This window comes from Abramis brama, assembly GCF_963993115.1.
Source record: "Abramis brama genome assembly, chromosome: 7".
Lineage (NCBI taxonomy): Eukaryota > Metazoa > Chordata > Actinopteri > Cypriniformes > Leuciscidae > Abramis > Abramis brama.
The window spans coordinates 38,107,732-38,179,820 of record NC_139969.1 but is presented as its reverse complement, the minus strand read 5'-3'; the positions used below and the strand labels follow the sequence as shown (position 1 = coordinate 38,179,820).

At 39.7% G+C, this 72,089-nt stretch overlaps 1 protein-coding gene across 1 annotated transcript; it reads right to left on the bottom strand.

The window, feature by feature from the left end:
- Nucleotides 1-56,911: 56,911 nt before the first annotated feature.
- On the bottom strand, nt 56,912-70,869 carry LOC311087539 (dynein regulatory complex subunit 7-like; the record flags this gene model as incomplete). Its single annotated transcript, XM_084120865.1, is given in 17 exon segments — nt 56,912-56,986; nt 57,764-57,865; nt 57,867-57,965; nt 62,485-62,595; nt 62,669-62,779; nt 65,522-65,731; nt 65,908-66,125; nt 66,404-66,532; nt 66,942-67,070; nt 67,165-67,237; nt 67,619-67,741; nt 67,825-68,043; nt 68,121-68,279; nt 69,630-69,824; nt 69,940-70,065; nt 70,170-70,344; nt 70,829-70,869. Coding segments are annotated over 17 exon segments (2,295 nt in total).
- Nucleotides 70,870-72,089: the final 1,220 nt, after the last annotated feature.

Sequence of the window (72,089 nt, the reverse complement as noted above, 5' to 3'; positions counted from 1 at the left end):
CCAACACATAGCCTAAAAAACACATGATTAGAACAATAACCAAAAAGTACATAGTTAGACACTTTTACATATGATTTAAGGGGGAAAAGACAAAAAACAATAAATAAATATTAATAAAAATTTAACATTCACATATTTATATCAAACTCTTATAATGACACATAATTCCTAATAGTTATTCAAGTAATATTATTTGAATATCAAATATTCAGTATTAAATAAGTAAATAAATAAAATAACAAATAACTAGAAATAAAAGGGAGGGAGGGTTATATAAAAATGTAGTTAATGTAGGCTAATATATATTCCTTTATTTTATGGAATATTCTTTGATTTTAGAGTTGCACATATCTTTTCAAAATGTATACATTTGCTCTTAATTTCATGTTATCCTCTCCATAGTGTACTTTAGAAACTAAATATACTCATTTAAAACTGGGGATTCTTGCTTTCTCCAAAAAAATTATTGCATTAAAAGCTGTAATTCTCAGCATTCTAAATAAGTATACATCATCTTTATTAAGTAGCATAGGTCCTATACCCAAAACTATATTTTGTATCTTTATATATTTAGTTTCTTAAAAAATTAGGCTACTTATTCTGTTCACTGAAGTAGCCTACTTCTGTTCGCTAGAAGTTTACGGCAACTTATCCAACATCCTAAAGATAAATTATTATAATTAGAAGATATTTCTAGTGTTATAAAATATCGCATATTAATTTTCCAAGCAAAATGTATATTTTAGTCAGAATTATTGCGCTCCTATTTGGCGCGCATGCGCGCAGCAGCTAGCGCTCGTTCAATATGAAGATTAGCAGCAAAATGGATACATTTGCATGACTTTCTAACATTTACAGATGGAGAATATAACTGTAAAATGTAAGTTCTGCACTGAGTGGAAAAAAACATGTCACAAACGCATAAAACAGCACAAAATATACGCTGTTTGATGGTGGATCGACTTGATCCACGATCGACCTCTAGGGCTGCTTAAGAAACGCGTGCACACGCAATTATCTAGACTAGATAAACCTGGATCAAATTAGTGAGATTGCGTGAACTTCAATTACCTTTTATGGAACCACTTTAGCCCCAACTTATTTGTTAGGCTCATTCAAGTCCGGTTTTGGAGTTTAATCCCCTCTTTTCTAAGCGTCTTTTATGGAACAACCCTCTGGACTGTTTGCAATATCCTCATCTGCTCTGTTGTCTGCTAAAGCCTTTATTCACCGTGTGAACGTTTGTTCATCAATAAACCACATTTGTGTTTCACTGTATATCTATGAGTCAGTGTTTCCTTACAATATGGACATTGAAACTTTATTTAAATCAACACAAGTGAAATGCAAACTCAAAATGCATGAAAATCAGAAACATTATATACCCCAGACCTAGTGCAAGCATGGACTAGCCAAAAAGGCTCTCACTTCTCTCCATACCCATTTTAAACCAATGCAGGAGCAATTGTGTTTGGCCATTGGCATTTCTTTTTGATCTGGCCACACTGTGTGAAATGGAGGAAATTGACCTGCAAAGACAGAAAACTTTATGATGCTCTGAACATGTATGAATCTCAGGATATAAATACAGTGGTCTTCTTCCATGAGTTGAGAATAATTCCAAAGGGAACAACTACAGTACTTCAAACACTTTGTTTTCTCAAAAGGATTAAAGGAACCTTCCTCAACTGTGAAATGAGCTCAGGATCCTATTGACTATCCCAGTGATGGTGGCATTGTGCGAGCAAAGTGTTTCAAAGTTGAAACTAATGTTTTCACACCTTCATGTCACCTGGCAGACTATGTGGGCTTGTCGTCCTATCATTTGAAAAGGATATTGCATCCAAAATGTATTACAAGGATTTATTTTAGGAAGGCAAAGTCAGTGACTTTCACCTAATCCATTCATATGTATGGTATACAATAGGAACAGTAGACTCCCAGCTCGTTTCAGAATAATCATTGCTCCTCTGTGTCAAATTTAAAAAAAATACTAAATCAAATACACTATTTGAACAAAAGTATTGGAACGCCTCTTATTGGCTTAATTTAGGCGTTTCAGTCAAACCCCTTGCAACGTGTATAAAATTCAGTTTCACAAATATTTGTTCATTCTTAACAAACATTCTGAAGAGCTCAGTGAATTCAAGCATGGTACTGTGATTGGATGCCAGCCTTGGACGGAATGGTGTAAAGTGTGCCACCATTGGACTCTGGAGCAATGGAAAGTGTGTGCCAGTCTGATGAGTGGGTTGAGTTATGCAGACGCAAGGAGAACGTTACCTGCCTGACTGCAAAGTTGGTGGAGGAGGAATAATGGTATGGGACTGTTTTTCAAGGGTTGGTCTCATCGAACACCTTTGGGATGAATTGGAATAGAGATTGTGAGCCAGGCCTTCTCATCCAACATCACTGCCTGACCTCACAAATGCTCTACTGGATGAATGGGCAAAAAATCCCACAGAAACGCTCCAAAATCTTGTGGAAAGCCTTCACAGAAGAATTAAAGTTGTTATAGCTGCAAAGCTCCATTTGAATGTCTGTGTTTAGAATGCAATGTCATTACAGCCCCTGTTGGAGTAATGGTCAGGTGTGAATATTGTGTATATACTTTTAATAAAACAATATATGTCTTGAATAAATTTACCATATCAAACCTGGTGGCATGAAGGTCACACACTTCCACAGCATGCACCAGAAGAGCAACTTCCATTGAAATAAATGGGAATGCTAACACATATAGCTCTCTAGGTATTATAGACAACCTTAGTATAAATTATCATATTTGTCAAGATGGGTATGTGTATAGAATGGACAGTCACACTAGTACTAGACACTCCAGTTACAAGTGTGTAAAATTATACTCATGTAGTAAGCACACAAACAGAAATGAAGCTCAATTAGTAAGCTTTACCCCCACTGAGGAACAAAACAGCTTAGGGGATCAGCTTTCTCCCAGTGCAACCTTCACAGCTGGTTACTGATTGAGGAGGGGGCAGAAGATGATGTCAGGCAAATTTATCTGACAATTAAAGGCTGTGAAACCAGTTGTTAAAAGTCTGTTTTTCAGTCAGGAGTTTGGATACTCCTCTGGATACTCCTGATTCACAGATGCTAGTGGTGAGAACAGGCTGTAAGTGGATTGGAGTTGTCCAATGAGCAGGGTAGGAGGAGGTAAAGCATAGTAGAGTAAATTAGTTCAGTCATGACAACTCTCTGAGAAGTTTGTATCACACATTTTATTAATGAGAAGTATAAATGTAAATCTAAACAGGTTTGGTTTTGAAGTGTATTTTCTGTTTCACTTGTTTCAGCGCTTTCCGTTTTCCTGTTTAGTTCCTGTTTGCCTTTTGTTCTCTAAGCTTTTCCCAGATTAGGCTTTTAGTTTTAATGATACACACCTGATGAACATTACCCCAGTCTTTAGGACATGCTTTATAAGCCAGCTCATTGAGTAATTTGTTGTCTGGCCTAATGTTTATTAGTCTTCTGTTTGTATTAGTTTCATGCTCCTGTTATTCTGTTGTCTTAGAAAACAGTGTGCTTAGACACTTGTTCATAATGGTGGCGAGATGAAGCTTTGAAGCTTTCCAGCCAGATGTGTTGGAAAGTAGTTAATTTCTCTAGGCTTCGAATACACACAGGTAATGGTGGCGAGATGAAGCTTCATGGAGCTTTGAAGCTTCACAGCCAGATGTATTGTGAAGTGGTTCATTTCTCAAGGCTTTGAATGCACGCAGGGACATATGTACTGCTAATGCTCTGAAGAGCCATGGCACCGCAAGTGTATAATGTGTGCCTAGGCTACCAGACTAAATGGCTTAACTTTAGTTGCCTAGATTTTGTGCGCCTAGGCTACCACGCCAAATGGCTTAGCTTTTGTGACCTGTGTGCTTGTGTTACCATACCATGTGGTTTAACTCTAAAGTCGTGCAATATGCATGGAATTTAATTTTAAAAAGGTACAAGGGAAACAGCAATAATATCAATGCTGATAAGTTTAGTTTAGATTACATATGTTCATACAAAGCCGCTAGATAGCGGTAAAACCCCATACTAGATATTCTAATAGAAGGAAGCAGTCACCTGTGGTATATTAATCATAAGGGGCTTTTGCACACCGGAATAACCTTTTGATAGTTCCAAGAACTATTGGCGAAATACCTTGATTTTGGTGTGTTCGCACCGCAGGAACTAGGAATGATTTTAGTTCTAGGAACTCCTTTTTAAGGAACTAATTTAGCTCCTACTTCAGAGTCGGGTCTAAACCAGCATTATAGCAACTACCAGTGGCGTTAGCGTACGCTAATTGGCCGAACGCATGTGAAACACCAGCACCCGCCATTTTTAAAAGAGCTGTGTAAACACAATGTATTAGACTAACTCTACGAACATTGAAAACAATGATAGATGGGCCTCTCAACCTTTAAGCTAAGGAGAAAATCCAACGCAACTTTGAGGGGACCAAGCCAAACATGATTATGTATTTCTGCTCAGTTAGGAACACTGGACATCAACCACACGTCATTCGCTAATACCTTTTCATATACTGTCTACTTTCTATGTATAACAGTTCTATCTAATAACGTATTAGACAGGACTGTTAGAGAGATCGTAAACTAATGAACACTGAGCCCAGCGCCTGCGTGCTCAGGCTCTGGCGTTCTCAGCGCAGTCAAAATAAAAGTCACAACAACAAGCATGGCGTACGTCACTTCAGAGTTCCTACAGATGGTGCGAATGCAACCAGGAAAATGTTCCTAAGGGAATCATTAGTTCTCGGGAAACCACACTGGTGGCTAGAACTACCTGGTGTGAAAGCCCCTATAGTGCACTTAAGATCTCATAATAGTTTGGGCATCTATGTCTATAGCATTTTGTCTAATATAGCTTTCATAGGTTGGCGAAGTCCATTGTGCCATTTCTTTCAAAGTAGCAGATGACAATTTGGGAGCTGCAGTAGTAGCTGTGCCGATTCTGAAGGAGTGATGCTTGTAAGCTTCAGGGTTGAGACCGCAGAGTTAGCAAAGCCACTTCAGATCACTTCACTTTTTGCAAACCAGGAGCTCATTGTGGGATGGCCGTCAACGAGGAGAAATAAAGGATCATCAAGAGCAGCATGACGGCAAATTTCCAGAAATCGGGATACAGATGAAAAAGGGCATAAAACAGAATTAATGCAAGATATAATGCTAGGGAATCCTTTATTAAATTGGTCAGTGTTAGACTGCTTAAATAAAAACAAAAAAACATCATGCCACCATATACCTGACACGACAATACAGAGCAACGCTGCCTACAGCATTCTCATAAATAATAAGGACCAGCACTGGCTATATAATCAATCATATTAGTAATAAAGACAAAAAAGCAAAAACACATCCAACCTTTAGAAAAGCTGCAGTCGACGAGTGGAAGTGTTAAACTTTCTCAGAACGAGGTCTTTCCATTCGTTTCTTTGTAAGGTCCTGCTCAAATGCAAGTTGCACGAGCTGAGCCTTACGGGTGTGGTTCATTGCTCGTCTGTTGTTCGTGAAAATGTTCTTGACACAGAAAATGAGTTTTCACACATAGCAGTAGAGGCCCCGAATATGACAGCGAGCTTAAGTGCGGACAAAACACTAGGCATAGCTTCAAGTACTTTGCGATGTTCCGAGAGAAGTTAGAAAAAAAATAGTTAGTTAAAAAAATAGTTTTTTTAATATATATATATATATATATATATATGTAGTTAATTATAATATGTAAGGAATAAGAGGTGGTAGCGTGCCTGTTGCTGAGTCTCAGCGGCTGAAATTGCGTTCAAGGCAGAGTGATGTGCTGACCAGAGGTGAGGGGACACAGTGACCTAGGTGGCCGGGCAAGGTCCCCTGGGGCCCACTTGTGGCGCCGACCCTGCTAGTGACTGAACTGTAAGAGCAGCATTCACAAGTTTCTGCACAGCCTAGTGTATTATTCTGTCATGTAGCTACGTTGAGACCAAAAATCATTCAGTTGATCAGTGATATTCTCTCACGGATGACGTCGTTGCCTTTTCCACAACATCGATATCTGATTCTGACTGATCTAACTCCCATTGCTTGTGTCTCCTGCTATCCTGATTATTATTAGCAGTCCCATCTTCAGGATCTCTTTTGATCAGAAACACTACCAGCTTTATTTGTGGATATGGAAAATGTAGAATTTGCTTGACTGTCTTTTTGACATTTTGGCGATATGAACTTATTATTAGAATAATTAATTCATCAGGTTTATACATGCTCTCCAAACTTGATGCTACTCTCCCAACATTACGCTTTACTGTGTGCAAAACAATAAGCAGCAAGCACCAACCAATGATAGTGATTTTTGAACTTAAGAAAGCTGATCAAAAATATATTTGCTGAGGGCCGATAGCAAAACCTCCAATACATTTGCATTAAGTATCTGCATCTGCATCACCATCATCATGTAATGCACTTGTTTATGCCGGATTGTTTTAAAACAATGCTGGAACGTAAAAATCCAAAATCTGACATAAACAGGATCCGGCTCAAATTAAGCACTGGCTGACTAGATATAGTTGTATAAATGAGATAGTGTACAGGTGAACCTAATAAAGTGGCCACTGTGCATACATGGCAGACATGATAACTTAAAACGACTAGAAGAACACAAGAGGAAATATACATGACGAGATGTCATGTCGATGTAGTTAGCTGGCTTAACCTGCCTACAATTCATCAAAGTGCAGTGAAGTTAATGAATCATACATCTTGCAGAAGCAGCCATTGTAGGCCTTCTGCCAGCTGCTGAGACCCCCTGCAGAGGCAATTGGGTGTTGACATTTTTCCCTAGCCCCCTGGAGACTATCAGAGCTAATCTTAATTAAACGTAAGGGCATGCCAGTGTATTCACAGTAGTTTTGATAGTTAAATGTCAGTATCTCCTGCTGCGTATGCTGTCAGAACGAGTGGACCACACCCCACCAGCTATTTACCTGATATGCTGTAGCAAGATATGTGATGCTTGTGCACTTGAAAATAAAAGAATATGTTGTGTCAGTGTTTTTTTTGTTTTTTTTGGTCCATATAAAAACAAAACAAAAAAACAATAGGTTTTGGCATCTTTTGCCTTATATGGAATACATATACACATTAACATTAACTCATTAAAAGCATCAAAGCGTCCCACAAGTGCACGCTGAATTACCATTACACGCAACACAATATACACATGGTTCTGTAAGCTCACCGTAAATTACACAAATACATACATTACATATCTGTGACAGCTATAATTTAATGCACAAATAAATGCACAGCCATTCGTATTTGTTCTCTGCATCGAAAATATATAGGAACATGCTGTTGTATCTTTGACAACTTTTCAGACTTATTTTGCTGGGGTATATGCAGGGCTGGACTGGGAAAAAAAATCGTCCCGGGCATTTTGGCCCAGACCGGCCCACTATGATCATAAACACCACCCATCTTTGCACGCCCTTAATTATATGCATACCAACTCCTATTCATTAAAACCACTAATGCCATGTAATGAGTGAGTATAGGAACGAGTGAGAGTTAACAGATGAAATAAGTAAAAATGTGACATTTATTAATACAGTTGAACTACACTTCACAGTGGTGAATCCTAAAACAAGCTATAATCTGCATTAGCATAGCAATACAAGTTTTTCTTACATGATTTTTGTTAAAACTGTGGTGAGTGGACCTTGGTCCTTCTAGGGGGGTTTGGGGGCATGCCCCCCCGTGCGAAAATTTTGTGCATTTTAATGTTAAATTCATCAATCTGGTGCACTTTGAGAGTTCAAAATTAAAAGCTCCAACCCATATTCAGTGTGCAAATTAAACAAAGAAAAATTTAAACCTCTTTTAGTTACAGTGTCTATTTACATTACACCCACTACATAATAATAGTTATAATATTAATCCAATGACAGTAATTGCCATATTTTGTAAAACAAATGCACTAAAAAATAAAGGAAACTTTCATAATTAGTTTTGTACCAATTTCTATACTTGAAAGAGATAAGCACATGATCTTTTATTTTGACGCAAACTGCATCAAGCTTTTATTTTGGCGGAAAACATGGTTTACAAACGCCTCTCATTAGATTTCTAGTGAATTGCGGTAATCGTCAACTATGCAGATGTGGAAATAATCTGTAACTGGGTTATGGGTTCCTACACTCATGACATGGCCTAAGTGTTTTGAAAGTAGTTCTGCTTACCGCAGGCTCTACACTCTCTCATCTCTCTCCTGATCCTCCTCACTATCATCATCATCACAGGAGCTGATGAAGGGCAGAAAACATATATATTTTGACACAGTTTACAGTGTCTGCTTTAAGGGCCTGGTTCTATTTTTTCACGCTATTTCTCTGCACATTCCTTGCGTTTCTTCTCCATCTCGCTGACTATTTTGACAGATACACACTGATGCTGCACGCTCGCTCACTCGTTTAAAGTTGTGATTGGCCCAGCCCAGTGTCAATCAAGAAAAGAGCCAATGGGCCGCTGATCTACGCGTTTCATGGGCTGGTCTGTCAGAAAAAAAAACAAAAAACAATGCATTTTTTGGACCAATGCATTACACCGGCACAAACCCAGCGCCGCCAATTAAGCAAAACAAAACCAAATGAATGGGCCGCCGATGTACACATTTTATGGGCCGTAAAAAAAAAAAAAAAAAAAAAATTATGTATATGAGTATGAGATGTATCGGCCCGAAAAGCACGTCGGCCCACCGGGAAAATGCCCGGTATGCCCAATGGCCATTTTTTTGCACCCTCAGATTCCAGATGCATCTCAGCCAAATATTGTCCTTTCCTAACCAACAATACATCAATGGAAAGCTTATTTATTCAGCTTTCATAGGATGTATAAATCTCAATTTTAAAAATTTAGGTCCAGGGTCACATATAAGAATGACTGGTCCCACTTTATAGTAGGTGGCTTTAACTGCTATGTACTTGCAGCTGGCTCCTTCCTTTGCAGCACTGAGACAAACTGTCGTGGTTTTGAAATCCTTACTGCTGCTTGTGTTCATCTGTACTACAACTTAGCACAAATTCAGCCAGATGACAAGCGTTTATTTCCTTCACAGAACGTGCTCAGAATCGCTGCCTGCCAGGGAGTACGGCTCCCTAACGACAAACGCTTTCTGTTACAACTAGTGCCTGCTCATTCTGTTAGAGGCCAGCGTTCGGTTGACTGTACAAGTCTGCGCAAGTAGCCCAATCCTTCTTCGGTCAGGCTCGTTGGTCTAGGGGTATGATTCTTGCTTCGGGTGCGAGAGGCCCGGGTTCAAATCCCGGACGAGCCCTCTCACCTTTAGTATGAGTTCAAGGGTTCTCTGACTCTGTTTGCAATTGCTGCTTTTCTTTATCAACCACTTCATATGTGGCCATTTACTGCAACCCACATAGTAACTGACGTCACGTTCTGCAGCATCAGAGGCTGATGCTTCGGCCAAATTGAACTTTTTTTTCCGGCCTGTAGATGCTGTAGTGGGATTCAAACCATTTTATATCGCTCTTAACTGAATCACTGTGGCTCTTTTTCATAAACGCTAAGCCAGATAACAAGCGCTTATTTCCTTGCATAGAACGTACTCAGAATCGCTGCCTGCCAGGGAGTGTGGCTCCCTGACGACAAACGCTTTTTATTAAAACTAGTGCCTGCCCATTCTGTAAGAGGCCAGCGTTCAGTGACTCTACAAGTATGCGCAAGTAGCCAAATCTCTCGTCAGTCAGGCTCGTTGGTCTAGGGGTATGATTCTCGCTTTGGGTGCGAGAGGTCTCGGGTTCAAATCCCGGACGAGCCCAGTGGTTTCAGAACGAGCAGCCAGCTGGCTCCTTCCTTTGCAGCACTGAGACAAACTGTCATGGATTTGAAATCCTTACTGCTGCTTGTGTTCATCTGTACTACAACTTAGCACAGATTCAGCCAGATGACAAGCGTTTATTTCCTTCACAGAACGTGCTCAGAATCGCTGCCTGCCAGGGAATACGGCTCCCTAACGACAAACACTTTCTGTTAAAACTAGTGCCTGCTCATTCTGTTAGAGGCCAGCGTTCGGTTGACTGTACGAGTCTGCGCAAGTAGCCCAATCCGATTTCGGTCAGGCTTGTTGGTCTAGGGGTATGATTCTTGCTTCGGGTGCGAGAGGTCCTGGGTTCAAATCCCAGACGAGCCCTCTCACCTTTAGTATGAGTTCAAGGGTTCTCTGACTCTTTTTGCAATTGCTGCTTTTCTTTATCAACCACTTCATATGTGGCCATTTACTGCAACCCACATAGTAATTGACGTCACGTTCTGCAGCATCAGAGGCTGATGCTTCGGCCAAATTGAACTTTTTTTTCCGGCCTGTAGATGCTGTAGTTGGATTCAAACCATTTTATATCGCTCTTAACTGAATCACTGTGGCTCTTTTTCATAAACGCTAAGCACAGGTATACTTGTTGTTCTGTGGAGTTTCTTTGAGCAAATTATCATTGACTTTTTGCAGCATCGGCTTAGAGCTAGCTCAACAATCATGCCCTAGGTGGGAGGCCAATGCCTTGTAGTTCAAAGTCAAGCCCACGGCAGAGCCTTTATGGGGCTGTTTACATTTAGAGCCCGCCATTTCTGTTCCATGTGTTTTTCTCCAATTACACGTCCATTTTGGTTATATGGACAAAACAAACGTATCAGTGATGTTTTTGGATGACTAGGTTCATTTATAGTTCATGACTCTTTCCCACCAGTTTTGTGTGTGGAGTCTGCCTCTCTGCTTTCGTACGCAAAGCCTTCGTCGTAGGTCCAGTGCAAAAGCAAGAAGTGGCCTTTTCCCCTTAGGCCACTGGGCCTCTTGCGCACAGTGCTTTGTGTAATTTCAGCCTGAAAGGGCACATGCACGGGCAGGCCAGAATGATGCACACAAAAACCCACCACAGCTATCAGACTTTTGTCAGTTCTATGCTAATTCAGATCTTGCGTTCATTGTTGCTTTGAACAAACCATGCTTGAATTTGTCAAACATCCAACTTAAACGTAGCCAATCAAAGACGACCCAGGTGGGACTTGAACCCACAATCTCCAGCTCCAGAGGCTGATGCCTTATCCATTAGGCCACTGGGCCTTGTCTGGCAAGCTTTGCCTTTGATCTGTAATATGCCTTCAAGTGGTTTCTAACGTTCAAACAACTACACTTTCGTATCTCGACGCCAGGCCGAGTTCCGTCTTTGAGATGGGCTTCACTGAATTTCCGGTGCCCTCCCGAAAGACTTACCGTCGAAGAGGCTCATTGGTCTAGGGGTATGATTCTCAGATTCAGATATAATTCAAGATTCAGCCAGATAACAAGTGCTTATTTCCTTGCATAGAACGTACTCAGAATCGCTGCCTGCCAGGGAGTGTGGCTCCCTGACGACAAACGCTTTTTATTAAAACTAGTGCCTGCCCATTCTGTAAGAGGCCAGCGTTCAGTGACTCTACAAGTATGCGCAAGTAGCCAAATCTCTCGTCAGTCAGGCTCGTTGGTCTAGGGGTATGATTGTTGCTTCGGGTGCGAGAGGTCCCGGGTTCAATTCCCGGACGAGCCCTCTCACCTTTAGTATGAGTTCAAGGGTTCTCTGACTCTGTTTGCAATTGCTGCTTTTCTTTATCAACCACTTCATATGTGGCCATTTACTGCAACCCACATAGTAATTGACGTCACGTTCTGCAGCATCAGAGGCTGATGCTTCGGCCAAATTGAACTTTTTTTTCCGGCCTGTAGATGCTGTAGTGGGATTCAAACCATTTTATATCGCTCTTAACTGAATCACTGTGGCTCTTTTTCATAAACGCTAAGCCAGATAACAAGCGCTTATTTCCTTGCATAGAACGTACTCAGAATCGCTGCCTGCCAGGGAGTGTGGCTCCCTGACGACAAACGCTTTTTATTAAAACTAGTGCCTGCCCATTCTGTAAGAGGCCAGCGTTCAGTGACTCTACAAGTATGCGCAAGTAGCCAAATCTCTCGCCAGTCAGGCTCGTTGGTCTAGGGGTATGATTCTCGCTTTGGGTGCGAGAGGTCCCGGGTTCAAATCCCGGACGAGCCCAGCGGTTTCAGAACGAGCAGCCAGCTGGTTCCTTCCTTTGCAGCACTGAGACAAACTGTCGTGGTTTTGAAATCCTTACTGCTGCTTGTGTTCATCTGTACCAAAGAGTATAGAAGCCCAAGAGGCGAAACTCTGTTGTGTTATGGGTAACAGTCTGTAGATGGCGCTGCGGAGGCGCGTCCGCCATTATGGACTGAAAGCTGCTGAAATCGTTAGCGCCAGTCAATGGCAAAATCCATTTTAGTAGGTGTTTATAGTTCATGTGTGCACTTGCTAGATTGCACATCTTTTTTGTACCTTTCCGCCTGTAATAGGACATTCATAGATTTTTTTTTCTTGCCATTGAAACGTTCACTGTGTAAAATATTAACTGTCTTTAGAAATGTTCATTTATAATTTTTTTTTTTTTTTTTCCAAATCATATATATGGTGATGTTCACTAATTTCAAAATCAACATTTGAATAAATATCTTATTACTTATATCTAATTACTGTGTGTCTGCCTATAGACAAGCCTATATTATTTCATGAATTTCTGTTAGTCATATAACAAGGAAAATGCATATAGAACATAAATATTGATAGATTAAAGTTTTGCAGTAATTTTATAATTGTATCTTTGCAAACCGTAAGTGGTAGGCTAATGAAGCCGATTCGGTGGGGATACCCTTACTAAAAAGTACTAAGGAATCTTATAGTATTTCGGGACAAAATAAATGTTTTTTTTTTTTTAAATTGTTTTCATATTTATAGTATTTTGGGACAAAATATTATAGTAATCTTATAGGAATACTATAGTAATTTGGGACATACTAAATAAGTACGATAAGACTACTATAGCAGCTTAAAAATATTATAGAGGTATTACAGAACATCACAGAAGTATGTTATGTTCTGTAATACCTCTATAATATCCTAGAGCCGCTATAGTATTTCTATAGTAGTCTTATAGTACTTCTATAGTAATATTTTGTCCCAAAATACTATTTTCCTAACCAACACATATACGTATATTTTCTGTCATTTAACGTCATTTAACGTCGGTCATCCTCATTAATGTATTTTAAATTGTTTTCATATTTAGATATGACGGCCAGAAAAAATTAAGTTATGTTAAGTTTTTGTTATGTTAAGTTTTTCAGTGCCATTGACTCCCATTATTTTTCGGCGTTTTCCTTCAGTTTTCAGTCCATAATGGCGGCCGCGCCGTCACGTCATGGGGGCAACTGTTGCTATGGAGCGTTCTATTGAGTTTCGCCTCTTGGGCTTCTATACTCTTTGTCTGTACTACAACTTAGCACAGACTCAGCCAGATGACAAGCGTTTATTTCCTTCACAGAACGTGCTCAGAATCGCTGCCTGCCAGGGAGTACGGCTCCCTAACGACAAACGCTTTCTGTTAAAACTAGTGCTTGCTCATTCTGTTAGAGGCCAGCGTTCGGTTGACTGTACAAGTCTGCGCAAGTAGCCCAATCCGACTTCGGTCAGGCTCGTTGGTCTAGGGGTATGATTTTCGCTTCAAAACCATTTTATCAAAACCATTTTTTTCAATTCAAACCATTTTATATCGCTCTTAACTGAATCACTGTGGCTCTTTTTCATAAACGCTAAGCCAGATAAGAAGCGCTTATTTCCTTGCATAGAACGTACTCAGAATCGCTGCCTGCCAGGGAGTGTGGCTCCCTGACGACAAACACTTTTTATTAAAACTAGTGCCTGCCCATTCTGTAAGAGGCCAGCGTTCAGTGACTCTACAAGTGTGCGCAAGTAGCCAAATCTCTCGTCAGTCAGGCTCGTTGGTCTAGAGGTATGATTCTCGCTTTGGGTGCAAGAGGTCCAGGGTTCAAATCCCGGACGAGCCCTCTCACCTTTAGTATGAGTTCAAGGGTTCTCTGACTCTGTTTGCAATTGCTGCTTTTCTTTATCAACCACTTCATATGTGGCCATTTACTGCAACCCACATAGTAATTGACGTCACGTTCTGCAGCATCAGAGGCTGATGCTTCGGCCAAATTGAACTTTTTTTTCCGGCCTGTAGATGCTGTAGTGGGATTCAAACCATTTTATATCGCTCTTAACTGAATCACTGTGGCTCTTTTTCATAAATGCTAAGCACAGGTATACTTGTTCTGTGGAGTTTCTTTGAACAAATTATCATTGACTTTTTGCAGCATCGGCTTAGAGCTAGCTCAACAAGCATGCCCTAGGTGGGAGGCCAATGCCTTGTAGTTCAAAGTCAAGCCTACGGCATAGCCTTTATGGGGCTGTTTACATTTAGAGCCCGCCATTTCTGTTCCATGTGTTTTTCTCCAATTACACGTCCATTTTGGTTATATGGACAAAACAAACGTATCAGTGATGTTTTTGGATGACTAGGTTCATTTATAGTTCATGACTCTTTCCCACCGGTTTTGTGTGTGGAGTCTGCCTCTCTGCTTTCGTACGCAAAGCCTTCGTCGTAGGTCCAGTGCAAAAGCAAGAAGTGGCCTTTTCCCCTTAGGCCACTGGGCCTCTTGCGCACAGTGCTTTGTGTAATTTCAGCCTGAAAGGGCGCATGCACGGGCAGGCCAGAATGATGCACACAAAAACCCACCACAGCTATCAGACTTTTGTCGGTTCTATGCTAATTCAGATCTTGTGTTCATTGTTGCTTTGAACAAACCATGCTTGAATTTGTCAAAAATCCAACTTAAACGTAGCCCATCAAAGACGACCCAGGTGGGACTTGAACCCACAATCTCCAGCTCCGGAGGCTGATGCCTTATCCATTAGGCCACTGGGCCTTGTCTGGTAAGCTTTGCCTTTGATCTGTAATATGCCTTCAAGTGGTTTCTAACGTTCAAACAACTACACTTTCGTATCTCGACGCCAGGCCGAGTTCCGTCTTTGACATGGGCTTCACTGAATTTCCGGTGCCCTCCTGAAAGACTTACCGTCGAAGAGGCTCGTTGGTCTAGGGGTATGATTCTCGCTTTGGGTGCGAGAGGTCCCGGGTTCAAATCCCGGACGAGCCCAGCGGTTTCAGAACGAGCAGCCAGTTGGCTCCTTCCTTTGCAGCACTGAGCCAAACTCAAAACTGTCATGTTTTTGAAACTCTTACTGCTGCTTGTGTGTTCATCTGTACTAATACATAATTCAAGATTCAGCCAGATAACAAGCGCTTATTTCCTTGCATAGAACGTACTCAGAATCGCTGCCTGCCAGGGAGTGTGGCTCCCTGACGACAAACGCTTTTTATTAAAACTAGTGCCTGCCCATTCTGTAAGAGGCCAGCGTTCAGTGACTCTACAAGTGTGGCCAAGTAGCCAAAACTCTCGTCAGTCAGGCTTGTTGGTCTAGGGGTATGATTCTCGCTTTGGGTGCAAGAGGTCCCGGGTTCAAATCCCAGACAAGCCCAGCGATTTCAGAACGAGCAGCCAGCTGGCTCCTTCCTTTGCAGCACTGAGACAAACTGTCGTGGTTTTGAAATCCTTACTGCTGCTAACACGTTCTGTGAAGGAAATAAACGCTTGTCATCTGGCTGAATCTGTGCTAAGTTGTAGTACAGATGAACACCATCTGTACTACAACTTAGCACAGATTCAGCCAGATGACAAGCGTTTATTTCCTTCACAGAACGTGCTCAGAATCGCTGCCTGCCAGGGAGTACGGCTCCCTAACGACAAACGCTTTCTGTTAAAACTAGTGCCTGCTCATTCTGTTAGAGGCCAGCGTTCGGTTGACTGTACAAGTCTGCGCAAGTAGCCCAGTCCTTCTTTGGTCAGGTTCGTTGGTCTAGGGGTATGATTTTTGCTTCGGGTGTGAGAGGTCCCGGGTTCAAATCCCAGACGAGCCCTCTCACCTTTAGTATGAGTTCAAGGGTTCTCTGACTCTGTTTGCATTTGCTGCTTTTCTTTATCAACCACTTCATATGTGGCCATTTACTGCAACCCACATAGTAATTGACGTCACGTTCTGCAGCATCAGAGGCTGATGCTTCGGCCAAATTGAACTTTTTTTTCCGGCCTGTAGATGCTGTAGTGGGATTCAAGCCATTTTATATCGCTCTTAACTGAATCACTGTGGCTCTTTTTCATAAACGCTAAGCACAGGTATACTTGTTGTTCTGTGGAGTTTCTTTGAACAAATTATCATTGACTTTTTGCAGCATCGGCTTAGAGCTAGCTCAACAATCATGCCCTAGGTGGGAGGCCGATGCCTTGTAGTTCAAAGTCAAGCCTACGGCATAGCCTTTATGGGGCTGTTTACATTTAGAGCCCGCCATTTCTGTTCCATGTGTTTTTCTCCAATTACACGGCCATTTTGGTTATATGGACAAAACAAACGTATCAGTGATGTTTTTGGATGACTAGGTTCATTTATAGTTCATGACTCTTTCCCACCGGTTTTGTGTGTGGAGTCTGCCTCTCTGCTTTCGTACGCAAAGCCTTCGTCGTAGGTCCAGTGCAAAAGCAAGAAGTGGCCTTTTCCCCTTAGGCCACTGGGCCTCTTGCGCACAGTGCTTTGTGTAATTTCAGCCTGAAAGGGCACACGCAGCCCGGAATGATGCACACAAAAACGCACCACAGCTATCAGAAGTTTGTCGACTCTATGCTAATTCAGATCTTGCGGTCATTGTTGCTTTGAACAAACCATGCTTGAATTTGTCAAACATCCAACTTAAACGTAGCCCATCAAAGACAACCCAGGTGGGACTTGAACCCACAATCTCCAGCTCCGGAGGCTGATGCCTTATCCATTAGGCCACTGGGCCTTGTCTGGCAAGCTTTGCGTTTGATTTGTAATATGCCTTCAAGTGGTTTCTAACGCTCAAACAATGACACTTTCGTATCTCGACGCCAGGTCGTGTTCTGTCTTTGAGATTGGGCTTCACTGAGTTTCTGCCGCCCTCCCGAAAGACTTCCCGTCGAAGAGGCTCGTTGATCCAGGGGTATGATTCTCGCTTTGGGTGTGAGAGGTCCCGGGTTCAAATCCCGGACGAGCCCGGCGGTTTCAGAACAAGCAGCTGGAGCATCCAGTTGTCTCCTTCCTTTTGCAGCACTGAGCCAAACTCAAAACTGTCATGTTTTTGAAACTCTTACTGTGTTCATATATACTACAACATACCCAAGATTCAGCCAGATGACAAGCACTTATTTCCTTGCACAGAATCGCTGCCTGCCAGGGAGTGTGGCTCCCTAACGACAAGCACTTTTTATAAAAACTAGTGCCTGCCCATTCTGTAAGAGGCCAGCGTTCAGTGACTCTACAAGTGTACGCAAGTAGCCCAATCCTTTGTCAGTCAGCCTCGTTGGTCTAGGGGTATGATTCTCGCTTTGGGTGCGAGAGGTCCCGGGTTCAAATCCCGGACGAGCCCAGCGGTTTTAGAATGAGCAGCCAGTTGGCTCCTTCCTCTGCAGCACTGAGCCAAACTGTCGTGGTCATGAAATCCTTACTGCTGCTTGTGTTCATCTTAGTGGAGCGACTAAGTGATATAATCGTTCAGTTTATGATACAAGCGTGAAAATTGGCATGAGCAGTCTCCATGGGTCACTTGACAAGAAAATTGTCCGAGCCACTTGCAATTTCAAGATGGTGGCCATTTTTCAAGATGGCCACCACCTTAGTGGAGCAATTAGGCTTAAGAAATCATTAAGTTGGTGATACAAGCATGAAAATTGCCATGAGCTGTTTCAAAGGGTCATTTGACAAGAAACCGCCCCCAGAGTCACTTGAAATTTCAAGATGGCGGCAATTTTTCAGGATTACTGCCGCCCGCCATGTGGATCTTTAAATGATACATTTTCTCATAGATATGTATTGGGTTCCTCAAAAGACTCTGTCAAGAGAGGTAGTTTGACTGTGTTTTGTCTGACTCCTCACCCATGACCTGTCTAGTTTGGTAAAGCCTGTCAGGAGTTGCCTCCCACCGGCATAGCTCTCAGGTTTCATTAAGGTACACAAGCTCCCTTACCACGACAAGGTAAATGACACCAAATCGTCCTTAATGAAAAAAAAACAAACAATACTTTTCTATCGGAAAATTGATCTTTTGAGAAACCAGGGGTCGGCCATCTTGAAAATAGAAATTTCAAGTGGCTGAGAGTGTTTTCTTGTCAAGCAACCCTTAGAGACTGCTCATACCAATTTGCATGCTTATGTCACTAACTAAACAATTATATCGCTTAACTGCTCCATTTAGGTGGTGGTAATCTTGAAAAAAAAGGCCACCATCTTGAAATTTCAAGTGGCTCTGGGGGGCGGTTTCTTGTCAAATGACCCTTTGAGACAGCTCATGGCAATTTTCATGCTTGTATCACCAACTAAATGATTTCTTAAGCCTAATTGCTCCACTAAGGTGGTGGCCATCTTGAAAAATGGCCGCCATCTTGAAATTTCAAGTAGCTGTAGGTGGCTTATTGTCAAGTGATCCACAGAGACTGCTTATGCCAATTTTCATGCTTGTATCACCAAATAAACCACTATATCACTTAACTGCTCCACTAAGGTGTCGGCCATCTTGAAAAATGGCCGCCATCTTGAAATTTCAAGTGGCTCGGACAATTTTCTTGTCAAGTGACCCATGGAGACTGCTCATGCCAATTTTCACGCTTGTATCATAAACTGAACGATTCTGCCAAACATAATCCGTGCAGTTTTGTCGTAAAAATATACATATTTAAAACTTTATAAACGAAAATAACTGGCTTTCGGTGGCGGTCGGCGCGCGTTCATGGAGATGGTTGCTGGCATATGACGTAGGACGTAACGCAGGAAGCGTTGTGACGTAGACCGAGCGTGACAGCGCAGCCAGAGAGCAGAGCAAAACAAAACTCTACGTTCGCTCTACGTCACGACGTCATTCATCTCCATGAACGCGCGCCGACCGCCACCGGAAGCCAGTTATTTTCGTTTATAAAGTTTTAAATATGTATATTTTTACGACAAAACCGCACGGATTACCCTCAGAAGGCCTTCGTTTATCCCCCTGGAGCCGGATGGATTATTTTTGTGAAGGATGCATGCACAATTTGCGACTTGAATCAGCTGGACCCCATTGCTTCACATTATAACCACTGAAAGATCTAAGACATTTTCTAAAATAACTGAAAATGTGTTCGTCTGAAAAAAGATTGAAATATGCATCTCGAACGGCTTGAGGGTGAGTAAATCATGGCTTAAATATCATTTTTGGGCGAACTATCCCTTTAAGCTATGATTACTCCACGCGCGCGTGCACATAAAAGAGTGACGTCGACACTGAACAGCCAATCGCGGGTAGAGCGAGAGCGTTATATTTTTCTGCGGAGAAGCAAGAGATAATTATTCAGAATTACGATGAATTTAAATATGTATTTCAAGCTCGAAACAATACGGTCTCTGCTGCCAAAGCAAGAGAAGACTGTTGGAGAAAGATTGCTGACTGTTAATGTGTAAGTTAAACAAATACGTTCTATATTTATGTAAAATTATGTATATGTATGTGTAGCCTATATGTGTACTATACCCTATAGCCTATTTTTATAATATATAAAAAATGTACATGTATGTACTAAGAAAGATTAATATTCCTTGATTTTTAGATGCAACCCCAACTCCAAATGTTCTTGGCAGCAGATAAAGACAAACTATAAAAATATAATTCAAAGTGGTGAGTATTTACCACAACCTTTTATTACTTTTGTGAACATTTTATCACAAACACTTGTTTGCAGCGAACAGAAATAAAGAGTTAAATTCAGAAAACCAGAATACACTGTGGCTCTGAGTAGGCAATAAGGGACGGCCGATTATGGATGGGATTACAGGTGCTGTACAATCTGACCCTGGTGCTGGCTCCTCTAAGCAAGTAACACTGGGTACGTGTGCAATACATTACTACTTTTAAGTTTTAAATATGGCTGACTGTATGTTCTGCATTAGAGGGAAATACAGTGTTCCTGTTGAAGCCAGCACACATACACACAGTCTCAGTATGCAGCAGACAGAACACCAAACTAACCTGCTTTACAACAGTTATGCTTTACATTGGCCTACTTTTATTTATTAGGGTGAAGCAAATGATGAAGACACTCTGTCTGTGTGTTCTCAGACAGTTGCTGATGTGAATGCACTGGGCTTTTTATTATGGCAAACATTTGAATGTGTGGCATAAAAAAGGGACTGGCCCTTACACATCTCTTTTATTGTAGGATTTTTCACAACCTGGCCCAGAAACTGAGGCCTCTACCTCAATGGGCTTCAGAAGAAATGTGTAAGGATTTAAAACCCTTGACATATGTAACCCCTAGGGGGCGCTCACACCGAAATTTGTATAGATAAACTAGAAACCCCAAAAACCCACGCTCCCTTCTTCGATATTGAGGCAGGTGGTATCCAATGAAGGAAAGGACATGGGACTGATGTACTCAATTATAAATTTATTAAACAATCAATATAATAATTGGCAGTAAAAATAGACAAATATTCCCTCCAGGTAACAGTAAGCAACTTTACAATAAATAGATCACAGTGAGTTAAAGCATCATAGTGCATGGATACAAGATATAAAGTCTAACAATATCAAATCTACAGTGCATAAAGTCTACTAAATAAGTACTGCTCACAAAACACTCAAACACTGCAAGAAATACTCCAAACCAATACTACCATACAGACATACACAACACAGCATTTCACACTTCACTAGTGAACATTACATTACAAAATGGATACTGTTTCCAAGTGAAATATTGCACAATGCCCATAGGCCGAATGTTAGAATGGCTTAAGCCCAACTAGATCCAAGTCATCACTGGTAGTAGCCGCTCCTCAGGACGCACACATGCACACACAAAAAATAAAAAAATAAAACAATGATTAAGCTCAGGAAAAACAGTGGCTAGTGACCGACGTGGGCAATCCTCATTTTTCTTTGCATCAAAGTCGTATGCCCCATAGCAATTTAATTAAATGATGTGGATGACTGAAAGCTGTGCACACTCTCTATTGTTGCTTGTTGCTGCAACACCTGCGTAAGATCACTACGCTAGTTCTGTAAGCTCTTTACTGCTGGTACCATTTACTGGACACCATAAACACAGACCCCAGACCGAGGTTGAGCGCAACACCTGTGTAAGATCACTCCTTACTATGATGACAGCAAGTTTCTGTACGTGCTCTACTGCTGGTACCATTTACTGGACACCATAAATGCAGACACCAGCCCGAGGTTGCTGCAACACCTGCGTCCAATCACTTGCTATTGTGAAAGCAAGTCTCTATAAGATAGTCACTGCTGGTTCCATTTACTGAACACCATAAAAGCAGCTGTCAGACCTAGCTCCTCCCGTTTGCACAACTGATACACAATAAGACTCACCCTTCAACTCACACCGCATGTTTTTCCTGTTCATATCTCCCCACATTTAAAGGGACACGTCACTTACGCCACCTGATCCCAATAATCAGCAAACCTTAAAGGTACACTTCCCAAACTCACCACCTGACCCACTACATTCACCGCCCCTAAAATGTCACCGTCTCGGTGACAGATGGCAAGTACTACAACCAGGGCCTAAAAACAACATTGTGGGAGCAAACGATTGAATGAGCTTCCCCATGCTCGTCTTCAGGTGATTGTTCAGTTAATGTACACGGGAGGTTAAAAGGGTTTGAATGGTAACCGGCTGTTGTTCTATTGGTCCGCCTTGGCACAAACTCTCGCTCCGGTATTGGCATTTCAGCTGCTAGAGTATGTTCCACAGGCGGATCCTGCCGGGTCTGCTCCTGTTGCACAAAAGTTGAAGGTGACTGGTCACCAGCTGAAGTGGGGACATGACTAATCTGCCCCTCTCGGCCAGGAGTGTCTAAGGCTACCAGTAGTGCCAACTCACCACTGTCATCACTGCTACTGTTTGAATCCTCGGAACCCAGATCAGACTGGTCTAATGTGGGCTCTACGACTGCCAAAGTAGACGGGGGTTGACAGGGGTCCACCGGAAGGGGACGCAACTCCTGTCTATGAATGTTCTTCTCTGGACCCTGCTGGTCCCTTGGTCTAATTTTATAAAGGGTGCCAACCTCATCCAAACAGTTCACCACTTCATATACTACCTGGTCCCAGTGGTCATGAATTTTATGACGACCAAGCGGGTGACTCCGTCGGTACACCAAGGTACCTGATGGTAGAATGGGCAAAGGAACAGCTTGATGCTTTGCTCGCTGCCTGGCGGCTGCCTCAAGATTAGCTTGCGCCCGCCTATAAACTGACGACAAATGTTCCTGATGTTCTCGAACCCACTCTTCTGTGATCAGTTCTGCTGGGGGATCAACTGCACCCAAGTGGGAGTCGAGAGGGAGGATGGGCTTCCGCCCGAACATTAATTCATATGGTGAAAACCCCGTTGATTTATGGGCTGTAGTATTATATGCAAACAGCACCTGAGGCAGGTGTTGAGGCCACCTTTTCTTCTTTTCTACAGGCAGGGTACGAAGCAAGTTGTGAAGTGTACGATTAAATCGTTCACACTGTCCATTGCCCTCCGGGTGGTATGGACTTGTACGGGACTTATGAATACCATATAGTTGACACAGTCGCCGAAACAACTCTCCCTCGAATTGACGACCCTGATCTGTATGGATACGTTGTGGAACCCCATAAGTATAGAACCACTGTTCGGTGAGCACCCGCGCTACAGTCGTGGCCTTTTGGTCCACGGTGGGATAAGCTTGCGCAAATTTAGAAAACACGTCAGTTATAACCAAAAGATTTTCTTTTCCATCACTAGACTTTTCCAGTGTGGTAAAATCCATGGCTAGAATTTCTAAAGGCCTAGACGCAAGAAGACTACCCATGAATGTTCTCAGCTTTGGCTGCTCCGCTTTTGCCACTACACACCGTTGACATTCTCGGCACCAGCGCTTGATGTCTCTCCGCATAAGAGGCCAATAACAACGTTGACGAACAAGTATATTGGTCCTTTCCACCCCCTGGTGTCCATGATTATCGTGCAAAGCCGTCAAAACTTCCTCTTGTAGCAGCTGAGGCAGCAACAGTTGCATTATTTTTACATTACCACCGGGGACATGACTTTGCCGGTAAAGCACACCATCTTGTTCCTGTATGTTAATCCACTGACGCACCAGTTCTACCACCGCAGGGGACTCTTTAGCCCTTTCCAATGCTGTAGGGGGTTTACCTCTCCTCCAGTAAACTAAAAAGGCCCGTAGCACCGGATCTTCTGACTGAAGAAGCTGGAGATCGGCACTAGTTCTCACTGGGGAGGCATCCATAGCCTGAATGTCAACAGGCCCGGAAAGGTGAGTTGCCACCACGCCTTTAATCTCCGTAGGGACAGAGATTCCTGGTGCTACCGCTTCAATAGAGTCTAAAGCTGGGGATGTAGGCAAGCGAGACAATGCATCTGCATTTCTATTACACACACCTCGGCGGTATTCAATTTTAAAATCAAAAAGAGCCAGCTGTGCTGCCCAGCGTTGCTCTACCGCCCCCAATTTGGCCGTCTGCAGATAACAGAGGGGGTTGTTATCAGTCAGAACCGTGAACTTTACACCTAATAGATAATCTCGAAACTTGTCTGTTACGGCCCATTTAAGGGCCAGCAACTCAAGCTTCATGGCGGAATAATTGTCCATATTCCGTTCTGTTGGTCGCAACCCCCTACTTGCATAGGCCACTGGCCGCCGCTGTCCCTCCCCCTGCTCTTGTGACAAAACAGCACCCAACCCAAGCCCACCCGCATCTACCTCAAGGACAAAAGGTTTGCTGAAATCTGCATAGCCCAAGACCGGTGCAGTTATCAGTTTCTCTTTTAGGATTTCGAAAGAACTTTCACAGCCCCAATCCCAGTGGTCTCGCAAAGTAGCATTAAACCCTGCTCTCTTCCTTGGGGCTGGCTGTAATTTTGCTACCAACTTATGCAGTGGCGCCGCATACCTTGCAAACCCCTCAACAAAACGTCTATAATATGACGCAAACCCAAGGAAGGAGCGCAATTCTGTGATGGTAGCTGGGACTTTCCAGTCCCTCACTGCACTGATCTTATCAGGGTCAGTTGCAACTCCCGAAGCTGAAATAATGTGTCCTAAGAACTTCACCTTAGCCTGAAAGAAATGGCACTTCCCCAAATTAAGTTGGAGGCCATGAGAGGCCAACCTGCCTAACACGAGTTCCAGTCGTTCCAGATGTTGCTGGAACGTGGATGAAAACACCACCACATCGTCAAGATACAAAAGAAGGGTATGGAACCGCTGGTCTCCAAAGATTCTTTCCATTAGTCTCTGGAAAGTTCCTGGGGCGTTGCACAATCCAAATGGCATCCTCCGAAACTCAAAGAGACCAAATGGAGTGCAAAATGCTGTTTTTGCCCTATCCTTTTTTGCCACCGACACTTGATTATAACCGCTTGCTAAATCAAGAGTAGAAAAAAAACGAGCACCTGAAAGGGCATCCAAGGATTCCTCAATCCGAGGCAGCGGAAAGGCATCTTTTCTAGTCTTCGCATTCAGTTGTCTATAATCAACGCATAAACGGATAGACCCATCTTTTTTGTGAACCACCACAATGGGTGAAGAGTAAGGGCTACAACTGGGTGTTACTACTCCCTGTTCCAACAACTCTTGAATGTGGGCCTTCACCACATCATACTGCGACGGTGGCAGTCTACGGTAGCGTTGCCGCACTGGTATCTCATCGACTAATGGAATCTCGTGTTCAATAAGGTCTGTACAACCCAACTCCCCTTCCCCACAACTAAAAGCTGCACTGTGCTTTTGGAGTAAGGACTTAGCCTCTTGCTGCTCCAAGTCTGTCAAATTAGGCCACGTCGTATTGGCAAGACCAGGAAGGCGAGAGGCAGTAACCTCCACAGACTGGATGACAACAACAGAGCCCTGGTTGTCATCCTCTTCCTGAAAACAAATGGACTTATTAGCAGAACATACCTCTATCATATGTATTTGCCCTAAGGTGGTGCGTGGCCGTATCCACCGATCCTCCTTTCCCACATTGACGACCGGAACATCAACTGTGCCATCACCCATGGGGAGTAAAGAACTGGGAATGAGCAAATCTGGTGGCAACTGCCACTCTAACTCTCCTGGTTCTATCAACACTGCGGAAATCAACGGGCAAAGCCCTTGCCTGCATAAAGCTGGAATTAACTTAATTGATCCAGCAGGCACAAGAATAGAAGCCCCTGGGGGGGTGGAAACCTTACCCAAGAAGCCAGAGTTTGCCAAGTCTTCAAAGCTTTGACACGCCAACAGAGCATGTTTCCAGATTGAAGGAACATCTGCAGAAGAAGCAAACAAACTTGTGCTCCCTTGACAGAACATTTCTCGCAGACAACAACGAAGCACATTCATTCCAATAAGACCTGGGACAGTGGTTTTTTTTAATTTTGACCCGAGATTTGGTGGGTCATGAACGACCAAAATACCTACAGAGGGGAGCACCTTACCCAGAACTTCTATGTCCAGCTCTAAATAGCCGCGATAGGGGATATCCAACCCATTGGCTGCTTTTAACTGCAGCCATCCACAGGAGCGTAACTGGTCTTGCCCTTGAACTTGGAAGTGCTCTTTAAAAAAAGATTCTGTGATTGTAGATACCATAGATCCGGTGTCAACAAGGCACGCGATAGGCACCCCTCCCATTTTAACGTCAGCCACCGGACACTGTCCTATAAGTACAGAATGAGAAGATGGTATCGGGCGGAAAGAAACTGAGCCTGTTGAGGCCCCGTCTAGTGTTTGGCTCCATGCACTAGAGGGTGCTAGTTTCCCTGCAACCCACTGGATTGACTCTCAGCTGCCCTCTGACCAGAATCACTCCGTACCCATGGTCCCTGCCGACGAACTGTCGAACAGTCCCTGGCCATATGTCCAGCCTGGTCACACCGCAAGCAAATAGGCCGACCATCAGCTTCAAATCTGTAACGTCTGGATGGATTACTTGGTCTGCTATTTGGATTAGAATTTACTGGACCGGAAGACAAATGTTTCAAAATGGTGTCCAATTGAGTTTGTTGCCTACGCAAACAATCTTTAAGTTCAGCTAATTCATCGTTTGGTTTTGCAGCTACGGCCTGGGTTTCCGCTCCCCATTCCCCTACTACCCCCGAACTAACATCGCAAGAGAAAGCTCTAGCGCGCACGGGGCGGGCACTCTCCCCATCATCAGCCCAACGAAATGACTCTTTACGCACCTCCAAAAACTGCGAGTTAGGATTAAGGCGAATGAATTGTTTCAATTCTCTACGCAACATTTTGTCTCGAACATTTTCCACAAACTGATCACGAAGAACTGAGTCAGGGTTTGAAATAGCAGTTGAATTTTTACGCTGACAACTTTCCATTAGGACCATTAAGGAATGGGAAAACTCACGCAACGATTCTCCCTCACGCTGGCGGCATTGGAAGAATTTTTGCTGGGCCTCAATATATGAGTGTGCACAGCCAAACGTCTCCAATAATATCGAAAAAATTCTCTCGGGGTCAGCCCTATCGGTAGCTGGACGAAGTTTAATCTCCAATTTAGCCTCCCCCTCCAGAAGATCATATACGAAGTATGCCTGTTCGCTAGGGGACATAGGTCTAGCCTGTAAACATTTACGAACCTCTTCAACCCATTCCTCCAGAGGAGGACATTCCGGACCTGGACTACCAGAAAATTTGGGATATTTGCGTTCTCTGGGCACATAGACATACCTCATACCGGATGGACCTGGCACTGCCCGACTCGGCTCTCCCTGATTTGTATCCACTGAGGGTACTACATTTCCCTGCCGAAGTCTTTCATTGTCTGCTTGAAGTTGTTGGATCTGCTCAGTTAAAAGTCTAACCTGATCCTCCATAGCCTATAGTATTTGGGCAGAATAGAAGAACACCAAAGAAACAATTAAACCCCAAACACAAACCACTTTATATGTTTAGAGTGTCGTCGTCCCGGCACCTCTCCCCAGCCACTGTTTTTCCTGTAATCAATATAACCTTGGTTATTAACACAAAAAAAAACAAAAAAAGTACATAAACAAAAACAAAATTCACAGATATTACACCAGTCCCATGACCCTGCCGACTACGCCAAATGTAACCCCTAGGGGGCGCTCACACCGAAATTTGTATAGATAAACTAGAAACCCCAAAAACCCACGCTCCCTTCTTCGATATTGAGGCAGGTGGTATCCAATGAAGGAAAGGACATGGGACTGATGTACTCAATTATAAATTTATTAAACAATCAATATAATAATTGGCAGTAAAAATAGACAAATATTCCCTCCAGGTAACAGTAAGCAACTTTACAATAAATAGATCACAGTGAGTTAAAGCATCATAGTGCATGGATACAAGATATAAAGTCTAACAATATCAAATCTACAGTGCATAAAGTCTACTAAATAAGTACTGCTCACAAAACACTCAAACACTGCAAGAAATACTCCAAACCAATACTACCATACAGACATACACAACACAGCATTTCACACTTCACTAGTGAACATTACATTACAAAATGGATACTGTTTCCAAGTGAAATATTGCACAATGCCCATAGGCCGAATGTTAGAATGGCTTAAGCCCAACTAGATCCAAGTCATCACTGGTAGTAGCCGCTCCTCAGGACGCACACATGCACACACAAAAAATAAAAAAATAAAACAATGATTAAGCTCAGGAAAAACAGTGGCTAGTGACCGACGTGGGCAATCCTCATTTTTCTTTGCATCAAAGTCGTATGCCCCATAGCAATTTAATTAAATGATGTGGATGACTGAAAGCTGTGCACACTCTCTATTGTTGCTTGTTGCTGCAACACCTGCGTAAGATCTCTACGCTAGTTCTGTAAGCTCTTTACTGCTGGTACCATTTACTGGACACCATAAACACAGACCCCAGACCGAGGTTGAGCGCAACACCTGTGTAAGATCACTCCTTACTATGATGACAGCAAGTTTCTGTACGTGCTCTACTGCTGGTACCATTTACTGGACACCATAAATGCAGACACCAGCCCGAGGTTGCTGCAACACCTGCGTCCAATCACTTGCTATTGTGAAAGCAAGTCTCTATAAGATAGTCACTGCTGGTTCCATTTACTGAACACCATAAAAGCAGCTGTCAGACCTAGCTCCTCCCGTTTGCACAACTGATACACAATAAGACTCACCCTTCAACTCACACCGCATGTTTTTCCTGTTCATATCTCCCCACATTTAAAGGGACACGTCACTTACGCCACCTGATCCCAATAATCAGCAAACCTTAAAGGTACACTTCCCAAACTCACCACCTGACCCACTACACATAAATTACAGTCAGTCCTGTGTTTGTAGGAAGTCAAGGAACTTTTTGTGACTTGATGAGCCTCCAGAAAACTTGTAATGATCATGTTTGTGGTGGAATTATGTTTCAGGTGGAAACAGACTCAGTCAGGGTGACTTAAGCACCAAACACAGTTGAAACTGCCTTTAGGATGCCAAAGGTCATCTCTATCTTCACTCTGGTTTTACTGTTTTACTGGTTTGGCCACATTGAAGCGGTGCTGTGGCCCTGTCTGAGGGTCATGATAGGGGTTATTGTGTAGGTTTTTCTATCTCAGTTCAAATTAACTGTTTTGTACTGTACCAAATTTAACTTGCTTTCCTCAAAGCGCTGACACAACACAGACTAATGGAAAATTTGTGAGACAAGCACTGGAGCCAGGCCATTTAGCATCCAAACTTGTGATCATACGTTCATGACCACAAGTCGTCAGCAGATGAAATGTTTAGTAGATCATTGTTATATCTGTTAATGTTACTAATTTAAAGATTCATCTCACAGAAAATAATCATCTCACAAATTCACATCTCTACCTGAAGTGATAGGATTTCCAATTAACATCTGCCTCATGTTCCCCTAGAGCAGTGGAGACTGGAGCAATAGACTATAGGGAATCCTATCATAAGATTGTCACCCTATCAATATATCTTACCGGCAATTTTATAAAAGTCCTCTTTTATGGACATGGTCGATAAATGTCCGGGGAACACTATTAATGAAACTATTCATGTACTCCTGCAGAGCGAGGACCACCTTACGAATGGTTTGACAAACCGTGTTTTCCCCTATAGCTTCTGTGTGTCAGCCACCGTGCAAGTATGTACCACATGCAAAAAAACACAAACGCAATACAATTTGCGGTACAGTAAGTGCATGAATTCGACGTGTTAAATTATTTATGTGCGGCTCAAGAATTTTGCAAAGATAAGACATTCCTTCCGCGGAAAAGCTGTATCTTTCATACAAGTAACTATCAAGAAAGGCAAGGGGATTTTGTCATGCTAAAAACTCTTTCTTTACAAAGTGCTCGTCTAACAATTTGCGCTGAGATGTCCACTGTAGTAGGAAAACCAAAAGGAAAAAATTGATTCATTCATTGCTATAGGAGAGGAAGAATTTTCTAAACTCGTTAAATCATCTAAATCAACAACATGTATGTTAGACCCTATACCGACTAAGCTACTGAAAGAGATGCTTTCAGAGGTCATAGATCCTCTTCTTAATATCATTAATTCATCTTTGTCATTAGGATACATACCAAAAACTTTTAAGCTGGCTATGATTAAACCGCTTGTTAAAAAACGCGACTTGATGGTACAGAATTAGTCAATTACAGGCCGATCTCAAATCTACCTTTTCTGTCAAAGATACTAGAAAAGGCGGTATCCTCACAACTATGTTCCGTTTTAGAAAGAAATGATATCGGTGAGGATTTTCAGTCAGGATTTAGACCTTACCATAGTACTGAGACTGCTCTCATTAGAGTTACAAATGATTTGCTCTTATCATCCGATCGTGGTTGTATCTCTCTATTAGTGTTACTCGATCTTAGTGCTGCATTTGATACTATTGACCAAAACATTCAAATTAAAGAGACTCGAAAATTATGTTGGCATTAGTGGAATTGCATTAACATGGTTTAAATCACACTTATCTGACCGTTATCAGTTTGTAGCAGTAAATGAAGAGATGTCTCATCGATCACAAGTTCAGTATGGCGTACCACAAGGCTCAGTACTAGGACCGTTGCTTTTCACTCTGTACATGCTACCATTAGGAGATATCATTAGGAAGCATGGAATTAGTTTTCACTGTTATGCCGATGATACTCAGTTCTATATTTCTTCACGCCCTGACGATACTTACCAATTCAAAAAAATTAGCGGAATGTATCCACCTTATTTTCGAACGCGGAAGTAAATAGGGGTCCAATTTCCGGTTTTTGTGCGGCACTTCCGTTTCCTCGCTTCCCTGGGCTAATTAACCTTAACTTAACTAAACTGGTGAACTATGTCGTGGAAACATTTCCAAAAATCGCTTAACAATCGAAATGGCAGGTCAGTGCCACATCCCCAAACTATTCACGAGTGGGAGGATGACATGAAGAAGTGGCCACATATAACGTACGAGGACATTTTTAACTATTTTGTGTTGTCACTTGGTGCGGATGGGTCTACAATGCGCAAAAGCAAGTCTGACGTTCACTCGGCATGGATCCTGACTACATCAACCGGCACTATTGAGACGGTCGGGTGCTCCTGTGTTGCGGGTCAGGGGAAGTCCTGCAGTCACGCAGCGGCGATCTTGTGGAAGGTAGGCTAATGAATTGTCTGTTTTTTACACAGTCTATGGTTCAGTGCCGTAACATACTAGCTGTTGCCTCGTTGTGATTACTGTTGTGCAATGGCAAAAGACCGTAACTTCGTTTTTGGTCGAAAATTAGTTATTTATATTTTTGTAGCCTGTGTACTGTCATCAGTCCCTCTAATCGATCGCGAAGGATTATGCAGAGTTGACAGAAAAATGTTACACATGCCATAGCAGATGAATACAACAAAGAACTAAAGCCCCGCCTCACCCAGATCGGGTACAGGACCTGGTTGAAACACTCATGCATCTAGCTGGCAGAGTGCCAAAACTTCGCCGGCGCCTTCAGCACCGCCCCTAAACACGGTCGAGCAGCGCTGGACTAATATATCTATGGAGGTATTTTGTCATGTCAAATGTATTAATAATGCCATCAGAATGCAACCAAAGCACAGGATAGCAATAAGTAGGTGGCTATAAATAATTGTAAATCATACAAAATAAATGCCATGATCACTAGATTTTATACAAGTGTTACTATAATGATTTTGTTTATGGTGATCAGCATCCAAATATTGATAATGTGGAAGTTACTGCCTTTTGCCTTAGTATGACTTCTCACTTTTTGCTGACAATACAAAGGCAGAGTACAGTAACTTTAAAATAGTGGTCAAAAGTCTCAAAAGTTTGCGCTCAAGATTTCCAGTGTCCTACCTATAATAATTTGGCGAGACAACTAAAAATATTTAAAGTCATTTTTCTCAGTTCCACACTAGCGAGTTAAGGTCTTTTGCCTTTTTAGGGCAGATTAGATTGCTATTAAGTTTATTTTACATAGATAGCAGTGCTAAATGTTTGGGATTGAACTAACGTTACAATTTGATATCAAAACGTTAACTGAACTGTTGCCTACCTCATAATGTTTAGGCTTGAAGTTTGACACATTGTACAAATCTGATGTGTTCTCACAGAGCTCTTGATGCAAGTTTGTCACATTAAAATTTAAGCTAGATTTACATTGAAGCTTCAAGTTTATTTCTATTTTATTTGTACTGTTTGGGTATCAGTGCTAAAGAGCTGATGAAAACATTGGCTTCTAAGGCATTTGTGAAATAAAATTTATCATCAAGGTAAGTTGAAAAATATGGACAGTTTATAGTTGTCACCATAAACTGTACATATTTTCTATATAAGTATTGTGACACCAAGGACTGTAATACATACAAATATGTAACTGTTATTTAAACTTTGTTAAAGGTGCAGTTTGCAGTGTCCAAAGGTCTGACTGGATTGTCCTGCACAGATGAGCAGCGCCACTGGAACTCAGGGACAAAAGGTTGAGCAATATATGTTTCAGACACCACAAAGAAAGTTCTGATGTCTCTGAGAACATCCTGCCCATCTCTCCATCTCTACCGCCAACCCCTGCCTACAGCTCACATGAAGCACTGAAGATGAGCTTAGAAGCCGCCAATGTTCCAGTGGGCAGCCTTCTGCACAAATGCATATCTGCTGAACCAGATCAAATTCCAGCAGCTCCCACACAGCTCCAGCAGCCCCATAGTGAACATGGAACGGACATACAGTGCCAGAAATGCATGTCATTTTATGATATGTACATTAAATTAGATGGGGATAAATGTGCCAGTTTGGAGGAGTTCACTAAAATGCAGAGTGCCTCCCACTTGTGGTTTGATGCACGTAAATTAAGAGTAACTACTAGCTCTGCAAAAAAGGTCCCCGTGCGTGCATCTACTAAACCAGATAATTTTCTTAGAGAGCACTTGTTTCCTATGTTCCATGGGAACACTGCAACCAGGTATGGCCAGGAGAATGAGGAGGTGGCCTACGCATGGATGGAGAGCTGTGGGTTTATAGTTGAGAAGAGAGGCACTGTAGTTAGTGTCACAGAACCATGGCTTTCTGCAAGCCCAGATGGCGTTGTTAACTCCACAGAGCTGCTGGAGATTAAATGTCCTGTTCTGACCAAGAACTGTGCATCTCTGGCTGAAGTGTTTTCCAGCAAGCTCACAGATGTGAAGATGGTGGACGGGGTTCCACAGCTGCAACCAAATGGATCCCGTGGTTACTACCTTCAAGTCCAACTAGGTATGTTTTGTACAGGACTAGAGAGATGCAAGCTGCTTGTCTGGGCTCCATCTGAGAAAGTTGTGATTGATGTGCCATTTGATTTGGAGTATTGTTCACAAGTTCTACCTAAACTCAAGTCCTTCTATTTTAGTCACATGCTGCCAAGGATTGTAGATGAGTTTCTGTCAGGCAGACTCATACTGTGCCATAAATATGTACATGTGTAAATAGGCTCAGGTTCTAGTCTTTAACCTGCTGTATGGCACCAGCTGTCCTGTGTCTGTGTTGATGTGTGATGATACCTAACTCTTAATAATTGTTCCACTGACCCTTTGTTAGCCTAGTTCCTTGGTGTTTTTACACATGAAAGTGATGTTTTACCATTTTAATAGTAATTGTGATTATAATTAATATATATAATACATTAAATGGCCTACAAATAATGCCATAAGTGAAATGTTTAAATTTAGTGATGTTTTACCATTTAAAAAGTGAATAATTGTAATTACATTCAATGTAAACAAATGACATGTGTTAATAAATTCCATTAATGGAATACTATATCTTCTTGCCAGTTTATGTACATAAAATACACTTTTTTAGTTATTTACATATGGTTAGGACAACATCCACTCGATCAAAATATGACTAAATACAACAAATTAAAATTAAAACAGATTGAAAATTTTAATAATACACATTTTAGTTGGACACAAGTTAAATATCATGTTTTTGTATCTGTAAACATGTAAATAGTCTAAAAATAAGTTGATATCATACAATACTTGAAAAGTTATTACAAAATTGAAAAGTCATTACAAAATTGAAAACATCAAGGTGCCAAACACAATAACTATTTAGTATAAAACCTGAGATTCAAAACACATTCTTGTGCATTATAATTCCATTGGTTTACAGTTTACTGTAAAATAACTAATCAGCAGTGCAGAATAGAGATACCTGAAAAGTAAAATGTTAAAGACAAATCATATGTGCAAATGATAGTACAATCAAGGCACTGCAGGCTGTAAATAATTATTTACAAATATTCAGCTACAGTGGAAATCAGGATCTTTTTGACATGTAAACTTCCATGCTCAGTCAGCATCCTCGTGGATGATTTCCCCCTGCATGTTTACAAGGGCTGCACAGATTCTGAGGATTTTGTCCATTTTGTGTGCCAAGTTGATGGGTACAGTCTGGGAGATTATTTTGAACACTTTGAGCCTCCTGATGACTCTTTCGACATGTATGCGCACATTTGCAATCCTCCTTGTGGCAGTTACATCCTCATCAGACAACTGCCCTCCTTTATGAGTGAACGCTGGTAGAACAAGGTTAACCCTTCTCTCAAACAGCAGATCTCTGATGGTAAAGCCTCTGTCTGCCATCACTTCATCGCCAGGACGAAGACACTCCAGGAAGCCAGACTCCTGAGTGATGAACTTGTCACTACACCTGCCTCCATATGCAGGAGAAATGAACATAACAAGCCCACACGGGGCAATAGCAACTAAATACTTTAAAGTATTGCTGGAATAATAATGGCTGTATGACTCGCCTCTGGAGTCAAGGTTGTGTGGTTTCTGCAGGGTGGTCTCAGTGCAGTCAATGATGCAGGTGGTGTTGGGGAAGTTAGCCCTGAAGCACTGAGGCATTGTGCTCCGGATTGTCTCCCGTGGCAGCCAAGGAATGTAGATTCTCATGTGCTCCTCCATTGTGTCTATCCAGTAGGAGAAGATCCTGCTCACTAACCCCTGGGACACAGCAAAGCGTTCTGCAAGATCACCCTGGAGTAGATTCAACTTAAGTTTCATCATGGTCATCAATATTTGATCCATTACGTGCATCTGAAAGTTTGCTTTATAGAACTGTTCCAGATATTTAACATGATCAAAAAAGCCACTGAGAGAAAGGCCTGTGTACAACACACAGCTAGTGTCATTCTTCAGGATGGCATGGGCAAGGGGTTCTTCTCCACCACATTGTGTTTCTCTGTCGCATACATCCTTTATCTTTTCTCCTAATATGTAGGTGTGATCCATCAGTGCTTGAACCTCGCACTGAGTGTCAGCATCTTTATGCATTGGTGACTCTGACAGTGGAAAGGTCTGGTCAGCCGCCTCATCACAGTGGTTGTCATCTGGAAAACACAAGACCACATAAGCCCACAATCAGTTTAGCAAACAACATAAAACATACCTAGACTACTTACAACTACGTTAACACCAAGCTAAGAGCAACACCTGTATTAGTGCTCATTCAAATAATCATATTGCATACATTGCTTCCAATTGTTACAAATGCCCTGGGCTAGCAGGGATGAAAAAATACAAATATATCAATACATTTACAGAGAGAACAAACTTAGGTAACGCTTTAGATTACAGCCCGGAAAGTACTGCATAATTAAAGCGATTTTACAGTGTAACTTTCTGTAATTATAGTGTACCTATGAAGTACTTCCATGTAAGTATAAGGGAACAATATGCAAAGTTTGGGGAATAAAGGAGGTAAGTATTAAAAAAAATGTAAATAATTTTTTTTCAATTAAATTAAAAACAATATTTTAAAGCACAGGACAATAGAGACACCAGAATAAAAATATTTATTATTCTGAAGCTGAAAATACAGAGTTATTTTAGACGAATATGTTTCTCTGTCACTGACTAGATACTTAAAATAATGTAGGCCACTTTTTTACACAGATATTCCCCTATTGCATTATTATACATTATATTCAACATTATATAATATTTTAATGTAGTACTGACACTAAAACTCTGAAAACTTCAAACTAATTTTTATTTTGGGTGAACTATTCACGATACATATTGTCACTATTCACGATACATATTGTCACTATTCACGATACATATTGTTGCTTTTTTTATTGCGATATATTGTGAAACGATATATTGTTACACCCCTAAGAGGGACACAAACTGAGAACTAACCAGAACAACAAGTTAACATTACCTTGCGTAGCAATTAAACATCCGTTAACTTACCTGTGTCTGCTAACCTCTTGCCACGTCTCCTTGGAGTTTTTATTGGGACGTCGTAGCCCAGCCACTTTTCTGGTATCGGGTGGTCTTCAGTTGGTCGTTTGTTCACGAAATGAAAAGAACAAACATACGGTTGCTTCGGTGGTTTCTTCAAATTTAAAGCTTTTAACCACAGGCGAAGAGATTCCTCATTCTTCGGCGGGGGGTAAAGGTCGTAGGGCGCCTCGCATCCACATTCAGCTCTCGTACGCGTTCGATGAATAAAACACTCCTGCTCCAAGTAAATCTTTCTTTTGTACCAGTTATTATGACAACCTCTAACTGCACAAACAATCCCGGTCTTCCTCGAAGCCATAACGATGATTAAGTTGTTACAAAGACTTGTTTGATAACCGCTACGGTGAAAAGTGAGTTAGCTCGCCAGTGACCGGAAGTGCCTGACCGGAAGTCTCGCACAAAACACCGTCAACTGGCTGCGTCCATATTTCCGTTAAAAATAAGGTGAATAGGTGATATAAAAATTGGATGACTAGTAATTTCCTACTTCTAAATTCTGAAAAAAAACCAGAGATTCTAATTATTGGACAAAAGACTTCCTCACGTAATAATCTAGAATACTGTCTAACACTTGATGGTTGCTCTGTCAAGTTGTTGGTTGCTCCTGCTGCAGCTGTTTGCATTGGTGTGCGTCTGAAAGCTTCGTATATCTTTCTGTTTTGAATCATTATTTACCATCATTCCTTGTTGTTTATACTGCTAAATATAACTTACTCAACATCACACATTAACCTCACATCGCTAGCTTCAATCTGAATCGTTATTGCTAGCACAACACGCTAGTAATTCGCTAGCCTGTTAGCGTGCCATCTGTGTGCGCTTTATTTTTTTTTCTTGCGCGCGCTCGCGCCTTTTACGAGTCCATCAAACAACTTAGGTGAGTAAGATCAGTCAACAAACACGGTAAGTCATGTCATCTTCTCCTCTTATTGTTACTTGCACCTCATGCAACATCTTTAGCATATCCTTCTCTGTCAGCACAGGATTTACATGTGATAAATGCAGAGAGATAGTAAAGCTGACGGGGAAGATTTCAGAACTAGAGACACGCATCCAAGCTTTAATTGAGGTTAATTGTAAGAGTGCAAGGGCTTTAGATATTGCTTTGGATGCGACTAGCTTAGTGAACTCTTTACATTGTTAGGTTCCGGCTGAAGTAGAGCCCGTGCAGCAGGGCAATTGGGTGACGGTGAGACGCTGTAGTTGCGGGCCAAAACACCGCTCTTCCGTTCCGATTACAACTTCAAATAGATTCTCCCCTCTCAGTGAAGCACCCACTGTGAATCCTTTTTAATGTGCCCTAGTTATTGGTAATTCTATTACACAGAACGTGAAAATAGAGACACCAGCCACCATAGTCACATGTTTGCCGGGAGCCAGAGCACCTGACATCAAAGCAAATTTAAAAGGGCTGGCTAATGCTAATCGTAAATTCTCTAAGATTGTTATTCACGTCAGCACAAATGATGTTCGACTCCGCCAGTTGGAGATCACCAAAATTAATGTTAAAGAGGTGTGTGAACTCGCAAGTACGATGTCAGGCACTGTAATTTGCTCTGGCCCCCTTCCTGTTCGCAGGAGTGATGAGATACTTAGTAGAATGTCCTCACTCAATGTCTGGTTGTCAAAGCGGTGTCCGCAAAATAATATAGAATTCATAGACAATTGGAATAGTTTTTGGGGCAGACCTGACCTGTTGAAATGAGATGGTATTCATCCCTCCTGGGATGGTGCTGCTCTTCTCTCTAGTAATATGGCACATAGTCTTAGAGCTCAAACATGACAATCTGGGGCTCAGGTCAGGAAGCAGACAGACTGGCTAAACCGACCGTCTGCTAGCTGTCTCACGTCACCAAGGTCAGATAAATCCCATCACATAGAGCCTCTTTCACCTAGATAGCATCATGTAGAGACTGTGTCTGTTCCCCGAATTAGGACATACAAAAAACTCCCAAACCCATCTAAGGGTAAAAAATGTAATTGATGTTCAACAAATAAAAAACAGATATAATACAAATGAGCAAATGATAAAGCTTGGGTTGCTGAATATTAGATTCCTTACTTCAAAAGCACAATTTGTTAATGATATGATTACAGACTAATCTAGATGTGCTGTGTTTGACAGAAACCTGGCTAAAACCAAACGATTACATTACTTTAAATGAGACCGCCCCGCAAGATTACTGTTATAAACATGAACCTCGTCTGAAAGGCAAAGGGGGAGTGTTGCTGTAATTTATCGTAATATTTTTAGAATTACTAAGAAGTCTAGTTTCAAATATAATTATTTTGAAGTGTTGGTGCCTAATATAGCAATATATAGTGTAAATGATAAATCACGTTTGAGATTTGTGCTGGCTACTGTATACAGCCCACCAGGGCACCATACAGACTTTATCAAAGATTTGCGGACTTTCTATCAGAGTTAGTACTGGTTGCAGATAAAGTCATAATTGTTGGTGATTTTAATATACATGTAGATAATGAAAAAGATGCATTGGGATTGGCATTTAAAGACATTCTTAACTCTATTGGAGTTAGACAACATGTGTCAGGACCTACTCATTGTCGTAATCATACCCTAGATCTAATATTATCACACAGAATCAATGTTGATGCCGTTGAAATTCTGCAGCAGAGCGATGACATCTCAGATCATTATCTGGTCTCGTGTAAACTTCATTTAGCCAAGGCTGCAAAGCCGACTCCGTGTTACAAATATGTTATCCCTATCACTTCTGCCACTAAAGATTACTTTATTAATAATCTTCCTGATCAGTTTCATCATCTCAGCATCCCAGATAGCTTAGAAGAACTCGATATTGCGACAGAAACTCTTAACTCTCTCTTTTCCAGCACTTTAGACACAGTTGCTCCGTTGCGCTTAAAGAAGATTAAAGAAAATAGTCCAACGCTGTGGTACAACGAGCACACTCGGGCCCTAAAGAAAGCTTCCAGAAAAATGGAGCGCAACTGGAAGAAAACAAAACTAGAGGTATTTCGCATTTCATGGAAAGAGAGCTCGATTGCATACAGAGAGGCCTTAAAAGCTGCTAGATCTGCTTATTTTTCAACCCTATTAGAAGAAAATAAACAAAACCCTAGGTATTTATTTGAAACAGTGGCTAAACTAACGAAAAATAAAGCTTCAAGCCCAGAAGTTTCCAAGCAGCACAGAAGTAATGACTTTATGAACAATATCAGGGAGAAAATTATAACTATGCAACCGTCTACTACAGTATCGCATCAGGCAGTGCATTGCAGTGTCCCTAAGGAAAAATTTGATTCATTCATTGCTATAGGTGAGGAAGAATTCGTTAAACTTGTTAAATCATCTAAATCGACAACATGTATGTTAGACCCTATACCGACTAAGCTACTGAAAGAGATGCTTCCAGAGGTCATAGATCCTCTTCTTAATATCATTAATTCGTCTTTGTCATTAGGATACGTACCAAAAACTTTTAAGCTGGCTATGATTAAACCGCTTGTTAAAAAAACGCAACTTGATCGTACAGAAATAGTCAATTACAGGCCGATCTCAAATCTACCTTTTCTGTCAAAGATAGAAAAGGCGGTATCCTCACAACTATGTTCCTTTTTAGAAAGAAATGATATCGGTGAGGATTTTCAGTCAGGATTTAGACCTTACCATAGTACTGAGACTGCTCTCATTAGAGTTACAAATGATTTGCTCTTATCATCCGATCGTGGTTGTATCTCTCTATTAGTGTTACTCGATCTTAGTGCTGCATTTGATACTATTGACCACAACATTCTTTTAAATAGACTCGAAAATTATGTTGGCATTAGTGGAATTGTATTAACATGGTTTAAATCACACTTATCTGACCGTTATCAGTTTGTAGCAGTAAATGAAGAGATGTTTCATCGATCACAAGTTCAGTATGGCGTACCACAAGGCTCAGTACTAGGACCGTTGCTTTTCACTTGGGAGATATCATTAGGAAGCATGGAATTAGTTTTCACTGTTATGCCGATGATACTCAGCTCTATATTTCTTCACGCCCTGACGATACTTACCAATTCACAAAATTAACGTATAGGTGATATAAAAATTGGATGACTAATAATTTCCTACTACTTAATTCTGAAAAAACAGAGATTCTTATTATTGGACAAAAGACTTCCTCACGTAATAATCTAGAATACTGTCTAACAAGTTGTTGGTTGCTCCTGCTGCGTCTGTTTGCGTTGGTGTGTGTCTGGAAGCTTTGTATATCTTTCTGTTTTGAATCATTATTTACCATCATTCCATGTTGTTTATACAGCTAAATATAACTTACTCAACATCACACATTAACCTGACATCGCTAGCTTCAGTCTAAATCGTTATTGCTAGCATAACACGCTAGTAATTCGCTAATAGAATCGCCAATAACTAGGGCACATTCAAAAGGATTCACAGTGGGTGTTTCACTGAGAGGGGAGGATCTATTTGAAGTTGTAATCGGAACGGAAGAGCGGTGTTTTGTCCCGCGACTACAGCGTCTCACCATCACCCAATTGCCCTGCTGCATGGGCTCTACTTCAGCCGGAACCGAACAATGTAAAGAGTTCACTAAGCTAGTCGCATCCAAAGCAGTATCTAAAGCCCTTGCACTCTTACAATTAACCTCAATTAAAGCTTGGATGCATGTCTCTACTGTAGTTCTGAAATCTATACAGACTTTATCAAAGAATTTGCTGACTTTCTATCAGAGTTAGTACTGGTTGCAGATAAAGTCAATTGTTGGTGATTTTAATATACATGTAGATAACGAAAAAGATGCATTGGGACTGGCATTTAAATACATTCTTAACTCTATTGGAGTTAGACAACATGTGTCAGGACCTACTCATTGTCATAATCATACCCTAGATCTAATATTATCACACAGAATCAATGTTGATGCCATTGAAATTCTGCAGCAGAGCGATGATATCTCAGATCATTATCTGGTCTCGTGTAAACTTCATTTAGCCAAGGCTGCAAAGCCGACTCCGTGTTACAAATATGTTAGACCTATCACTTCTGCCACTAAAGATTGCTTTATTAATAATCTTCCTGATCAGTTTCATCATCTCAGCAACCCAGATAGCTTAGAAGAACTCGGTATTGCGACAGAAACTTTTAACTCTCTCTTTTCCAGCACTTCAGACACAGTTGCTCCATTGCGATTAAAGAAGATTAAAGAAAATAGTCCAACGCCGTGGTACAACGAGCACACTCGGGCCCTTAAGAGAGCAGACAGAAAAAATGGAGCGCAACTGGAAGAAAACAAAACTAGAGGTATTTCACATTTCATGGAAAGAGAGCTCGATTGCATACAGAGAGGCTTTAAAAGCTGCTAGATCTGCTTATTTTTTCAACCCTATTAGAAGAAAATAAACAAAACCCTAGGAATTCATTTGAAACAGTGGCTAAACTAACGAAAAATAAAGCTTCAAGCCCAGAAGTTTCCAAGCAGCACAGCAGTAATGACTTTATGAACTTCTTCACTTACAAGATTGATAATATCAGGGAGAAAATTATAACTATGCAACCGTCTGCTACAGTATCGCATCAGGCAGTGCATTGTAGTAGGAAAACCAAAAGGAAAAAATTGATTCATTCATTGCTATAGGAGAGGAAGAATTTTCTAAACTCGTTAAATCATCTAAATCAACAACATGTATGTTAGACCGTATACCGACTAAGCTACTGAAAGAGATGCTTTCAGAGGTCATAGATCCTCTTCTTAATATCATTAATTCATCTTTGTCATTAGGATACATACCAAAAACTTTTAAGCTGGCTATGATTAAACCGCTAGTTAAAAAAACGCGACTTGATGGTACAGAATTAGTCAATTACAGGCCGATCTCAAATCTACCTTTTCTGTCAAAGATACTAGAAAAGGCGGTATTCTCACAACTATGTTCCGTTTTAGAAAGAAATGATATCGGTGAGGATTTTCAGTCAGGATTTAGACCTTACCATAGTACTGAGACTGCTCTCATTAGAGTTACAAATGATTTGCTCTTATCATCCGATCGTGGTTGTATCTCTCTATTAGTGTTACTCGATCTTAGTGCTGCATTTGATACTATTGACCAAAACATTCAAATTAAATAGACTCGAAAATTATGTTGGCATTAGTGGAATTGCATTAACATGGTTTAAATCACACTTATCTGACCATTATCAGTTTGTAGCAGTAAATGAAGAGATGTCTCATCGATCACAAGTTCAGTATGGCGTACCACAAGGCTCAGTACTAGGACCGTTGCTTTTCACTCTGTACATGCTACCATTAGGAGATATCATTAGGAAGCATGGAATTAGTTTTCACTGTTATGCCGATGATACTCAGTTCTATATTTCTTCACGCCCTGACGATACTTACCAATTCAAAAAAATTAACGGAATGTATAGGTGATATAAAAATTGGATGACTAGTAATTTCCTACTTCTAAATTCTGAAAAAAACAGAGATTCTAATTATTGGACAAAAGACTTCCTCACGTAATAATCTAGAATACTGTCTAACACTTGATGGTTGCTCTGTCAAGTTGTTAGTTGCTCCTGCTGCAGCTGTTTGCATTGGTGTGCGTCTGAAAGCTTTGTATATCTTTCTGTTTTGAATCATTATTTACCATCATTCCTTGTTGTTTATACTGCTAAATATAACTTACGCAACATCACACATTAACCTGACATCGCTAGCTTCAATCTGAATCGTTATTGCTAGCACAACACGCTAGTAATTCGCTAGCCTGTTAGCGTGCCATCTGTGTGCTCTTTATTTATTTTTCTTGCGCGCGCTCGCGCCTTTTACGAGTCCATCAAACAACTTAGGTGAGTAAGATTAGTCAACAAACACGGTAAGTCATGTCATCTTCTCCTCTTATTGTTACTTGCACCTCATGCAACATCTTTAGCATATCCTTCTCTGTCAGCACAGGATTTACATGTGATAAATGCAGAGAGATAGTAAAGTTGACGGGGAAGATTTCAGAACTAGAGACACGCATCCAAGCTTTAATTGAGGTTAATTGTAAGAGTGCAAGGGCTTTAGATATTGCTTTGGATGCGACTAGCTTAGTGAACTCTTTACATTGTTAGGTTCCGGCTGAAGTAGAGCCCGTGCAGCAGGGCAAATGGGTGACGGTGAGACGCTGTAGTTGCGGGCCAAAACACCGCTCTTCCGTTCCAATTACAACTTCAAATAGATTCTCCCCTCTCAGTGAAGCACCCACTGTGAATCCTTTTTAATGTGCCCTAGTTATTGCTGATTCTATTACACAGAACGTGAAAATAGAGACACCAGCCACCATAGTCACATGTTTGCCGGGAGCCAGAGCACCTGACATCAAAGCTAATTTAAAAGGGCTGGCTAATGCTAATCGTAAATTCTCTAAGATTGTTATTCACGTCAGCACAAATGATGTTCGACTCCGCCAGTTGGAGATCACCAAAATTAATGTTAAAGAGGTGTGTGAACTCGCAAGTACGATGTCAGGCACTGTAATTTGCTCTGGCCCCCTTCCTGTTCGCAGGAGTGATGAGATACTTAGTAGAATGTCCTCACTCAATGTCTGGTTGTCAAAGCGGTGTCCGCAAAATAATATAGAATTCATAGACAATTGGAATAGTTTTTGGGGCAGACCTGACCTGTTGAAATGAGATGGTATTCATCCCTCCTGGGATGGTGCTGCTCTTCTCTCTAGTAATATGGCACATAGTCTTAGAGCTCAAACATGACAATCTGGGGCTCAGGTCAGGAAGCAGACAGACTGGCTAAACCAACCGTCTGCTAGCTGTCTCACGTCACCAAGGTCAGATAAATCCCATCACATAGAGCCTCTTTCACCTAGATATCATCATGTAGAGACTGTGTCTGTTCCCCGAATTAGGACATACAAAAAACTCCCAAACCCATCTAAGGGTAAAAAATGTAATTGATGTTCAACAAATAAAAAACAGATATAATACAAATGAGCAAATGATAAAGCTTGGGTTGCTGAATATTAGATTCCTTACTTCAAAAGCACAATTTGTTAATGATATGATTACAGACTATAATCTAGATGTGCTGTGTTTGACAGAAACCTGGCTAAAACCAAACGATTAAATTACTTTAAATGAGACCGCCCCGCAAGATTACTGTTATAAACATGAACCTCGTCTGAAAGGCAAAGGGGGAGTGTTGCTGTAATTTATTGTAATATTTTTAGAATTACTAAGAAGTCTAGTTTCAAATATAATTATTTTGAAGTGTTGGTGCCTAATATAGCAATATATAGTGTAAATGATAAATCACGTTTGAGATTTGTGCTGGCTACTGTATACAGGCCACCAGGGCACCATACAGACTTTATCAAAGATTTGCGGACTTTCTATCAGAGTAAGTACTGGTTGCAGATAAAGTCATAATTGTTGGTGATTTTAATATACATGTAGATAACGAAAAAGATGCATTGGGATTGGCATTTAAAGACATTCTTAACTCTATTGGAGTTAGACAACATGTGTCAGGACCTACTCATTGTCGTAATCATACCCTAGATCTAATATTATCACACAGAATCAATGTTGATGCCGTTGAAATTCTGCAGCAGAGCGATGACATCTCAGATCATTATCTGGTCTCGTGTAAACTTCATTTAGCCAAGGCTGCAAAGCCGACTCCGTGTTACAAATATGTTATTCCTATCACTTCTGCCACTAAAGATTACTTTATTAATAATCTTCCTGATCAGTTTCATCATCTCAGCATCCCAGATAGCTTAGAAGAACTCGATATTGCGACAGAAACTCTTAACTCTCTCTTTTCCAGCACTTTAGACACAGTTGCTCCGTTGCGCTTAAAGAAGATTAAAGAAAATAGTCCAACGCCGTGGTACAATGAGCACACTCGGGCCCTTAAGAAAGCTTCCAGAAAAATGGAGCGCAACTGGAAGAAAACAAAACTAGAGGTATTTCGCATTTCATGGAAAGAGAGCTCGATTGCATACAGAGAGGCCTTAAAAGCTGCTAGATCTGCTTATTTTTCAACCCTATTAGAAGAAAATAAACAAAACCCTAGGTATTTATTTGAAACAGTGGCTAAACTAACGAAAAATAAAGCTTCAAGCCCAGAAGTTTCCAAGCAGCACAGAAGTAATGACTTTATGAACAACATCAGGGAGAAAATTATAACTATGCAACCGTCTACTACAGTATCGCATCAGGCAGTGCATTGCAGTGTCCCTAAGGAAAAATTTGATTCATTCATTGCTATAGGTGAGGAAGAATTCGTTAAACTCGTTAAATCATCTAAATCGACAACATGTTAGACCCTATACCGACTAAGCTACTGAAAGAGATGCTTCCAGAGGTCATAGATCCTCTTTTTAATATCATTAATTCGTCTTTGTCATTAGGATACGTACCAAAAACTTTTAAGCTGGCTATGATTAAACCGCTTGTTAAAAAAACGCAACTTGATCGTACAGAATTAGTCAATTACAGGCCGATCTCAAATCTACCTTTTCTGTCAAAGATACTAGAAAAGGCGGTATCCTCACAACTATGTTCCTTTTTAGAAAGAAATGATATCGGTGAGGATTTTCAGTCAGGATTTAGAACGTACCATAGTACTGAGACTGCTCTCATTAGAGTTACAAATGATTTGCTCTTATCATCCGATCGTGGTTGTATCTCTCTATTAGTGTTACTCGATCTTAGGGCTGCATTTGATACTATTGACCACAACATTCTTTTAAATAGACTCAAAAATTATGTTGGCATTAGTGGAATTGTATTAACATGGTTTAAATCATACTTATCTGACCGTTATCAGTTTGTAGCAGTAAATGAAGAGATGTCTCATCGATCACAAGTTCAGTATGGCGTACCACAAGGCTCAGTACTAGGACCGTTGCTTTTCACTCTGTACATGCTACCCTTGGGAGATATCATTTAAATGAGACCGCCCCGCAAGATTACTGTTATAAACATGAACCTCGTCTGAAAAGCTAAGGGGGAGGTGTCGCTGTAATTTATAGTAATATTTTTAGAATTACTAAGAAGTCTAGTTTCAAATATAATTCTTTTGAAGTGTTGGTGCCTAATATAGCAGCAATATATAGTGTAAATGATAAATCACATTTGAGATTTGTGCTGGCTACTGTATACAGGCCACCAGGGCACCATACAGACTTTATCAAAGAATTTGCTGACTTTCTATCAGAGTTAGTACTGGTTGCAGATAGTCATAATTGTTGGTGATTTTAATATACATGTAGATAACGAAAAAGATGCATTGGGACTGGCATTTAAAGACATTCTTAACTCTACTGGAGTTAGACAACATGTGTCAGGACCTACTCATTGTCGTAATCATACCCTAGATCTAATATTATCACACAGAATCAGTGTTGATGCCGTTGAAATTCTGCAGCAGAGCGATGACATCTCAGATCATTATCTGGTCTCGTGTAAACGTCATTTAGCCAAGGCTGCAAAGCCAACTCCGTGTTACAAATATGTTAGACCTATCACTTCTGCCACTAAAGATTGCTTTATTAATAATCTTCCTGATCAGTTTCATCATCTCAGCATCCCAGATAGCTTAGAAGAACTCGATATTGCGACAGAAACTTTTAACTCTCTCTTTTCCAGCACTATAGACACAGTTGCTCCGTTGCGTTTAAAGAAGATTAAAGAAAATAGTCCAACGCCGTGGTACAACGAGCACACTCGGGCCCTTAAGAGAGCTTCCAGAAAAATGGAACGCAACTGGAACAAAACAAAACTAGAGGTATTTCGCATTTCATGGAAAGAGAGCTCAATTGCATACAGAGAGGCCTTAAAAGCTGCTAGATCTGCTTATTTTTTCAACCCTATTAAAAGAAAATAAACAAATCCCTAGGTATTTATTTGAAACAGTGGCTAAACTAAAGAAAAATATAGCTTCAAGCCCAGAAGTTTCCAAGCAGCACAGCAGTAATGACTTTATGAACTTCTTCACTTATAAGATTGATAATATCAGGGAGAAAATTATAACTATGTAACCGTCTACTACAGTATCGCATCAGGCAGTGCACTGTAGTCTCCCTAAGGGAAAATTTGATTCATTCATTGCTAAAGGAGAGGAAGAATTTTCTTAACTCGTTAAATCATCTAAATCAACAACATGTATGTTAGACCCTATACCGACTAAGCTACTGAAAGAGATGCTTCCAGAGGTCATAGATCCTCTTCTTAATATCATTAATTCATCTTTGTCATTAGGATACGTACCAAAAACTTTTAAGCTGGCTATGATTAAACCGCTAGTTAAAAAAAAAGCAACTTGATGGTACAGAATTAGTCAATTACAGGCCGATCTCAAATCTACCTTTTCTGTCAAAGATACTAGAAAAGGCGGTATCCTTACAACTATGTTCCTTTTTAGAAAGAAATGATATCGGTGAGGATTTTCAGTCAGGATTTAGACCGTACCATAGTACTGAGACTGCTCTCACTAGAGTTACAAATGATTTGCTCTTATCCGATCGTGGTTGTATCTCTCTATTAGTGTTACTCGATCTTAGTGCTGCATTTGATACTATTGACCACAACATTTTTTTAAATAGACTCGAAAATGATGTTGGCATTAGTGGAATTGTATTAACATGGTTTAAATCATACTTATCTGACCGTTATCAGTTTGTAGCAGTAAATGAAGAGATGTTTCATCGATCACAAGTTCAGTATGGCGTACCACAAGGCTCAGTACTAGGACCGTTGCTTTTCACTTGGGAGATATCATTAGGAAGCATGGAATTAGTTTTCACTGTTATGCCGATGATACTCAGCTCTATATTTCTTCACGCCCTGACGATACTTACCAATTCACAAAATTAACGGAATGTATAGGTGATATAAAAATAGGATGACTAATAATTTCCTACTACTTAATTCTGAAAAAACAGAGATTCTTATTATTGGACAAAAGACTTCCTCACGTAATAATCTAGAATACTGTCTAACAAGTTGTTGGTTGCTCCTGCTGTGTCTGTTTGCGTTGGGGTGCGTCTGGAAGCTTTGTATATCTTTCTGTTTTGAATCATTATTTACCATCATTCCTTGTTGTTTATACAGCTAAATATAACTTACTCAACATCACACATTAACCTGACATCGCTAGCTTCAATCTAAATCGTTATTGCTAGCATAACACGCTAGTAATTCGCTAATAGAATCGCCAATAACTAGGGCACATTCAAAAGGATTCACAGTGGGTGTTTCACTGAGAGGGGAGGATCTATTTGAAGTTGTAATCGGAACGGAAGAGCGGTGTTTTGTCCCGCGACTACAGCGTCTCACCATCACACAATTGCCCTGCTGCATGGGCTCTACTTCAGCTGGAACCGAACAATGTAAAGAGTTCACTAAGCTAGTCGCATCCAAAGCAGTATCTAAAGCCCTTGCACTCTTACAATTAACCTCAATTAAAGCTTGGATGCATGTCTCTACTGTAGTTCTGAAATCTATACAGACTTTATCAAAGAATTTGCTGACTTTCTATCAGAGTTAGTACTGGTTGCAGATAAAGTCAGTTGTTGGTGATTTTAATATACATGTAGATAACGAAAAAGATGCATTGGGACTGGCATTTAAATACATTCTTAACTCTATTGGAGTTAGACAACATGTGTCAGGACCTACTCATTGTCATAATCATACCCTAGATCTAATATTATCACACAGAATCAGTGTTGATGCTGTTGAAATTCTGCAGCAGAGCGATGACATCTCAGATCATTATCTGGTCTCGTGTAAACGTCATTTAGCCAAGGCTGCAAAGCCAACTCCGTGTTACAAATATGTTAGACCTATCACTTCTGCCACTAAAGATTGCTTTATTAATAATCTTCCTGATCAGTTTCATCATCTCAGCATCCCAGATAGCTTAGAAGAACTCGATATTGCGACAGAAACTTTTAACTCTCTCTTTTCCAGCACTATAGACACAGTTGCTCCGTTGCGTTTAAAGAAGATTAAAGAAAATAGTCCAACGCCGTGGTACAACGAGCACACTCGGGCCCTTAAGAGAGCTTCCAGAAAAATGGAACGCAACTGGAACAAAACAAAACTAGAGGTATTTCGCATTTCATGGAAAGAGAGCTCGATTGCATACAGAGAGGCCTTAAAAGCTGCTAAATCTGCTTATTTTTTCAACCCTATTAAAAGAAAATAAACAAAACCCTAGGTATTTATTTGAAACAGTGGCTAAACTAATGAAAAATAAAGCTTCAAGCCCAGAAGTTTCCAAGCAGCACAGCAGTAATGACTTTATGAACTTCTTCACTTATAAGATTGATAATATCAGGGAGAAAATTATAACTATGTAACCGTCTACTACAGTATCGCATCAGGCAGTGCATTGTAGTCTCCCTAAGGGAAAATTTGATTCATTCATTGCTATAGGAGAGGAAGAATTTTCTAAACTTGTTAAATCATCTAAATCAACAACATGTATGTTAGACCCTATACCGACTAAGCTACTGAAAGAGATGCTTTCAGAGGTCATAGATCCTCTTCTTAATATCATTAATTCATCTTTGTCATTAGGATACATACCAAAAACTTTTAAGCTGGCTATGATTAAACCGCTAGTTAAAAAAACGCGACTTGATGGTACAGAATTAGTCAATTACAGGCCGATCTCAAATCTACCTTTTCTGTCAAAGATACTAGAAAAGGCGGTATCCTCACAACTATGTTCCGTTTTAGAAAGAAATGATATCGGTGAGGATTTAGACCTTACCATAGTACTGAGACTGCTCTCATTAGAGTTACAAATGATTTGCTCTTATCATCCGATCGTGGTTGTATCTCTCTATTAGTGTTACTCGATCTTAGTGCTGCATTTGATACTATTGACCAAAACATTCAAATTAAATAGACTCGAAAATTATATTGGCATTAGTGGAATTGCATTAACATGGTTTAAATCATACTTATCTGACCGTTATCAGTTTGTAGCAGTAAATGAAGAGATGTCTCATCGATCACAAGTTCAGTATGGCGTACCACAAGGCTCAGTACTAGGACCGTTGCTTTTCACTCTGTACATGCTACCATTAGGAGATATCATTAGGAAGCATGGAATTAGTTTTCACTGTTATGCCGATGATACTCAGTTCTATATTTCTTCACGCCCTGACGATACTTACCAATTCAAAAAAATTAACGGAATGTATAGGTGATATAAAAATTGGATGACTAGTAATTTCCTACTTCTAAATTCTGAAAAAACCCCAGAGCTTCTAATTATTGGACAAAAGACTTCCTCACGTAATAATCTAGAATACTGTCTAACACTTGATGGCTGCTCTGTCAAGTTGTTGGTTGCTCCTGCTGCAGCTGTTTGCATTGGTGTGCGTCTGAAAGCTTCGTATATCTTTCTGTTTTGAATCATTATTTACCATCATTCCTTGTTGTTTATACTGCTAAATATAACTTACTCAACATCACACATTAACCTGACATCGCTAGCTTCAATCTGAATCGTTATTGCTAGCACAACACGCTAGTAATTCGCTAGCCTGTTAGCGTGCCATCTGTGTGCTCTTTATTTATTTTTCTTGCGCGCGCTCGCGCCTTTTACGAGTCCATCAAACAACTTAGGTGAGTAAGATCAGTCAACAAACACGGTAAGTCATGTCATCTTCTCCTCTTATTGTTACTTGCACCTCATGCAACATGTTTAGCATATCCTTCTCTGTCAGCACAGGATTTACATGTGATAAATGCAGAGAGATAGTAAAGTTGACGGGGAAGATTTCAGAACTAGAGACACGCATCCAAGCTTTAATTGAGGTTAATTGTAAGAGTGCAAGGGCTTTAGATATTGCTTTGGATGCGACTAGCTTAGTGAACTCTTTACATTGTTAGGTTCCGGCTGAAGTAGAGCCCGTGCAGCAGGGCAATTGGGTGACGGTGAGACGCTGTAGTTGCGGGACAAAACACCGCTCTTCCGTTCCGATTACAACTTCAAATAGATTCTCCCCTCTCAGTGAAGCACCCACTGTGAATCCTTTTTAATGTGCCCTAGTTATTGCTGATTCTATTACACAGAACGTGAAAATAGAGACACCAGCCACCATAGTCACATGTTTGCCGGGAGCCAGAGCACCTGACATCAAAGCAAATTTAAAAGGGCTGGCTAATGCTAATCGTAAATTCTCTAAGATTGTTATTCACGTCAGCACAAATGATGTTCGACTCTGCCAGTTGGAGATCACCAAAATTAAAGTTAAAGAGGTGTGTGAACTCGCAAGTACGATGTCAGGCACTGTAATTTGCTCTGGCCCCCTTCCTGTTCGCAGGAGTGATGAGATACTTAGTAGAATGTCCTCACTCAATGTCTGGTTGTCAAAGCGGTGTCCGCAAAATAATATAGAATTCATAGACAATTGGAATAGTTTTTGGGGCAGACCTGACCTGTTGAAATGAGATGGTATTCATCCCTCCTGGGATGGTGCTGCTCTTCTCTCTAGTAATATGGCACATAGTCTTAGAGCTCAAACATGACAATCTGGGGCTCAGGTCAGGAAGCAGACAGACTGGCTAAACCGACCGTCTGCTAGCTGTCTCACGTCACCAAGGTCAGATAAATCCCATCACATAGAGCCTCTTTCACCTAGATATCATCATGTAGAGACTGTGTCTGTTCCCCGAATTAGGACATACAAAAAACTCCCAAACCCATCTAAGGGTAAAAAATGTAATTGATGTTCAACAAATAAAAAACAGATATAATACAAATGAGCAAATGATAAAGCTTGGGTTGCTGAATATTAGATTCCTTACTCCAAAAGCACAATTTGTTAATGATATGATTACAGACTATAATCTAGATGTGCTGTGTTTGACAGAAACCTGGCTAAAACCAAACGATTACATTACTTTAAATGAGACCGCCCCGCAAGATTACTGTTATAAACATGAACCTCGTCTGAAAGGCAAAGGGGGAGGTGTTGCTGTAATTTATAGTAATATTTTTAGAATTACTAAGAAGTCTAGTTTCAAATATAATTATTTTGAAGTGTTGGTGCCTAATATAGCAATATATAGTGTAAATGATAAATCACGTTTGAGATTTGTGCTGGCTACTGTATACAGGCCACCAGGGCACCATACAGACTTTATCAAAGATTTGCGGACTTTCTATCAGAGTTAGTACTGGTTGCAGATAAAGTCATAATTGTTGGTGATTTTAATATACATGTAGATAACGAAAAAGATGCATTGGGATTGGCATTTAAAGACATTCTTAACTCTATTGGAGTTAGACAACATGTGTCAGGACCTACTCATTGTCGTAATCATACCCTAGATCTAATATTATCACACAGAATCAATGTTGATGCCGTTGAAATTCTGCAGCAGAGCGATGACATCTCAGATCATTATCTGGTCTCGTGTAAACTTCATTTAGCCAAGGCTGCAAAGCCGACTCCGTGTTACAAATATGTTATCCCTATCACTTCTGCCACTAAAGATTACTTTATTAATAATCTTCCTGATCAGTTTCATCATATCAGCATCCCAGATAGCTTAGAAGAACTCGATATTGCGACAGAAACTCTTAACTCTCTCTTTTCCAGCACTTTAGACACAGTTGCTCCGTTGCGCTTAAAGAAGATTAAAGAAAATAGTCCAACGCCGTGGTACAACGAGCACACTCGGGCCCTTAAGAGAGCTTCCAGAAAAATGGAGCGCAACTGGAAGAAAACAAAACTAGAGGTATTTCGCATTTCATGGAAAGAGAGCTCGATTGCATACAGAGAGGCCTTAAAAGCTGATAGATCTGCTTATTTTTCAACCCTATTAGAAGAAAATAAACAAAACCCTAGGTATTAATTTGAAACAGTGGTTAAACTAACGAAAAATAAAGCTTCAAGCCCAGAAGTTTCCAAGCAGCACAGCAGTAATGACTTTATGAACTTCTTCACTTATAAGATTGATAATATCAGGTAGAAAATTATAACTATGCAACCGTCTACTACAGTATCGCATCAGGCAGTGCATTGTAGTCTCCCTGAGGGAAAATTTGATTCATTCATTGCTAAAGGAGAGGAAGAATTTTCTAAACTCGTTAAATCATCTAAAACAACAACATGTATGTTAGACCCTATACCGACTAAGCTACTGAAAGAGATGCTTCCAGAGGTCATAGATCCTCTTCTTAATATCATCAATTCATCTTTGTCATTAGGATACGTACCAAAAACTTTTAAGCTGGCTATGATTAAACCGCTAGTTAAAAAAACGCGACTTGATGGTACAGAATTAGGCAATTACAGGCCGATCTCAAATCTACCTTTTCTGTCAAAGATACTAGAAAAGGCGGTATCCTCACAACTATGTTCCTTTTTAGAAAGAAATGATATCGGTGAGGATTTTCAGTCAGGATTTAGACCGTACCATAGTACTGAGACTGCTCTCATTAGAGTTACAAATGATTTGCTCTTATCATCCGATCGTGGTTGTATCTCTCTATTAGTGTTACTCGATCTTAGGGCTGCATTTGATACTATTGACCACAACATTCTTTTAAATAGACTCGAAAATTATGTTGGCATTAGTGGAATTGTATTAACATGGTTTAAATCATACTTATCTGACCGTTATCAGTTTGTAGCAGTAAATGAAGAGATGTTTCATCGATCACAAGTTCAGTATGGCGTACCACAAGGCTCAGTACTAGGACCATTGCTTTTCACTCTGTACATGCTACCCTTGGGAGATATCATTAGGAAGCATGGAATTAGTTTTCACTGTTATGCCGATGATACTCAGCTCTATATTTCTTCACGCCCTGACGATACTTACCAATTCACAAAATTAACGGAATGTATAGGTGATATAAAAATTGGATGACTAGTAATTTTCTACTACTTAATTCTGAAAAAACAGAGATTCTAATTATTGGACAAAAGACTCCCTCACGTAATAATCTAGAATACTGTCTAACACTTGATGGCTGCTCTGTCAAGTTGTTGGTTGCTCCTGCTGCAGCTGTTTGCGTTGGTGTGCGTCTGAAAACTTCGTATATCTTTCTGTTTTGAATCATTATTTACCACCATTCCTTGTTGTTTATACTGCTAAATATAACTTACTCAACATCACACATTAACCTGACATCGCTAGCTTCAAACTAAATCGTTATTGCTTGCACAACACGCTAGTAATTCGCTAATAGAATCGCCAATAACTAGGGCACATTCAAAAGGATTCACAGTGGGTGTTTCACTGAGAGGGGAGAATCTATTTGAAGTTGTAATCGGAACGGAAGAGCTGTGTTTTGTCCTGCGACTACAGCGTCTCACCGTCACCCAATTGCCCTGCTGCACGGGCTCTACTTCAGCCGGAACCGAACAATGTAAAGAGTTCACTAAGCTAGTCGCATCCAAAGCAGTATCTAAAGCCCTTGCACTCTTACAATTAACCTCAATTAAAGCTTGGATGCGTCTCTAGTTCTGAAATCTATATAGACTTTATCAAAGAATTTGCTGACTTTCTATCAGAGTTAGTACTGGTTGCAGATAAAGTCATAATTGTTGGTGATTTTAATATACATATAGATAACGAAAAAGATGCACTGGGATTGGCATTTAAAGACATTCTAAACTCTATTGGAGTTAGACAACATGTGTCAAGACCTACTCATTGTCGTAATCATATCCTAGATCTAATATTATCACACCGAATCAATGTTGATGCCGTTGAAATTCTGCAGCAGAGCGATGACATCTCAGATCATTATCTAGTCTCGTGTAAACTTCATTTAGCCAAGGCTGCAAAGCCGACTCCGTGTTACAAATATGTTAGACCTATCACTTCTGCCACTAAAGATTGCTTTATTAATAATCTTCCTGATCAGTTTCATCATCTCAGCATCCCAGATAGCTTAGAAGAACTCGATATTGCGACAGAAACTTTTAACTCTCTCTTTTCCAGCACTTTAGACACAGTTGCTCCATTGCGTTTAAAGAAGATTAAAGAAAATAGTCCAACGCCGTGGTACAACGAGCACACTCGGGCCCTTAAGAAAGCAGCCACAAAAAAAAGGAACGCAACTGGAACAAAACAAAACTAGAGGTATTTCGCATTTCATGGAAAGAGAGCTTGATTGCATACAGAGAGGCCTTAAAAGCTGCTAGATCTGCTTATTTTTCAACCCTATTAGAAGAAAATAAACAAAACCCTAGGTATTTATTTGAAACAGTGGCTAAACTAACGAAAAATAAAGCTTGAAGCCCAGAAGTTTCCAAGCAGCACAGCAGTAATGACTTTATGAACTTCTTCACTTACAAGATTGATCATATCAAGGAGAAAATTATAACTATGCAACCGTCTACTACAGTATCGCATCAGGCAGTGCATTGCAGTGTCCCTGAGGAAAAATTTGATTCATTCATTGCTATAGGAGAGGAAGAATTCGTTAAACTCGTTAAATCATCTAAATCGACAACATGTTAGACCCTATTCCGACTAAGCTACTGAAAGAGATGCTTCCAGAGGTCATAGATCCTCTTCTTAATATCATTAATTCATCTTTGTCATTAGGATACGTACCAAAAACTTTTAAGCTGGCTATGATTAAACCGCTAGTTAAAAAACGCAACTTGATGGTACAGAATTAGTCAATTACAGGCCGATCTCAAATCTACCTTTTCTGTCAAAGATACTAGAAAAGGCGGTATCCTCACAACTATGTTCCTTTTTAGAAAGAAAAGATATCGGTGAGGATTTTCAGTCAGGATTTAGACCTTACCATAGTACTGGGACTGCTCTCATTAGATTTACAAATGATTTGCTCTTATCATCCGATCATGGTTGTATCTCTCTATTAGTGTTACTCGATCTTAGTGCTGCATTTGATACTATTGACCACAACATTCTTTTAAATAGACTCGAAAATTATGTTGGCATTAGTGGAAATGCATTAGCATGGTTTAAATCATACTTATCTGACTGTTATCAGTTTATCAGCTCTATATTTTTTCAAGCCCTGCCGAAACTTACAAATTCACAAAATTAACGGAATGTATAGGTGATATAAAAAATTGGATGACTAGTAATTTCCTACTACTTATTTCTGAAAAAACAGAGATTCTAATTATTGGACAAAAGACTTCCTCACGTAATAATCTAGAAGTTTCGGTTAGAAACCTGGATGTGCTCTATGATACCAATCTTTCATTTGAAAGTCACGTGTCTAGTATCTGTAAAACCGCATTTTTCCATCTTAAAAATATATCTAAATTACGTCATATGCTCTCATTGACAAATGCAGAACAATTAGTCCATGCGTTCATGACATCAAGGCTAGATTATTGTAATGCTATCATGGGTGGTTGCCCTGCACGCTTAATAGACAAACTACAGCTGGTCCAAAACGCAGCAGTTCAAGTTCTTACCAGAACCAGGAAGTATGTCAACACTTCTGTCAACACTGCACTGGCTCCCTATTAAACATCGTATGAATTTTAAAATATTGCTGATTACTTACAAAGCACTAAATACTTAAGCGAGCTCTTAACACATTATAGTCCTTCACGTCTATTGCGATCTCAAAATTCCGGCCAGTTAATAATACCTAGAATATCAAAATCGACTGCTGGCAGTAGATCCTTTTCCTATTTAGCACCAAAACTTTGGAACAGTCTTCCTAACATTTTCTGGGAAGCAGACACACTCTGTCAGTTCAAAGCTAGACTAAAAACACATCTCTTTGACCTAGCATTCACATAACACATTATAGACTTTTATAATTCAATGTTAGGCTGCATAGATTAGGTCAGCCGGAACTGGGAACACTTCCCATAAATCCTGATGTACTCGTTACATCATAAGAAGAATTCCTTCTTACCATCAACGAACGTTCACGCCAAGCCCGTCCTTATAACACGGGACGTAACATACAAATTACAAAATACTCAAAAGTAATTAAATACGTATTTCAAATACAAGTAATTAAAATACTACCCATCTCTGCTCGTGCGTGAGGGCTTCTGGTTGTCCCAGTCAGGCCTGGAAAGGAGCCAACAGGTCCAGCTCTTTCTCTTGCTGTCGCTGCTTCTTTTCTTTAGCCATCCGTTCCTGAGGAATGAAAGGAACCAGAGGTAGGTGGTAGTTTGTATCAGTGTGATGAAAGTGGTTGACCGTTTAAAGCAGGGATAGGCAACTTTGGTCCTGGAGGGCCACTGTCATGTAGAGTTTAGCTCCAACCCTAATTAAACACGCCTGAACAAGGCAATCAGTGTTTTGAGGATTACTAGATAGATACAGGCAGGTGAGTTTTTGTCAGGGCTGAAGCCAAACTCTACAGGACAGTGGCCCTCCAAGACCGAAGTTGCCTATCCCTGGTTTAAAGCCTTGATTCACCTTTTCTTCCATGTGCCGATGGGCCATCTCGTTCCTCGTAGTGTAGTATATAGAGATCAGCAGATCAGTATTACTTTCCTCCTTTTTTCTCAAAGAAAAAATAGACTTTACCTGAAACACACACGCTAACGTCAATATGATTGGCTAAACAAAAACATTTGTTGTGGTGCTAGATGAGATACTCCAAAAGTTGTTGTCATAACAGAATTCGGCAAATGATTTGAGATGCAACTCCTCTTCCTCCTGAACAAAGAAGTTTAAGATGATTTCAATTCACTAGAAGTTTATTCTGGCCCACTTAGCCAGAAAGAACTGTGAACAGTGTTTCCATCCCTTTAAGTGGTGATTTATCTTTTCAACATACAAAAAACATAATTCAAATTCAGCCAATCAGATTGAAACGGCTAGCTGGCTGTTTTATGTTTGTATGCAATTATGAATTTATGCAGTATTTTAAGAAGGTGCTAAATCTTCTTGACTGAACTAGCTTGCCTTTTCGATTCTGCTCTGGATACGGCTGGTTTTGTTGTCAAGCAGCTGTTTAAACTCAGTCAGACAGTCTCTCTTCAACTGAAGTGCTTCCTGGTGCGTGGTGCGTGAGGGCTTCTGGTTGTCCCAGTCGGGCCTGGAAAGGAGCCAACAGGTCCAGCTCTTTCTCTTCCTGCCGCTGCTCCTTTTCTTTAGCCATCCGTTCCTGAGGAATGAAAGGAACCAGAGGTAGGTGGTAGTTTGGATCAGTGCAATGAAAATGGTTGACCGTTTAAAGCAGTGGTTCTCAACCTTTTTTGGGCCAGCGCCCCCTATCCAATATCCAGGTCCCTGAACGCCCCCCACCCCCAAACTAATTAGCAAGCAGGAACGGGTGAGAGTTAACAGATGAAATAAGTGCAAAATTGTCATTTATTAATTCAATAGAACTATACAAGCTATAAACTGCATTGGCGTAGCAATACCAGTGTTTCTCACAGGATTTTTGGTAAATCTGTAGTGAGTGGACCTCGGGCCTTCTAGGGGAGTTCAGGGGGCATGCCCCCCTTAAGAAAATGTTGTGCAATTTAATGTTAAACTCATCAATCTGGTGCACTTTGAGAGTTCAATATTAAAAGCTCCAACCCATTTTCAGTGAGCAAATAAAACAAAGAAAAATTCAAACCTATTTTAGTTGTGTCTGTCTACATTACACTACTACATAATAATAGTTATAATATTAATCCCATGACAGTAATAGCCATATATTGTAAAACAAATGCACTTGAAAAATAAAGGGTATTTATCATTAAATAAAGGGTATTTATCATTATTTTATCATTAAAGCAGTAATGTTTGCACTTAGGTTTTATTACGCATTTAGGAGAGTATTGCAAGAATCTGCTTACTTTAACCTTACTTTCGAAAAATAAATAAATACAATCATGATTTTTCATAAAAAATTATGTTAAAATTGTAGGCCTAAAATTCTTTTCATCAATGGTATAATTAATACAATTACAATTAATTTGGTTTGTCGTGGTTAATTTGTGTTCATAATCAGTAAAAAAAAAAAAAAAAACTTCTAACAAGAATAAACGCATATGAACAATTAAATTACTATTGTATTATTAATTATTTTTATATCTTGCAACTACCCAAGCAGCGTTTCGTGCTCAGATGTGATGGCGGAATGAAAACATTACCAAAATGTGATTGCAGAATCTATCTATAAATTACAGAAACGTCTGTCTGTCTGTATGTCTGTGTGTCTGTGTGTGTGTCTGTCTGTGTGTGTGTCTGTCTTTTAACCCCATATCTCTCGAACCGTTAGTCCGATGGATTTCAAATTCGACAGGTGTCTTGCTACGGGCACGAGTAAGTGCAGTGCCAAGTTTGACGTTGTTTGGATGAGAAATGCTAAAGATATCGTTAAATATATCATTTTTAAAAGGTTGTGGTTTAAAAATAAACATTCTGACATTAGAGGGTTGTATCGGTCAAAGAAGCCCCAAGAAGGTTGTGGTTTAAAAATAAACATTCTGACATAAACACTCTGTCAGCTACACTGTTTACTTCTGAATATTATAGTTTGGTTCCAGAACGTGATAAATCCATTTTGATTAATTTGAGTAAAAATATGTTTTCTTTACCAAGAAAGTGGCAAGATGAAAACCACTATTTTCTGTTTCAAACTTTCACATAGCATCTTTAGGTTATAATAACATAAAAAATTCAAATCCAGATTTTGATTTTCAAAGATTTATTATAAAAACGGATTATTTTTTCCCAAAAATGCAATAAATTCATGACACTTTTTTTTCCCAAAATGCAATTAATCCATTGAATCACTATAAAAGTTATTTTTTATCATATTGAAACTGTTGAAATCAGCCATCGCTTAGAAATATCTCCTGAACTTTTTTGACGGCTATCAGCTCACAAAAACTGATTTTGCACGGGCACTTTGCACTGCTCCCTGAATCGACGCGCTTATTCATTTGTGGATGTTAACTGAATCTATAAGTCATGCTGTTTACTTCTGAATATTATATTTCATTCTGGTGCGCTTAACGTTATCACTACTGTGTAAATGCTATTCACCAACTAAACATATCCTTTTCAATGTGTTCACAGTCTCTTTCACGGGCATCATTTGTAGTTGCCTATTCACAAAATGTTTGCTCAAGCATAGCGTTTTCTCAGAGTTCACGTTGTGCTTTCTACCATGCACAAATAAAAATGTCACTGAACTTTTGCTGTGTAATTGTAACAATGAGCACTCAAACACACCAAACCAACAATTACTAAAAACACACTTAAAAAATGATTTTGCACGGGCATTTTGCACTAGCACTTAGAAGGTTGTGGTATACATAAACACTCAGTCAGCTACACTGTTTACTTCTGAATATTATAGTTTATTCACAGCCATCATTTGTAGTAACCTAGCCTGCTCCCTGAATTCAATGCGTTCACAGTCTCTTTCACGGGCACCAAACCAACAATTACTAAAAACACACACAAAAACTGATTTTGCACGGGCATTTTGCACTAGTATATTTAAATTATCTATCAAATTGTCATTTTCTCCTTACAGTCTTGCGAGTTAACAATAATGCCTGACCAGTAAATTACTTGGTGAACAAAGAAAACATTTTGGCATTAGGGATTGGAATTAGTTAATGCCTAAAATGTAAAAGTTTTACCTTATAGAATTTAGTTTAATTAATTTTAAAATTCGTCGCCGGAGTGAATGGGAACATGATTTATTGAAAATATTTGAAAAAAATATAAGTGTTTAAGTCAATACTTTTTAATAGCTTGTCAATTTTCCATTCCTCCACTGCGTGATTCTAGTCAGCGCTGGATTTTAGGTAACACCGGATTTTTGTCAGCGCCAAACATTTTTGAGCACGTGAATGCTGATTCTTGTCAGCGCTGGATTCTAGTCAGTGCTTGAGCGCTGGTCTATGACTGGAAAAATAATAGGGTTGTTGCAAAAGTAACGATACATAGCTCAGGCTACATGTCGCATTAAACTGGAAGATTTTAGAATATTAGGCATTCTAAACTTTTGAATAAGAAATAATATCAAGTCGTCAAAATACAACTCGTCAAAACTTCGCAAATCACAACAAGCGTATCGGTGAGAACACTCATTTAAACAGCATATACACACACCCGAACTTGACTGCACATGATATTTTTGACATTATTGATACTGCTTTCAATCAAAGTGCAATATAAATGAACATAAAAAAACCTGCCTAGTGCCTTCCTATAAAACCTGACGGTGGACTTGCGGTCAGGAGTCGAGCGGCTGCGGACAAATGTTTTGGGTTTTTTTGAGTGCTGCTGACGTATTATTTCACGTGCACCATAGTGCACACACAATATGACATCACACTCTGGGCATATGTTTTACAACATAATTTAACATACTAGTGCAAAATGCCCGTGCAAAATCATTTTTTAAGTGTGTTTTTAGTAATTGTTGGTTTGGTGTGTTTGAGTGCACATTGTTACAATTACACAGCAAAAGTTCAGTGACATTTTTATTTGTGCATGGTAGAAAGCACAACGTGAAGTCTGAGAAAACGCTATGCTTGAGGAAACATTTTGTGAATAGGCAACTACAAATGATGCCCGTGAAAGAGACTGTGAACACATTGAAAAGGATATGTTTAGTTGGTGAATAGCATTTACACAGTAGCGATAACGTTTAAGCGCACCAGAATGAAAAATAATATTCAGAAGTAAACAGCATGGCTGACTTATAGATTCAGTTAACATCCACAAATGAATAAGCGCGTCGATTCAGGGAGCGCTGAACAAAAAAGTTCAGGAGATATATCTTAGCGATGGCTGATTTCAACAGTTTCAATATGATAAAAAATAACTTTTATATTGATTCAATGGATTAATTGCATTTTGGAAAAAAAGTGTCATGAATTTATTGCATTTTTGGGAAAAAAATATTTTTATAATAAATCTTTGAAAATCAAAATCTGGATTTGATTTTTTTATGTTATTATAACCTAAAGATGCTATGTGAAAGTTTGAAACAGAAAATAGTGGTTTTCATCTTGCCACTTTCTTGGTAAAGAAAACACATTTTTACTAAAATTAATCAAAATGGATTTATCACGTTCTGGAACCAAACTATAATATTCAGAAGTAAACAGTGTAGCTGACAGAGTGTTTATGTCAGAATGTTTATTTTTAAACCACAACCTTCTTGGGGCTTCTTTGACCGATACAACCCTCTAATGTCAGAATGTTTATTTTTAAACCACAACCTTCTAAAAATGATATATTTAACGATATCTTTAGCATTTCTCATCCAAACAACATCAAACTTGGCACTGCACTTACTCGTGCCCGTAGCAAGACACCTGTCGAATTTGAAATCTATCGGACTAACGGTTCGAGAGATATGCGGTTAACAGACACACACACACACACACACAGACAGACAGACAGACACACAGACGTTTCTGTAATTTATAGATAGATACATAGTCCTAACACTTTTCAAATAGCCCACTTAAAGTGTTTATTACAAATAAATTACTAAATGCTTAAAATGAATAAAAGTAAATGAACAAAAATTTGCGTTATATATTTAAACTCGTGAACAGTTAACACCTGAACGCCCCCTTTCAAAAATCTTGCTTCCAACGCCCCCCCGTTGTTCTCTGAACGCCCCCGTTGAGAACCACTAGTTTAAAGCCTTGATTCACCTTTTCTTCCATGTGCCGATGGGCCATCTTGTTCCTCATAGTGTTGTATATAGAGATCAGCAGATCCGTATTACTTTCCTCCTTTTTCCTCGAAGAAAGAATGGACTTTACCTGAAACACACGCTAACGTCAATATGATTGGCTAAACAAAAACATTTGTTGTGGTGCTTGGGAACTGTAATACCTCTTTTTCCGAAGCTCTGATCTGAAGTTCAACGTTCCACTCGTCTTTCATCAATTCCACAAGCATTTCATACAACTGCAAGTTCTTGTAGGGTTTTGCAGAATGATCCACCTGAACATGCAAAAAGAAACAAGCCGTAAACACAAAGACAACAAAATATGAACCATAATATTGATATTGAAGTTCTCGTGACAATCTTTCCATTTGCTGCGAAAATGCTGTGACATGACAAATTCACAGCAAACATATGTTATGCTTAAAAAGACAGTTCCAGCCTGATCACAAGAGAAAATGTAAGTATTTTACAAAGTTCATACAAATTCATATACTTGGATTCGTAGAAAAGCAAACAAAAAACAAAACGTACAAACAAGATTGTATAAATGAGATTGTACATATAATTGGATTCACAGAAAAGAGTACTATTTTTAATAAACCACACCCCTTAATCTAACTCTCAGTGATAAATTAGCTGGTCATACGAAAACGTATAAACGAGATCATACAAAACAAGATTGTATGAATTAGATCATATGAATTGGCCACCAGTTTGTCACCAGCCAGCGTAAAATAGTTAAAGGAACACGCCGACTTTAGCTTATTCACCGTATCACTGTATAGAGTTAAATAAGTCCATACATACCCTTTTCATCTCCAAGCGTGACGTAACTCTGCTAGCCTAGCCTCCCAATAAGAGACAAAATAACACCAAAATTTTCATATTTACATGTTGTGATTTGTATAGTCACAGCGTGTACAAATAACAAGGTCACATGAGACACAGCCATCATCTAACCGTATACATACTGGGAACTATATTCTCAGAAGGCGAAGCACTGCTACTTCTGCGGAGTGATTTGCTCCAACTCTGAGCGAACTCTCTGCTCCTCACCAACAGTGAGTGGTCAGTCAGACAGAGTTGCGGCACGCACAGAGATGAAAAGGGTATGTAGGGTATGACTTATTTAACTCTGGTGGATACGGTGAATAAGCTAAAGTCCCAAAAAGTCGGCGTGTTCCTTCCCTCTAGAGTCCTTCGGTCATTTCTGACCGGAATTTTTTAAATAAACAATTTTTAAAAATTGTAGCTTCATCGGAATGGTACGAAACTTGGTGACTTTATTGGTACTTGGTATATGAACACTCAAAAAAATTGGTGACAGGATTTGAAAAGTCTAAGTGGTCATTAAAAAAATAGTCACACTCAGGGCCTTCGGGTCAAATTGACCGGCCATAGGAAATGAATGCGAAATTGGCAAAAATATGAAAATACAAAGTTTCTTTGTGATCTACAAATCAGCCACGATAATCGGTAAATATGTATCATTCTAAAGCTTAGAATCTCTGCTTTTTAATGCATCTAATCACTTTGATCAACTCCTAAAGGGTGCTGAGTAATCCCTCTAAAACCGAGTGTACCCCCCGCAGGCGCCACCTAGCTGCGGAAAAAAATAATCATAATATTTTTCAAAAATAATTACCTTGATCAACTTAAAATAGGTGTCATTTCAAAGCTTAGAGTCTGAAATTTACAATGAATGTAGCCAATTTGATAAACTCCTATGTAGTGCTGAGTTATTTGCTGATAAATGATCCATCACTTAGAACTAAAGATGGAGTTCTAACACAAAAAAATCGAGGTAGCTTAGCCTTTTTACTTGTATCCTCATGAAACATACATCGGTCATGACAAATGACACATCGTTATTTACAGCAGAAGCTCACGATTAAAAAGAGCCCAAACTCAATATACTCCATCAATCAGATCTAAAGATATTCCTCATGGCGTTCTAACACAAAAAATACCACAAAGGCTCCTAGCCAAGTATATACTCATGAAGCACTCGCGTTTGGTTTTCGCTTATAACATCACTAGGCATGCACAGATCGTAGAAAACTGCACATCATTATTTTCAGCAGACTCTCACGATTAAAGAGAGCCCAAAATCAGCATAATCCATCACTCAGGTCTAAAGATATTCCTGAAAAAAATAGGCAAATATGTGCAAAAATCACTAGAATTCACAAGCCTTTCTACAGAGAGCTGTAAATACATCTAGTGGTTAAAATATGATATTGCATGATAATTATGCTCACTACATCCACCAGATGGCACCAATCTGACTTCAAAAATTGTTTTCTATAGGCCTAGTCTCTACTTTAACCTGAAATACAGCATTAATTTAAAAATGTAAAAAATAAAAAAATTATATTATATTCAATGGGTAAAAATGGATCATAATTATTGCAGATTATAAAAGATTTCAGGGCTCCGGTCACTTTTGACCGCGAAGGTCCTGAGTGTGACTGGAAAATGAAGAACCTCAGAGGGTTAAGAATTGTCATGAGACTGTGTTGAACAGTTCACCCCAAAATTACAATTCTATCATTTACTCTTTTTTTACTTTTTCATCAGTGAACAGAATTTGGAGTCAAAGATTTCTATAAAATTCAGTTATTTAGAGTCAGATTTGGAGCAATGAGATTTTACTGTGGGTGGAGTTATACATTGTGACTTGACAGAAATAGAAATGTCTTGTCGCTTTTCCAACTGTTTTCTATTAATTTCTCATTACGATTTTAGTCTCATATCGCTATGACTTACTCTCGTAATTTTAACTTTATTCTCATAAATATTACCACTTTATTTTTGTAACGTTTTGATTTTATTCTCAAAATGTTGACTTTATCATAAAAAGGCCTATTGAGATTTTTCTCAAAGCATTGTCTTTGTTTCTTGTATGTTTTGTATGATTTATTTATTCTTTTTTTTTTTTAGGTGCCAATAAAACACTGTTGTATTACTTTGATCATGGAACTGACAAAAGTAATTCTTTATGTGTGACATCAGACCTGAAAGCCAGAAACCATCTGTGGAGTAAAAGCTTCCTGCAAGCATGCCGGTTCTTCGGGTTTCATGAAGTTTAGGCAAGCTGGGTTGATCTTGTCGTCCTCTAGATGATAGGTCACCTGGATCTGTCTGTCAGACATCATAAAGACCCGTTCAGCCACATCTTTACTTGCCGGCTTGGAAGGATCTCTGTGGAACCGCTCCTCCACCCTCTGTTGGAGACCCCAAACAAAATGTCCATGATCATTTTTGTTTATTGTTAGCAAGGCCACTAGAAGCTAAATATGTAGCTTTTGGTATACTGTTGGTTAATGTTATACCAGCAAGATAATATAAGGTTAAACTGCTTAAGCTTAATAGTCAAGCCTGTTTGTTGAGAGAGCATTACCCTTAGAGGCCGTCGTTCAAAAGCCTCTTCAGCACAAAACACTTCGACTTGCTCTCCGTAAACAACATGTCGATAAAAGAGGAAGTCAGTCCCATCTTCAAAGGTTTCTGTCATTTCGAAAGGCTTCTCGATTCTTCTGGCTAGACCGTCAGCGCGAGCAAGACTATAAAAGTCCATCTGACGCTCCGTCTCAGGAACTAAAGTGACGTATCTGTGGCCTAAACAAAGTGAAACTTTTAAAATGCCAGGCTTGTTTTTTTGTGAAATGATATTTGGTTATCAAAACCACACTGGAAAAAATGCAATGTGATTTCATTTAAATTGAAAATAATCCATTTTCTAATTAATCTAATTTTTGTTGAGCAGTACCCCCAACCCCAAGAGCACTGACACAATTTGAGCAAAACTGGTATTATTAAAGTTGACGAGTGATCAGTAATGAAACGAGTCATGCTTACTGACATCGGTAATATATAGAAAATGTATGTTAGATTACATTTGAGAGCATCCTTTCTTCCAGCCCTGAAATGCTCAGATGTCACATTGCTGTCTGTGTGAAGTTCTCTCTCGTAAAGACAGTCACTTCGGTGACTGAACCATTCCTTAATAGTGCTGGGTTGTGTGCCTGATAAAAAATAAATAAAAAAGAGTGTCAACACACAAGCTAAATGCTAAAATAACATGCAAATAAATCATATTTATTCAGAATATTTATAATATTTTAATATGCATAATATTTATTTATGAAAGTGACACAGTGAGAATTTATACTTAACATGTCAACACACAGGTTAAAGGCTAAATGAACGTGCTTATAAATAATAAATGAAAATGTATATTTTTAATTATTGTTAATTATATTTAAATAATAATAAAGTATTAGTAATAAATGTGATTTATTTAGGCATTATTTTTGATTTGGGTGAACTATGCCTTTAACATGATTTTTTTGTTAATTTAAATGTACATGATCAACATGACGAGGTGTGTTATATACAGTATGTTGAAAACAAAAACATCTGCAAAGGTCTTACAATCAAGGTCTTTATAAATGGTGAGTTTGGTCACAAGACCATCTTTCAGAAGGTAAGGGGCAAACTTCTCCAGCTTGGCTTTCCTGTACTGGACAACCTTCATACCGCCTGGAAAACGCATTTCCACATCTATAAAGATACAAAATAAAAGCAGAACACTGATGATTAATTCACCTCAAGAGATAGTGGATAAGGGATGAAAGGCTATGTGTAAGAACTTGACCTGGGGGTGCAATATCTATTTTAGTCACCCAAGATGGAGGCATTTCAGACATTTTCAGCTCATCCATTTCCTCCTTGAGAAGAAAAAAATAATAGGTGGTTACATCTGATGTAATAGATTCTTAGCAGGTTTAGTGTGGAATGGGCCCTTCAACAGTTAAAGGGATAGTTCCCCCTGTCATCATTTACTCACCCTCAAGTTGTTCCAAACCTGTATAAATTTCTTTGTTCTGCTGAACACAAAGGTAGATATTTTGATATCTTTAGACTATGGAAGTCAATGGTGCATAACAACTGTTTGGTTATAAATATTCTTCAAAATATCTTCATTTGGAACAACATGAGGGTGAGTAAATGATGACAGATTTTTCATTTCTGGGTGAACTATCTCTTTAAATAAATAATGGGATCAAAACTAAATGAAAAATTAGAAATAAAGAGCAGTTTGTCTGTACTTCTTCCACATCTTCTGACTCTTGGAGTGTCTTTGGCTCAAAAATGTTTGACATAGATTGGCTAGTTAGGCCACACAGCATATACTCCCACTTTGATAGATCGCCCATGTCAAAGGTCATCTCCTGCAGACACAAACAGACCTGGTGAACTTTCCAATGCTTGTCATCCTCACATTAATATCACATCCACACTAAGAGACACTGACCCCACAACCGAAACTGCAGTCTTGCTTGTTGACCCAGTAGTTTTGATGGTTCCAGACACTCTCTATGCCCAGAAAGTTCTCATCGGTGGTGGAGTAGTTCTTGCCTGTCAGAGGGTCAATGAAGAAGTTCTTAGGTTGCTCCCGGTTCCCTGAGAGCACCAGAACCCAGCTGTGAACTCTCAAGCCCACAAGAGGGTCGAGTGGTGGACGTTCTTCCACCTGTTTAAAAGGAACCGGTGAAAATGCAAAACAAACAAAAACTCTACGGAATTTCACTGAAACATTCTCTGTCCAACCTTCTGAAGTCTCTCAGCTTCCAGTTGTTCCTTCAGTGCAGCTTCTTTAGCTTCTGTGTGCCGTTTCTCCTCTTGACGCTTTTCAAAGGAGCTGTGCAAGTCGCGTGGGGGTTTCACAGAGTATTTACTCTTTGTCTTCTTCGGTTCCTCCGTTTTCCCCTGAGCAGATCATACAAAATAATCCATAACATGAATTCATCCAGTTTAGGTTTTCAGAAGTAACTGATTTCAATACGACCACTCAAGGGAATTGGTGTTAAAGCTGTGCCCTTCAACAAACGGTCTACAACCTCTAAGGTATCTGTGGACATACTTCAGAGAGCCTGCTCAAACTACACTGTAAACATTTTGACTTTTTGGAAAAAAAAAATATTAGAAATTGATGGTAAATATCACTAAGTAACTGCAAGTAACATTAAAGGTGCAGTAATTTCTAAGAAACGCTGTTGAAAGTATTCGCTTTATTTTTCGCAAAGCATTATTTTGCATAGCTTCAGCTGTGATAAAGAGACATCCCCCCTTGCATTGCAGTTTCCTGCTTTTCGGGGCTCGAGCAATGAAGGGTGGGGTGTGTTTTTTGGGATTGATTTCAAATATCAGTGTTTCTCAGAAATCGCTTACTGCACCTTTAAATAAAACGTGAAATTTTGAAGTAGGAAGACTGAAACGGTATTTCCGAAAATCTTTGATTTATTTACAACTTAATTTTTTCAAAACTGTGAAACTTTGTGAAAATATATCAAAATATGTGGAAATACAAAAATACATAAACTGAGCAATTCCAATAGGGTCCTCACACCATCGGTGCTCGGGCCCTAAATATTACCTTTAACCCCTTAATTTAAAGTTCAGCTAAAGTTCAGCTAAAGGTTAGATTGTCCTACCATATTAAAATAAGTATGTAACAAGTAAAATCAAGTAATGTACAAATATATGGTCATTTTATATCAATAGATTATGAAACTGATAATTTTCTATTAACATAATTTATTTATAATTACAGTTTTTGCAATTTAGGCATCAGAAAGCATGAATATAAATTAATATGGTACCATTTGCATGTCACAGGTCAGGCTTAAAATCAATTCTCAATTTTATTTAATTTCCTGCCCTCTATCAGTGTTATTTATTTTAGTATCATTGAGATATTATTATACGTTTTATTAATATTTAGTATAATTTTAATTATAAGTTTTTATTAAAGTTGTTTTTATTTTATTTTTTAGTTATTTAGTACATCAAGTTAAAATAAAATAAAATGAGAAATGTTGCATTGGCAACTAGCTGAAAAAATGAGTTATTTTATTTTATTTCAGTTAAGGTTTTAGTTTCTGCTCTGTACATCTATCCGCCAAGGGGCCTGAAAGAGGTTGAAAACCCATTTTAAAGTCATCGTCACATATAAATAATCAAACATGAGTGAGTGATGAGTTGTTTAAATTTACATGCCATAAAACTTGTTTTACATGCTAGTGATCATCTAGTGTATGGTTTTAACTCCGTACTTACTTGGATTTGAGTCTGCAGTAAGGGACATTCTTGCCGTGACTGATCGAGAAGACACATCTCTTTAGTAGCGTACCCACTGACGCAGTAAGCGTTGTATCCTGCGCCCAACAACAGGCTACACAGCACACTGGAGAAATCAAAACATGTGCCTCTCCGAGTCTGCAGAGTCCAGGTGGGCGATGACAGCTGCTTGGGCTAAATAGAACAGAAATGAAATAAAAGACATGTTTTCGAGTCCAAAAGGCGAAAACAACCCTCATAAGTCAAGTTAGATCGGGAAATTAATAGGGAAACAGTCGGTAATTCTCACAAGTTCTAATGGTGGATCCAAGAGCTCCAACGAGAGATAATCAGACACAAAACTGGCACATCCCTCCCAGTTGTACAGCTCAGGATACGGCAGCAACGTCCTTCGCAAGGTGGTGATTACAAATTTCTGTAGATGTACAGTGAAATAAGAAAACATCATGAAAACAAAGGAGTATTTCAGTCATCTGTGGTAATGTTGCCATGTCTGGAAAGCGTATTTGCTGTACGCACCTGAACGCCGCACTCATTTACAGGGCACAGAAGAAGTGCTTTGTTATCAGGATATGCAAGAGCATACTGCTGACGGAAGTTTTCCGCCATCGCAAGCACGAGCTTCTCCTGTGAGGAGTTCTCCTTATATGAGGATGGACATTTGGAAAGGTCAGCTTGAGGTCTTGTCATTGCTCTGAAACAGTAAAGAATAAAGACCAATCAACAGAAAGATGTTTCATTGTTGTTTGACTCTTAAAATTATGAGCATCACTTGCATGTAATGTACAGTATATCATCATCTCCTAACAAGGCCACATATTAAGGTCTGGGTAGATTAGATGGTAAGCAAACAATCAGTTTGCGTAATCAGTGTTGGATGCTGGAGAAATGGAATAAAGATCTGAGTGACTTTGACATTTTTATGGCAAAGTGACTGGGTCAAAGTATCTCTGAAAAGGCAAGGCTTGTGGGTTGCTCCCGGTTAGTAGTGGTGAGAATTTACCAACAGAGGTCTGAGGAGGGACAAACCACAAACCGGCGACAGGGTGAAATAAAATAAGTTCAAGGTTGGTATGTTTTTTAAATAATTTATTTAATTTGAGTAAACGGTTATTCTATTTCAAGAAGCAAAAATGTTTATATGGTTTCAGATTTAGTTAGCTATTAATAACCCTGACCTGGACCTTTTCTTGACCAGCTTCATGACATTCTTCCTCATAAGGTTAATACAATGCGTGCAGAATTATTAGGCACGTTGATTTTTAGAACTTATTATTTTTCCAGTCACATTTTACCAATTCCAAACCACATTAATCGTAATAACTACTATTAATTTTACAGATAAAATAAGCCAAAAAAAGAGATTTAACTAAGACTGAAAAGTCAAAAATTATTAAATGCCCATGAGAAGGATGCAATACTAATGCAATACTAGAGATTGCCGTTAACGTTAGGGCATGACCATTGGACAGTGAAATCCTCATTGGGTCAGCAGGGTCAGACAAAAACAGGTGGAGAAGAAAAGACACATGTTAACTGCAAAAGAATGAAGAATTAAGGTGAAGAATTAAGTGTGAAACCATCAGGAACCCTTTAGTTTCCAGCGCCACCATTTTCCAGAACTGCAACCTAACTGGAGTCTCCAGAAGAGCAAGGTGTCAGGGTCTCAGAGACTTAGGTTAGGTAAAGAATCCTAAAAAATGACCCCCACTTAATAAGAATCACAAGCTGAAGTGTAGTAAAATACATGAAGTTTTTTATAGGCTTTATAGACAGACAGATTGAGAGTGACTCTTGAAGGACCAGCACCACATCCTCTTCTACCACTGTTTGAAGAAATGTAACTGTTACCCTATAGTTTTGTAAAGGTTAAAAACTGGAGGTGTTTGACCTTGGTCTACTAACGTTACCCCACACATGCATGACCCGATAATATACCACCCATGTTTTACAGTTAAGACGGATATACTTACAGTATACTTGCAGTTCAATTAATCTCTTCCCCGTTCGTTCTTAAATTACTTTTTTTAAAGCGACGATTGGCAATACGTAAAAACCTGCCGCTTGTTTACAATTTGCAATTTGGTTTCCATAGCGAGGGTTCGCTGACGTTATAATCCGGGGGCGGAGTCGACAGATGTTCTTGCCTTTACATTTTTTTTAAATAATTTTAAATTGTTATATTTATAAATATAAGTAAGAATGATAATAAAACAGAATAAAAAATATATAGTTAATCATTAAAACATATGCATACAATAAAACAACTTACTAAAGATCCTGCTGCATTTTTTTTTAACTATTTCGCTTTTTATTTTTATTTTTTGTTGTATGTGTAGTCTGTATTTGAGCCACATGTTTTATTCTTTTACTGTCAGATTAAAAACTTTTTTTGTCAGATTTCTTCTGATTGCACTGCACCAGAGCTCTTCCCTCCGA